This window comes from Lampetra planeri, chromosome 72, assembly GCF_965212315.1.
Source record: "Lampetra planeri chromosome 72, kcLamPlan1.2.h2, whole genome shotgun sequence".
In the NCBI taxonomy this organism is placed as follows: Eukaryota; Metazoa; Chordata; class Hyperoartia; order Petromyzontiformes; family Petromyzontidae; genus Lampetra; species Lampetra planeri.
Window position 1 is genome coordinate 3,179,381 of NC_136177.1, and position 60,948 is coordinate 3,240,328.

Here is a 60,948-nt window from a genome sequence, read left to right on the forward strand (position 1 = left end):
AGGGCCTATGACATCCAACTACAACCCCCTTCCCCAATAACAAGTTGAAAAGGTACAAAACACGGATATTACAGCAGTGCCCTAAAAGGTATGACCAACAAATATTGCCATGATCCTTCTTAAATGTGCTTTGGTCGTCAGATGTAAATATGTTTAACATACCTAATGATATTTGTGATTTATTTTTAATAACATAACATGTGTGACGTGCTGAACTAAAGCCATCCACCAGTGTTAAATGGCAAACCTTGGTGAGTGACAAATTTGAACAGTACGTCTTTCACAACTTGACCAAATACTTGGATAGGTCAAATGCCCCCACAACTTCCAGCATGTGGAAACCCTAGCTTTATGGCTCCGCAGTTACTCACCAGCCCTTTCTCTCAATTGTTGTTTTACAGGTGCTGCTCCCGTCCTTGGTCTGGCAGTGGCTGCGCTGGTGATGGCTGTCGCAGCAAGCGCCACGGTGGCTTTGTTTGTTTCGAAGAGGCGTCACACGACTCCTTCAAAGGGATTGGAAACGAGCTTCTGATCTTCAGTTGCTTTGCTTAAGTTGTGATAAATAAAACTCTGGTGCATTACTACTTGTCTTGTGGGGTCGTTGCTTGGCGTTTCGAGCACTTTGTGTAACTACACCATAGCCCAGTTCATGAGGGTGAGCATGGAAACAATTGTGGTCTCCAATTCATGCGTGCCAGGACTAGTAGGATGTACCTAATAATGGCAAATGGGTTTTTTAAACCTTCCCAATTGTCCAAGCTGGCAGTCGTTGTTGTCCATGTACAATGGAGCAGTTGAACAATTTCAAGTAAGAAATCTATTCCTATGTCACTTTAATCTTCCATAAAAATGGCCCCAGAAGTTTTTAACCGTGGCAGGAATTGGGCATTGTTGGTACATTACAAAGACGGATAATGTGCAACAACCGTGCAAAAAAAATAGGCGCATTTAATACTGTACTTAAGCTGGTTGGAGTTTTACATGTGGAAATTTATTTCCAGAGTGCCCACAGCCTTAAATCAAAATATTACCGGTAGGAACAACAGTTCCACACTTCCCACCAGGGATTGGTGATCTGTCTTGCATAGCCACGCCCTCGATTTGTATTTCATAAAGTGCTTCGGGCGGGCTCGGCACCGCGTGACGCGCCGCCCAACGCCGCTTGCGCCGCGTGACACGGATCGCACGAATGCTCTGTCCAACCAAACTCCTACCTGCACACTCCGAAGGAACGCGTTTAGTCATCCTCGGGATGTGAGCTCAGAAGCTCTGTCCATTGGATGCATGTCAAAGTTACAACAACCAACAATACAAGCTATGGGAGTGCATAGTATCTTGAAGGTACATAAATTACACTATACAAAGTATATACGTTCAAATAGCATGAATACACCAAATCCCATGCTTGTGCAAATTGGCCCCAGATCAGAGTTTTGTGGTGGTGCTTGTGTGGTTGTGCAAGGTGGAGTTGAACTGGGGGTGCGGGCTAAAGTAGTGCAGCGTTTGTGGTACCTAGCTTTACAACCGTTGCATTTGATAGACTTTGCATTGACGTTCTTGCCACAGCCGCCACAGAGGAAAAACGGGCCTGGATTCAATTCAAAGTACCCAGCAATTATCAAAAGCCAGCTCCAGTATGCTGGGAGGCCTGGGCTTGGCTGGTGAAAAAACAGGAAAGTGCGAGTGGTGATGTTGCCATTTGCAAGTGCTTTCATAGTACTTGGTCTCTCCACTTTGAACAAGCGGTAACACTGGAGAGACTGCATGTGCAAGGAGTTATTTTCATAAGTGGGGCGTGTGATTCTTCCAGTTGACAAATGTAGTCTTTCGTGCTATGATGTGAAAGTCTGGAGCAGGTAATGTTGAGGTCTCATTACCGTGCCACGTTTATACCCCCAAAGAGTCTCCTACGGACGAGGAGATGTTTGCCACATAGATCATTAACAAAAAGCTTGTCATCTCATGAAGTTTTGCAAAATCTAGGCAGAGCCAGAAGGCCTGGGGATATGTTTGTACCGTGACCAGGGCACCTTGGGCAGCCTGGTGAGACCTCCATGAATAAATTTTTCCTCATTCGTCAGGTATGCTGGTGTGTGAATTTAAACTTAGAGAGTCTTAAGTGAGAGCTCTTGGAGCAACTCTTGGGGCTCGCCAGATCTGTCCATATCTCTGCGGTATAATCTCATGGGGCACAAACATGTCAATTTAACCCTTTGGTGCTTAAAATCAGTCAATGATTGGATAAACTAAAGCCCCAAGCTTCTTAACGAGGGATGTATTTATGGCATGTCTAATCTGAAAGTCTCTGAAATTGAGAGTGGGGATATTATATCATCCGCAAGCTTTTGAAAGACATCACCCTCCCGTTTGCATGTGTAGTGACATAAGAAGGGAGGAGCTGCTGGGGGCTCTGGGACCCTGGGCGGGCCAGGCGCTTAAGCCTCTTGGCGCCAGGCGTTGGGTTCCCAGGCGCTTAAGCATCTTGGCGCCGCCAACGGGGGGGGGGGGCCTGTGTGTGCTCTGTGGGATGTCTGGTGGCGCACACGGACCCACCCCTCGTTGGACTAGGCATAAAAGGGGAGCTCCCTGGACAATCAGGGCCAGTCGTAGCTCAAGACCCAAGACACAAGACCAGCCATCTGAGGACCCTGGGATGTTGTGAGAGCCAGTGGTGGGACTCTGGAACTCCCGACTCTACGACCTTGTGAGGGCGAGTTCCAGAGCGTAGCCAGAGTAGAGTATCTAGGCTGTGTACCTAGGCTGTGTACCTAGGCTGTAACAGAGTATCAGGAGTGTCAGGACTGTTGGAGAGTTGGAGTGTAGGATTGTAATATAGAAGTTACCTCTACAAGTGTCTCCGGAACCCGTTACATTTGGCGTCAGAAGTGGCAATGGAGACAAGAAGTAAGCCACGTACCTTCAGTCCTGACGGCGATGTCGAGGAGCAAGCGGCGACGGGGCAGCCAACTCGGGCTGAGCAGCCGTCCACCACACCTGCCGATCCTCCTCCAGCGTCGGGAGGAGCAATGGGGTAAACGTTGCTTCGCCTCACTGAGCTGCTCCACGCCACCGTCTCCATCCTGGACGACATGCATCGCTCACAGGCGGAGACAGGAGGGAGAGAGGTGGCGCAGCGGCCGCGCCATTCCGCCGGCTCCAACACAAGCTGTTCCCGCCGCAAATACATCCGGGTGTGTCGTCACTTCTGCCGGGGGAGCAATGACCGCTGGGAGCGACGTGACTTCCGGGCCCAGCGTGGGCCAACCAAACGATGCCGCGTCATCAGCGCTGCATCCCTCACCGCCGGGTGACAGCTGTTTGCAACCAAACAACGCCGCGTCATCAGCGCTGCGTCCCTCACCGCCGGGTGACAGCTGTCTGCAACCTAGCAACGCCGCGTCATCAGCGCTGTGTCCCTCACCGCCGGGTGACAGCTGTCTGCAACCTAGCAACGCCGCGTCATCAGCGCTGTGTCCCTCACCGCCGAGTGACAGCGCTGCGAACGCGAAGCCAGCTTCAGCCGGGTTGCCAGGCAACGAGCGCGGGGCTCACATCCAGCAACGCCTGCCGGACCTCAAGGCATTTTCTTCAGAGGGAAGTGAGTGGGCAGCGTTCGAACGCCGGTTCGTCTCTCTTATAGAGACGTCCAGCTGGTCGGAGTATGAAGCGCTCCAGGGCCTCCCGGCCATGCTCGACGACGACTCCCTCGCAGCACTCCTTGCGGTGCCACGGGCGAAACGTGCCACGCTCACGGATGCCCTTCATCAGATGCGGCTGATTTATGGACCCCCGTCCGAAGCACGTCACCGCTTCGATGCGAGGAGGAAGAAGGCCTCCGAGTCGGCGATGGGGTACCGCAGCGCGCTGCTGGCCATGGCGCGGGTTGCCTACCCTCGCATGGATGAAAACGCTGTGGAGTCACTCGTGCTGCAGAAGCTCATGAGCTTGGCCCGCCAGCTTCGAGTTGCCATGCAGACAGCCGACGACGACGACGACTTCACGTCGCTAAGTGCTGCCAGGTGCATCCAAGCACACCTACATTGCGATGAGGACACGACCATCGCCGCCTGCGCAGGCCCACCTCATGCACAAGCCTATGACGTGCATTCGGGGCCTCATCAGGCCTTCGCGGCAACAGAAAATCGCGGATCGTCCAACTGGCGATCCCAGCGAGATCACCACCAGCGGGACCGGCCAATCTCGCGCCAGGACAGGGCGTCCATCGTCTGCCACAACTGTGGCCTTCGGGGCCATGTGGCGTCCGGCTGCCGGGTCCCCCGACGCCGGACTTCAGGACCTCCGGCGCCTCGGCCACCACCGTATCCTCGGCATACCCAGGCGAGTCACGACACCTCGCACTCTCGGCCCCCACTTACAACAAGCACGCACCTGCACACCACACAGGGGGGTCATGCTTCGGAGGAGGGGGATTCGGGCCCATCATTGAGCAACCGGGCGCTCGGACCAGGTCAATGGTCCGAGTTGGCCCATAGGGTCGTTGCTGCGGCGGCAGGGTCCTCTGCCGTAGTGGGTTCCATCGAGGGCGTTGATGTTCGTATGTTGATCGATACGGGTGCGTCGGCGACCATCATTTCAGACATAATTTATAACATTCTGCCCGATACATGCCATCCCTTGCAGCCAGTTGATGCGCCATGCTATGCCGCAAATGGGGGTTCGTTGGGCATCACCGGACGGATCAATGCTCAGATCTGCATTGCTGACGTCCAATTAGTTGGGCCCATTTTGGTCTCATCAACCCTCGCCGTTCCGTGCCTCCACGGAACAGATTTCTTGGGGAAGATGCCCATTAAAATTCTCATTAACAAAGGGTGTATTGAGCTCCCCTCCGGCCGACGCATGGCCTTCCTGCCCACACCCACTCGGTTGCACTCCGCATCTACGACGGTGCAGGCGTTGGCGGCCTGCACAATTCACATTCCTCCCGGCTCTCAGATGTTAGTTCCCCTCCGGTTTCGTAAACCCCTTGACTACGACGCGTTCATGGGGGGTGCTGTGATCGGGCCTTCGCGTTCAGCTGAGCGGGTGTCGTACCTCGTGTGTGCACAAACGCTCGTGCGAAGCGACCACGACCCCTTTATCCAGGTCCTTAACGCGGGATTGGAAATGGCCGTTATCTGTCACGGAATGGTGCTTGCTCACGCGACGCCAGCCCCGCCAGAAGATGTGATCGTGGGTCACGTAGGGGGCGAGTCCTCTTCCGTTGCCAAGCCAGGTCCTGACACAGGATGGCTCAACGCGCTTTGCTCCACTTCTGCCGATTTGTCACCATTACAGCATGCTAAATTACGCACGCTGCTGAGCGATTTCGCCGACGTTTTCAGTCAAAGCAAATTCAACATTGGCTGCACTAAATTGCTAAGCCACCACATCGACACGGGTGATGCCGCTCCAATTCGTCAAAACCCATTCCGGTTGAGCCCGACCGAAAAGGAACATGTACGGGTGGCCGTCAACGATATGTTGGCGGCCGATGTCATTGCGCCATCAAATAGCCCATGGGAGGCGCCATTCGTTCTTGTTAAGAAGCACAACGGGAGCCTCCGCTTTTGTGTTGACTTCAGGAAACTTAATAAGATTTCTGTGGCCGACGCCTACCCACTTCCCAGGATGGACGAGTCGCTCGATGCCTTAGCAGGTGCGCACTACTTCTCCACCTTGGATCTCCCCTCGGGGTTTTGGCAGCTACCCCTTGATGATGCATCCAAACCAAAAACGGCCTTTCGCACGCCGCAGGGACTGTTCCAATTCAACAGACTTCCCATGGGTCTTCACTCGGCCCCGGCGACGTTCCAGCGCCTGATGGAGCTGGTCCTCGCTGGGCTCCAGTGGGATTCTTGCCTAATCTACCTCGACGATGTAATCGTGTTCAGCAAAACTTTTGATGAACACCTCATGCGATTGAAGGCAGCTTTCCTTAAAATGCAGGCGGCTAACCTCAAATTCAAACCGCAAAAGTGCCACCTCATGAGGGATTCGCTTCGTTACTTGGGCCATATTGTCAGCCGCTCGGGAATTGCCACGGACCCCGAAAAGACAAATTGCGTGCGCTCATGGCCAACTCTTACCTCTGTTGGGGAGGTGCGGAGTTTTATCGGCTTCGCCTCATATTATTGACGATTTGTTGCGGGATTCGCATCCATCGCGAAGCCCCTTTACGCATTAACGGCCAAAGGGGTAAAATTCCGTTGGGGAGAGTTAGAACAGGCATCGTTCAATGCCGTCCGAAAAGCACTGGTCGATGCTCCTACCCTGTCTTATCCAGATTTTACCACTCCGTTCATTCTGGATACAGACGCCAGCAACACCGGAATTGGAGGGGTGCTGTCGCAAATTGTCAATGGAGTGGAGCGCATCGTCGCCTATGGCAGCAGGGTGCTGTCGCCCGCGGAGCAACGTTACTGCGTGACGCGCCGCGAATTGCTTGCTATCGTTTTTTTCATAAAGCAGTACAGACCATACGTGTATGGCAGGCATTTCACAGTACGCTCTGACCACGCGGCGCTACAATACGCCTTGCGAGTGGACCAACCATCTGGACAGCTCTCGCGTTGGCTCGAGATCCTCCAGGACTTTGCGTTCACTGTCATTTACCGCAAGGGGATTCAACACGGGAACGCCGACGGGTTGTCGCGACTGCCGACCAATGGGCACTGTGCTTGTTTTTTGGGTGCGGGGCGTTGTAAGCAGCCTGACGGGGTACCGCCCTTATCCCTTGCGGCCACGGCCGGAGATGGGGTCGGGGACCACGGGGCTCCCTCCACGCAAGTTCTGCAGGACGCATTGCTGAGCCTCGGGTTGGACGACTGGGGACGTCTTCAGATGAAAGACGTCTCCCTCCTCAAATTGAGACGCCGCGCTAGGGATGCCAAGGGTCACAGGGGGCAGGGGGGCCCCGTATCATATGTCATCCGGGAAGGCGTCCTCATGCATTGGGATGGGGGGTCCCAATCCCACACGTTGGTGGTGCCCACCTCCCTGCGGGGGCGACTTGTGTGGGAAATCCACAGTCGCCTCTTGCACTTGGGTGTTCAGAAAACACTAGCTAAAATCCAATTGGAATTTTTCTGGCCGGGCATGGCAAACGATGTGGATGACCTTGTGCAAGGTTGCACAGAATGTGCACGGCGGAAACCACCTGCTAGGCCGTCCTGCCCGCCGCTCCAATCCATTAAGGTTTTCCGGGTCAATGAGATCGTCGCATTGGATATTTTGGGTCCATTTCCCGATACTCCTCGGGGTAGTAAATACCTTTTGGTTGGGGTCGAATATTTTACCCAATGGGCCATGGCCTGGCCACTCCCCAACCAGTCTGCAGCAGCCATTACAGAGGCCTTTTTCCAGGGCTACGTCCTGGATAAGGGTGCTCCTGAACGCCTGCTGACCGATCAAGGGAAACATTTCTCTTCCACCCTGTTGCGGGATGTGTGCAACCTGCTAGGGACACACAAAATTCGCACCTCGCCATATCACCCCCAGACTGACGGTATTGTCGAGCGATTACATAGGACACTTACCTCCATGCTAAGCAACCAGGTGTCTGAGTCACAGACTGATTGGGATCTCCACATACCTGGTGTCTTGGCCGCCTATAGAATGGCGCCCCATGCTGCCACGGGGTACTCGCCGTTTTATCTTATGTATGGTAGGGAGGTTTGCCCCGCAATCGACGTACAATTGCGCATTAAACAGCCCGCACCTAAGGCTAAGATTGCCGACCACATCCGTGCTAATGTGCGTCGTCTCGTGGATGCCCGGGAGGCTGCTCAAAATAACTCAGAAGCCCGTCAGCTTGCCAACGAGCGGTTGCAGAATCTCCGCACGTCCCGCCACGTTTGGGTAGAAGGGGACTGCGCCTGGCTCCACTACCCGCAGGTACCATTGGCTACTTCCTCAAAACTGCTTAAGCCTTGGAGAGGCTCGGTTGTTATTATTCGCGTTCTCCGACCGCAGTGTGTCAGGATCCAGCATGGCAAGCGACGTTGGTTCGTGCACCCGTCACGTCTAAAACCTTACATTCAACCCTATACACCTCCTTCACTTCTTCGGGGCCGAGAGCGCGACATGTCTGACGAGCCGCGCCGCGATGATGTTGCTTCTAACTCTCGGGCAGGTCCTGTTGTCCCGCCCTCAGGTGCCTTGGGAATGAAACCCGCTACGGCCGACCCAGCGGGAACAAGCTTGCCCGCGGGATCAGCGACCCAGGACACAAGCGCAACAGCGGGTCGTCGGTCCCCTCCCGCCTCGCGACCGATGGACCTGCCACTCGGACTCGCTCCAAACTCAAACGATTTTCATGACCCCCGCCCAGGAACTCTCGTCCCAACGCGACGCCACTCACCTTACCATCGTGTATAGTGGGCGATTGGGGCGTCCGTTCATCCTGCATATATGTGTTTATACAATGTTGTTCTGCATCGGTGACCACAAGAGGGGGAGAGGCGCTTTCTTCTCATTTTTTTTTCTTGATTTGTCACACACTCATTCTGATGGTTAACAAATTATTTATTGTACAATTGTATTTTTTTTTTGACAGCCGGGTCGGCTGGAGGCTACGTAGAGGGGGGTAATGTAGTGACATAAGAAGGGAGGGGCTGCTGGGGGCTCTGGGACCCTGGGCGGGCCAGGCGCTTAAGCCTCTTTGCACCAGGCGCTGGGTTCCCAGGCGGGTCCAGACGCTTAAGCCTCTTGGCGCCAGGCGTTGGGTTCCCAGGCGCTTAAGCCTCTTGGCGCCGCCAACGGGGTGGGGGGGGCTATGTGTGCTCTGTGGGATGTCTGGTGGCGCACACGGCCCCACCCCTCGTTGGACTAGGCATAAAAGGGGAGCTCCCTGGACAATCAGGGCCAGTCGTAGCTCAAGACCCAAGACACAAGACCAGCCATCTGAGGACCCTGGGATGTTGTGAGAGCCAGTGGTGGGACTCTGGAACTCCCGACTCTACGATCTTGTGAGGGCGAGTTCCAGAGCGTAGCCAGGACTGTTGGAGAGTTAGAGTGTTGGATTGTAACAAAGAAGTTACCTCTACAAGTGTCTCCGGAACCCGTTACACATGCAAGAGGTCATAAACCATTTCCAGCCCAGACTCCCAACTACAGTAGATTATCCGGTGGCTTAATGGGGAAGGGTACGCCCGATTTTCACGTCGTTATTTAAAATCGAAAAAATGTTGGGAAATTTTTGTATGGCATTTTTTTTGGTGTGTGGATTTTTTTTGTGTTTCAAAAAATACTCGGAAATTGACCAATAAACATGCAAGCAGACAAAACAAATATCCGACTGTTAACAGTTACTGTATTTACTGTATCATACCACTGCAATCTCGAAGACTGAATAGGGTGATATACGTACTATGCTCTTGCTTCAATCGCATTTGACGATCGCTGGACTGCTGCAGCTTTTTAGAGTTGTGCTCTAGTGAATACACTCACTTTTCTCCTGATCGCATGACATATGTCGTGATTGTAGCATCACTACTGTGTACACGCACACGTGTGACGTCACTATGCCGGGAGCGTCACTACCACGTGGGTTTACACACACACATGACGTCATCCCGGCTGTAGGCGGGAATGACGTCAGGGCCGGTTCTGGACTCGGGAGACCACGGGGGTGGTGTGAGGTCGTGGCACGCTCTGTGATCCCGGCTGGACACGTGACCGGATCCCAGTGGGAGGCCGGGGGCCCAGGGGGCACCTCGGGGGGCACGTGGACAGCAGGGGGGGGGGCTTCGAGAGGGTTCTCGAAGGGAGGCGTAGCCGGGGTGGGGCCCGGGCAAGCCGTGGCCCATATAAGCAGCCTCCTCACGAGGTTCGAGGATGCCCATGCCAAGAATGAAGATGCATCGTGAAGACGCCAATAAGAGTCAAGCATCTAGTCAGCGGACCTGCCAATAGCCCACCTGGCTGGGTCACGCTAGAGTAGCTGAGAGTTAGAGAAGTGTGTGTTAGCTAGAGTACGTTGGTGGTCACCACCCTATTTGTAATGTACAGTGTTATAATACTTACTGTTCTAATAAATGGGTGTTGCCTCCCAAGAAGTGTGTGCGCCTAAATTGAACCCACTGCATTTGGTGTTAGAAGTGGCTAACGTTAGGTGTTATCCTAGTCAGTATAATATGCGCACGATTACTATAACTTACTTGGATGCTTTCACACGACGGGGACGGTGGAAAAAACATCTTCCGGGCGGCCCCGGGGTCTTCAGCCCCGGTGAAGGAGGGAGAGGGCGCTGCAGGTGGGGCAGCAGGACGCACATCACGTCGCTGCTTCGTTGCCATTGAGAGAGAGAGAGCGCCGGAGCTAGAGGGGAGAGGACGCCGCCGTTGCTGCGGGTGCCTGGGCGGGAAATTCGCGCTGGAAATTCGCGCGCACACCATGCACGCGCGGCCGCCATCTTGGCGGTGGGTTGGAACGCCGTTCCCGTCATTTTCAACACCTGCAGAGGGAGATCTTCGGCCGTCTCGGTGGCATCCTGTCGCAAGAGGATACCGTGCTCACCATCCAAGATTCTTCAAGTTCCACCCTGCCATCCTCACAGCCTCTAAGGCGAGTCGTGACACAATGAACCCGGCCCTAAAAACACATCTCACCCATCTTACGCATGCCGGATTGCGTTTGCGTGTTGTTTCTTTTTTGCTTGCTGGGCTGTGGTACATGTTTTTTTGGCTGTGTGAGTGTAGAATGAACGCGGCGTCTGTGCTCGTGTGTTGCTGTGGAACTTTTTTTTTGTGTGCGGTTACGGCATCGGATCGTTATCTTGATGGGGCATTTAATGATTAATTCATTGTCAAGTGTCTCGAGCTCCGTTAACGTCCTGTGGGTTGCCGTGTTAATGACTCGCGTTGTTACATAGTTTATGTTGTTGCGGAGTCGCGATTGTTATTGGGTATACTGTATGGAGCTTCGCTCGTGATTGTTCATGTGTGACTGTCAGAAACTTTGATTGTGATCGTTGTCAATGTGTGACTGTCAGATACTTTGATCGTCATTGTTGCCAAGGTACAAACCGTATGGAGCTTTGTTCGTGATTGTTATCAATGTATAGACTGTATCGATCCTTGCTCGAGAGTGTATGGACTGTTGGGTACTTGCTTGTGATTATTTACTATGTACGGATTGTCTGGGGCATTGCTTGTATGTGTTGTGATGTTGTGAAATTGCGATTGTGTGTGGGATGACTGAATGTAGCGTGTTTCTTGAGTTGGGTGCCGAAGCCCCGTGGAAATCCCATGGTTGCCGTTGTGTAGGATTTTTGAATGACATGACCGGTGTGGTTCGAACTCGCTGATGGGTTCGAGGGTGCCCCTTGGATTCTGTGTGGTTCAGGAGTGCGTTGGGCTGTGGATTGCCGCCAGATGGCATCGCTCTCTCCACTCGATTGTGTACAGCCGAATGCTGCAATGCGAGTCTTGGAGAGAGTGATCGATGTGTCCTCCCAGCTCGATTGTGTACAGCCGCATGATGCAATGCAAGTCTCCGAGAGAGTGATCGATGTGTCCTCTGTCTCGATTTTGTACAGCCGAACGCTGAAATGCGTGCCTGGTGAGAGACAAGCTTTAAAATTCCCCCCCCGATACGGCTGACGCGTGAATCTGGACACGCGTCGGAAAGGCGGTAGGGTGGTAACATGGAAATTTCCCCCGATATGGCCGACGTGCATGGTTTTAGGATGGAGACGCCACGTCGGAAAGGCGGGGGGTGCTAACGGGTGACACGTAATGTCTGTGGTGGTCCTCAGTGAGGGCTGCTGGGACGCAAGCGCGGGAAACCACGGAAATGCGGTTCGGGGGTGCGGCCGCCACTTTGTACGAGCACGGGTAGCCTTGGAGATGCGGTTTGAGCATACGGCCGCCATTTTGTGCGCGCGTGGGAGCCGCGGCGATTGTTGCGCGTTGGGCCGCCATTTTTTTTATGCGCGCGGGAAACCGCGCAGATGTTCGTGCGTTGGGCCGCCATTTTGTGCACACGCAGATAACCACAGCGATGTTCATGCGCCGGGCCGCCATTTTGGGCATGCACGGGAAGCCGTGGGGACGCGGGTTGCGCATGTGGCCGCCATTTTGTACGTACACGGTTGGCCTCGGAGATGTTTGCGTTGCACGTGTGAACTATTTCTGGGCAAGAGCAGGCATTTCTTTTTTTGTGCTATGTCGATTACACATATTTTCACAAAAAATTTAGATACTGGGGCAACCCTGAAGTGAGACGTTTTTGCCCAGTACATGGGTCAGCCTGGAAGCATGACTTCCTTGACCCGGGATGCTGTAAAACATCCAACGTTTTACCTTTGGGTGCAGCATACTGGCTCGACCTTGAAGCGTGACTTCCTTCAGCCAGCACATGGGTCGACCCTGAAGTGCGACTTCTCGACCTGGGACGTAGGGAGACATCTGGAATGTTAAGCAGTGTGTGTAGGTAGGTGTTAGACTTTCGGTCTTCGCCCTATTGCCACCTGTGGGGTGGAATGGTAGCGGAGCGGTGTGAGACCCTGCCATCCATGGGGTGGTTGTGTGATTTTGGTTTGATTACCGGTGTTGGTTGTGCATCCAACGCGTCGAAATCTATGTATTTTAGTTTTTCTGTCTTCCGCCGGGCGGAAGACGATCATCTCCACTTCCCTGGGCCCGGGTGGCTGTCGTGGCCGACGAGCTGAGGCGCAGGCTTGTGGTGCTGTGCCTCAGGAGGTGGTTTCTTCTCGTCACAGAATTCCTGCACCTGCCGCCCTTGGAGTCGCCGGTTGTGCTGACCGGATGTGGACTTAAAGGGGTGAGTGGAGCGCCCGTACATCACTCCTGCTCATCCTGTTGCCCAACTCCTGGGAAGGGGCCGTGCCCTCTTTGGGCCTTTTTCAAGTTCCCCCAGGACCTCCAGGGAGAGCGTGCTTGCCTCCTCTGAGGGCTCAGCCACGCGAACTCCTTCGAAAGACTGGCCGCTGTGCATGACTCTGACGCCTTGTTGATTGCTTACACCGTTGTTGAACAGTCACAGTAACATGTCTGTCCGTGCATACAATTTCACATGGATGGGCTGTGCTGCGGGAAAAGTGGATTGACCAGTTCTTCTCGATGAACATGTGTTGTTGTTGGTTCCCCTCGTTCCATACGTTTTACCCTTCCCCCCATCTCGGTGTTTGTACATATGTTCTCGCGGTAATTATTATCGTCGCCGGTTATTTATTGATGTTGTTGTTGGAGACTGTTTTTTCTGTATTGTCACAGCCGGGATGGCTGTTTTTTTACATGGGGGAGGGTGATGTAATGATTGTATTATCACTACTGTGTACACACTCACACGTGTGATGTCACTATGCCGGGAGCGTCACTACCACGTGGGTCTACACACACACATGACGTCATCCAGATATATAAATATAGACATAACTTCATCCGAGAAGATGGATACAAATTGAGAAATCATTGGAAGGATGTTATTAACCAGGTATAACCTTAACTGCTTTATGGTGTGCCTTCATATCCGCATCTACAGTCTCTTACACCCAGCCCTACTCATTCCCATCATTCGGAAATTTGCCGTTGCATGTCGAGCTTGCAGCGCAGGTCATTTACCGCTCCCTGCTCCTCAGGTTATCTGCCGTCAATGTCATTTTTGCTTCCCCCCCCCACCCTCTTTATCCTTGGCTACACCCCCCTCCCTCCCTCATCTATATAACCCCCTGTTACTAGCAGCTCTTTTGCCTACTTTAGCAACTGTTTTTTTCTGTGGTTGTCCCACCTGATGACGGACGCTTGTGTTGCGTCCGAAACGTCGATGTTTATTTATTTATTTAGCTATTTCTTTGTGCATATTTGTATTTGCTTATTTGTTTGTTTGTTCCTACGTGACTTTACCAAAAGAACCAAAGAGTATGGATCCTTGCAGTCACGAAAACTTCAAATCTAGAATTATCTCTTCCACTCACTCCGGGTCATTAGCCGTTACCACCGGAGCATCCCATTCAGTGTCGAAAACTCAAGGAAATCCAAGACTTGTTTACCCCTTAACGATGCTTCATGGAACGTCCGCACCCTCCTGGACTCTGACGATAAACAAACTACAGACCGCACAGAAGGACAGCCCTCGTGGCCCATTAATTCAGAGAATACAACATCGACATTGTAGCGCTTAGTGAAACCCTCTTACATGGAGAAGACTCTCTCACAGAGGCAGAAGTTTGTGAGGGCTACTGCTTCTTCTGGAAGGGTGATCCAAAAGATGCTCGCCACCTCCAGGTGTGGGTTTTGCTGTGCAAACCTCAATCATTTAATGCGTGGCTGAATTCCCTATTGGTAGTATTGAGCTTCTGCTGATGTGGCGCATTCCCTTGGCCTGGGGGCACTCTGCCAAACTCATCGGTGCTCATGGGCCTATACTGGATGCAGACAATGATGCCAAGGAGGCTTTTAATAAAGCTCTCGTCACTGCCATTAAAAACACACTGCGCACCGACAGGCTACTCCTAATGGGATACTTTAATGCCAGGGTGGGCTTGGAACACCAAATTTGTGACCGTGTACTAGGCCGACATGGGCTGGGTGAGCTAGATTACATCATCATCCGTCAGTGCGCCCACAAGGAGGTGCTAGTAACCCGAGTCATGAGTGGAGTGGAATATTGGACTGATCACCATATGATCAGAGCCAAGTTCCGCGTTGAGATCCGTCCATGCCATCCAAGGAAGGCCCCAAATAAGAGACGGAACGGCAATGCTCTCAAACATCCAGTTGTCACAAAAAAACTCCCCCCAAACTCCCTCGACCCAAACAACACATGGACTGAGTTGCAAAGAATTCTAAAACAGTTCCATGAAGGAATGCATGCCAGAGTGGTGCTTGGTGGACTTCAATCAGAGTTCTTCAACGTGGAGGTCGGGGTCAAGCAAGACTGTGTTCTGGCTCCAGTGATATTCAACATGCTCCTTGCTGCCATCACAAGCATTGCACACAACTCCCTCAACCTGGTGGTCCACCTGTGCCAGACGGGTTCAGCACATTAAAAGACGCCATCTCACAGCGGAGATGCGAGAGAAGCACCCAGAGACACCCCCAGACACCAACGCACAGCTGGAATAACGCCATCCGAGACCCAAAACACGTGTCCGATCTGCAGCAGAGTGTGCGGCTGTCGCATCGGCATCCACAGCCACATGAAGTGGCACATTCGCCAAAAGTACTAGCCCACCCACAAGAGGAGCAATCGCCATCTTGTTTCTATGGACAGCCAAGAGAAAGAGAGGTCTAGTAACTATAGTAGCATCTACCGACTATAGTAGTAACTGCAGATTTCAAAGGGGGGGGGGGGGTAGGAAGAGGACATCAGTGGGGGCAACAGACGAGGCGCAAAGCACCAAAAAGCCTTCCAAACGAGCTAAAACGTGTTTTCTTAGCCCGTGCTGCAAAAGTAATTGTGTAGTCCGGCTCGTCTTCCCATGCACGCTGTCCAGGATTATCCTCAGCCTGTGCTTTTGCAACAGTAACGGTGCAGTCTCCGGCTTGTCTTGATGCAAGCTGCTCTGCAGTTTACTCAGCCCGTGCTGCCAAACTGCCTTCAACGTTTGGTTGCTGTTGAGAGCCGCAGCTGCTCCGTTTGTTTTGCACGCCACAATGCTGCCACACTTTTTTGCTTGGGAGGTTGTTTTTCTTGGCATTTTTTCTCGTAAACAAAATAGCCACCAAGTCTTTAGCGCCAACACTAAGCAACCGGTTTGCATTGCTCGAGGCAACCACGCATGTGCAGATGCGCGTTGTGGCTTAGTTATCATTAAGATCAGCGTACATTGTAGGTTGATTTACCAAGTTTATATTGGACCAAGGATACAAACAAATAGCGAGTGTTCATTCGGGGGCTTAGTTTGTTGGCTTTGTGTACCTTGTTGAAATGTAAACCCAATAGTTTGTTTAAAGCGTTAAGGCAGACAAAATGACGTTCATAGGTAAAGAAGGAGTGCGTATATGGGTGCCATAGACATTAATATTACAAATGTTATCAGTTCAGGACAAAGTAATTTTATAGGAGGATATTTCAGGCTATAGGTCAAGTTGTTAAGTGGTTCGTGTATTTTCTAATTTTAACAAGTATGACTTAGAAGGAACAATCAAATCACCCCAATAAAATAGAGTGCCGTTTCACGTGTCATCATGTCAGTTATTATGCAGGATTGAGTAAGTCCAGGAGAAATGGTCTTTACAGGTTGCCCGTCCTACAGTGCGAGGGAGTTCAGGAGAAACGCTATTCAGACTCTTAGGTTTTTTCGTTAAAGTCACTTAGGTAAAAATTAATAATAAAAATAATACAAATAATAATAGAAATAAAATAATAAATCACGACGTTTCGGAGGCAACACAAGTCTCCGTCATCAGGTGGGACCATCACAGCTAAATTTACTGTATCAAGTGAGGCAAAATTCCAAGAGACAAGCTCTTAAATACAAGTTAAGGGGGAGGGGGGAGGGGCTTATTTGAATGTGGTAGCCAATGAATGGAACGTGTTGGGGGGGGTGGGCGGGGCTAAAAGAGAACAATAGGTGCACTTGGGGTTGTAACCGGTGTTGGCTGATAATCCAAATACAAACAAGTGTAGGGGTTATTACGGGGAGAAAAGGCGGACGGGAAACACAAGGGTGTCTGCACCCACACACACGGGTGTCTACACCCACGTCCGCATACGTTAACCACTGGGGGGCCATGGGGGTTCTGTGAGCCTCCATAACCCCGCCCCTCCGAGGGGATCCCTATAAAAGGCGGGGAGCCAGAGAGCTCGTGGCCAGTTTTAGAAGAAGCTTACCAGTGAAGTCTGAAGACCGGCAGAATAGGCCCTGGGACTCCCCTGTCTCGCTGCCCTTGTCAGGGCCTAGCTGGGTAAGCCAGCGGCGCGGCCCAAGAGCTTCCGGACCTCTGCTCTTGTAAGGGCAAGGCCGGCTTAGCTGGGTGCCGGGATCCGTGCTTACCAGGGCCGGATCAGACAGCCTCCCGTAGCACTATTAGAGGAGGACTGGGAACAGGACAGGGGAATTAGTGCTAGGGGTGGTTTCCCATCTAGTAAGGGTGAAGGGGCCGTTACCCCTTCAACTATTGTATCTGTCCTTGAGTTAATAAAAGAGTGTGCCTCGACTCCATCGTCAGTCTCCCTGGAACTCACTACATCTGGCGTCAGAAGAGGTCCAAAGCATGGATACGAGATGGACGACTCGTGCCCAAGACCCCGGAGAGGATGACAACGAAGGAGAGGCGGTGCAAGATGTTGCCACCGACGTACCTGGCCAACCGCTGCCGGCTCCAACACCTGCGGGGCAGTCGGAGAGGGTCGGGACGTCGGCTGATGAGTTGGCGTTAGCCCACTCCCGACTGGCGGAGCTCCTATATGCAGCGGCTGCCATGCTGGAGCAGATAACTCGCCTGGGGCCGGGGGGAGCGGCGCAGTGGGAAAACGGACAGCGCCCGCCAGAAACTCCCGCCTTTGCGATGGGCCGGAGGCTTGAACTTCCCGCCACGGGTACAGTAGGAGCCGAGGGGGGGGGCCCCAGCTCGTCACGCGGGTGGCGGGGCCCAACCAGCGTGCGCCACGTCATCGGCGGGGGCGGGTCGCAGTGGCTACCTATCAGCGGTCGCCAGGTCATCACCAGCGGACGACAGCACCGACCAAGCTGGAACCAGCGCGTCACCAACGGCGCGACCTCTATTAGGGTCCGCCATTGCTCCCCATACCGTCCGGGGACACGGTACGAGTGCTGGGAGATCATCGGAGACGGAGCCCACATTTCAGCAACGCCTGCCGGCCCTACAGGTGTTCGTATCGAGCGGCGGCGATTGGGGTGGGTTTCAGCGCCGTTTCGTCGCCCACCAAGAAATGGCTGGGTGGACGGACAACGAGGCGCTGTGTGCTCTTCCGGCGATGCTGGATGGCGACGCCCTTGGCACCCTCACCGCTGCACCCAGGTCGGCACGCTCCACGCTTTAGTCGGCGCTGCAGGTGCTGGCCACGGTTTATGGGCCGCCTTCTGATTGTCGCCAGCTTTTCTACGAGCGGCAGAAGGGCGACAAGGAGTCACCACTCGAGTACCGCACGGCCCTGCTGGCATTGGCGAAGGCGGCCTTCCCGTGCATGGACGAGGAGGGGATCGATGCGATGGTGGCCGAGAAAATTTTGCTATTGGCCGACGACTTGAACTTCGTCATCCTGGTACAGGATGATGCGGACATGTCGTCATTACGAGCTGCAAGGCACATTCATGCCAATCTGATTTCCCAGCAGAGGAAGGCTAACAAGGCAGCTGCGGGACACACCGTGGCGGCAACCACCTCCGAATCTGAGGGGGGCTTCGCTGCGGGCCGTTCTGCGGGATGGCGGTCTGGCGGGCGACCGGCTCGGGACGTACCGAGCCACCGAGAGCAGCCCAAGTCTTCTGGAGCACTCGTCGTGTGCTACAACTGTGGCCTCCGGGGCGACGTGGCTTCGGGATGCCGGGCTCCTCGACAGCGCGGAGCAAGAACTGCGGCTGAGGACGGACCTCTTCAAAAGCCTCCACAACATCCTCCGGCAAGTCGTGGCACCCCACATGTTCGGCCTGCACGCACACCCACTTCCCTCTCACATGCCCCGACACACGATTCTCGGGGTTCGGGTGCTGGTGCGTTGGGTCGCGGCTTGATGGGGAGGGCGCTCCATCTGGGCCAATGGTCCGAGTTGGCTCACCGTGTTGTGGCTGCATCGGCGGGGTCGTCCGTTGTCACAGGGCACATTGATGGGGTGGAGGTATGGGTATTGATCGACACGGGAGCATCAGCGACTATCATTTCCGATTTGCTTTATAATATCCTGCCCGTTCAGAGTCGCCCGTTGCTCCCCGTCGACATACCGTGTTACGCTGCAAACGGGGGCTCGTTAGGTATCATCGGCCAAATTCGATCGCAAATTTCTATCGGGGACATTAAATTATCTGGCCCGGTGTTGGTCTCCTCCTCTCTGGCAATTCCGTGCCTGTTGGGGACAGACTTTTTGGCCAAATTGCCTGTCAAAATTTTGATTGACCAGGGATGCATCGAGCTTCCATCGGGCCGACGTATAACGTTCCTGCCTTCCACCCCTGCCTTGCGTACTGCCTGTGCAACGGTACAGGCGCTCGTTGCTCGAACGGTGCGCGTACCCCCGGGGGCACAGATGCTTGTGCCCCTGCGGTTGCATCGACCGTTCGCTAAAGGGGTCTCAGACCAGGGCATTATGCTGGGGCCGTCTAGGGCCGGGGTGAATGGGCCAGATTTGGTGACGGCCCAGACTATTGTTAAAGGGGATGAGGACCCGTTTATCGCGGTCCTCAATGTCGGGACACGGACGGCGGTGGTTTCACAGGGAACCGTGTTCGCACATGCGATTCCGGTACCTGTGGAAACGCTGATCATTGGCCAGGTGGCCACCGCTTCTCAGCCGCGACTGCAGTCAGACATTGACGAGGGTTGGCTGGAGTCGCTTTGTGCTGAGACACCTGACCTGTCCGACTCACAACGTGCTAAATTTCGTACCCTTTTGTGAGAATTTTCCGACGTCTTTAGTAAGCACAAATACGATATCGGATGTACAAAATTGCTGCACCACCATATTGACACTGGTGACATTGCTCCTATCCGCCAAAATCCTTTTCGGTTAAGTCCCGCCGAAAAGGATCATGTCAAATCGGCTGTAGATGACATGTTGGCTTCTGACATTATTTCTCCCTCGATCAGCCCTTGGGGTGCACCCATAGTATTGGTTAAAAAGCACGATGGGTCCCTAAGGTTCTGCGTTGATTTTCGGCGGTTGAATAAGATCTCGGTGGCCGATGCTTACCCGCTTCCTCGAATGGACGAATCTCTGGATGCCCTAGCAGGATCACGATTCTTCTCCACCTTGGATTTGCTGTCAGGGTTTTGGCAACTTCCCTTGGACGACGAATCGAAGCCCAAAACGGCTTTTCGAACGCCGCACGGCCTCTTTCAATTCAATCGGTTGCCTATGGGGCTCCACTCCACTCCCACAACGTTCCAGCGCCTGATGGAATTGGTTCTCACTGGCTTGCAATGGGAGGTATGTTTGATTTACCTAGACGACGTGATCGTATTTAGTAAGACGTTCGAGGAACATCTTTATAGGCTTCGGGCCATCTTTCTCAAAATGCGCGCAGCTAATTTGAAATTCAAACCACAAAAGTGCCATTTGCTACGCGAATCTGTAAGATATTTGGGTCACATTGTCGGACGGTCAGGTATCTCAACCGATCCCACCAAAACGCGTTGTGTCAGCTCCTGGCCGACTCCCACCTCGGTGGGGGAGGTTAGGAGCTTCATCGGTTTTGCTTCATATTACCGGCGGTTTGTCGCGGAGTTCGCTTCCATCGCTAAGCCGTTACATGCCTTAACGGCAAAGGGGGTGAAATTTAATTGGGGGCCGGAAGAGGAGGCTGCCTTTAACTCTCTTCGTGACGCCGTGGTGGGGGCCCCGCCGTTGAGTTACCCCGATTTTTCTTTACCTTTCGTGCTCGACACGGACGCGAGCAACACGGTGATTGGGGGCGTGCTTTCCTAAGTTGTGGGTGGCATGGAGCGCGTTGTGGCTTACGGTAGTAGAGTATTGTCTCCTGCCGAGCAGCGATACTGCGTCACCCGCCGTGAACTGTTGGCTATTGTTTTCTTTATTCAACAGTACCGGCCATATCTGTACGGCCGGCATTTCACCGTCCATACAGATCATGCGGCATTGCAGTATGCCCTGTCTATTCATCAGCCATCGAGGCAGTTGTCCCGATGGCTGGAGATCATTCAGGATTTCGATTTCGAAACAACATATCGCAAGGGAATTCACCACACCAATGCCGATGCCCTGTCACGCCTGCCGGTCGCTTCGGATTGCACTTGTTTCTTGGGCTCGGGGCGTTGCAAATCGGCGAGCGACGGCCAGGATCGGGTCCTTGCGGCCGCCGTTGAGGTTCCTTCGAACGTTGGCCCTATTGATATGGGAGGGAAGGATTCCCTACTGGGCTTGTCAGGTGCGGAGTGAGGGCGCCTCCAAATGGAGGATACGTCGCGCGGAAAGATCCGGTCAGGGGAAGTCGGGCGTTGACTCATGGGGGTTGTGTCAGGGCCTCCTCATGCATTGGGACGGAACGATCCGCCGCCACAGGCTGGTGGTGCCTTCCGCGTTGAGGGGTAGGGCTGTATGGGCTGCTCATGAGCGGCTCCTGCACCTGGGCACCCTCAAAACCCTTGCCATGCTCCAGCTTAATTTCTTTTGGCCGGGCATAGCAAGGGATGTGGACGATCTGTTGCAGTCTTGTACCCAGTGTGCTCAACAGAAGCCGCGAGCAAGGGGAGCCAGCCCACTGCTCTAGTCTATTTTGGTCACCCGGGTTAATGAGCTTGTCGCTCTTGATATTTTGGGGCCGTTTCCTTCCACGCCTAGGGGTAATAAGTACCTATTGGTTGGCGTGGAATATTTCACGCGATGGCCTATGGCTTGGCCCCTTGCAAACCAGTTGGCAGCAGCCGTTGCGGAGGCTTTTGTCCAGGGCTATGTCCTCGACAAGGGCACTCCGGAATGGTTGTTGACCGATCAGGGAAAGAATTTCACTAGTGCCCTTTTACACGAGGTGTGTGAGCTTCTTGGTACGAAGAAAATTCGTACTTCGCCTTACCACCCACAAACGGATGGGATGGTAGAACGCCTGCATAGGACTCTTACGTCCATGCTGTCCCACCAGGTATTTGAGTCCCAAACCGATTGGGACCTTCAGATCCCGGGAGTTCTGGCAGCGTACAGGATGACTCCTCACGCGGCGACAGGATTCTCGCCATTTTTTTTAATGTATAGCCACGAAGTTGACCCGCCTGTCGCGACCCAGCTGAGAATTGCCACACCACATGCTAAATCCAAGTTGGCGGACCATGTTAAATTTAACATCCTCCGGTTGGCTGAGGCACGGGAGGCGGCTATGCAAAACTCTGACTTTCGCCAGAAGGCGAATGAAAGGTTGCGATCGCGCCAGTCACACACGCACGAATGGCACCCGGGCGACAGAGCGTGGCTACACTGCCCCCAGGTGCCATTGGCTACCTCGTCTAAGTTGTTGCGACCATGGAGGGGCCCCGTGGAAATTGTGCAGGTTATGCGGCCTCAATGTGTTCGCATTAAATGGGGGAAGCGTCGGTGGTTCGTACACCCTTCACGGTTGAAGCCGTTCTTTGCGCCACATGCTTCCTCTCATGACTATGGCCGAACATGTGGGGGGTCCACTGACTCCTGGAGGGCGGGGTCGCCGCCAGCCTCTGATCCGCTGCTAACTGTTCCGTCTTCAGGGGCCCAAGGACTGACGCCCTCTCGGCCGCCAGCCTCCCCCGAGGGGGTCGGCGCTGGCTCGTCCAGGAAGCCGGAGGGCGTGCACCTGCACTTTCAACACCTGCCGCCGACCCTACCGGGTCGGGCCCTTGTGACGGGCCCGCTACACGGACATGCGCCAAGACGCGCCGGTTGTTGTGAGTTGCTTTCCGCGCGTGTTCCGCTGCTGGAGGGCTCGCTCACCTTTTTTTTTATTTTTTTTGTGGGTGGGGATGGGGAACCACACTCTGTACATATGTTGCATGTGGGGGCGGTGGGTATTTATATGGGACCGTCGGTTGTTGTTACTCTTGTTCTTGTTATTGTTACGGGGCACACGCATGTTGACTGTGTTAAGTCTTTATTGTTGGTTTTTGAGGGGTTGTTGCAGCCGGGACGGCTGCGAGTTGTACAGTGGGGGGTGATGTAGGGGTTATTACGGGGAGAAAAGGCGGACGGGAAACACAAGGGTGTCTGCACCCACACACACGGGTGTCTACACCCACGTCCGCATCCGTTAACCACTGGGGGGCCATGGGGGCTCTGTGATCCCCCATAACCCCGCCCCTCCGAGGGGATCCCTATAAAAGGCGGGGAGCCAGAGAGCTCGTGGCCAGTTTTAGAAGAAGCTTACCAGTAAGTCTGAAGACCGGCAGAATAGGCCCTGGGACTCCCCTGTCGCGCTGCCCTTGTCAGGGCCGAGCTGGGTAAGCCAGCGGCGCGGCCCAAAAGCTTCCGGACCTCTGCTCTTGTAAGGGCAAGGCCGGCTTAGCTGGGTGCCGAAATCCGTGCTTACCAGGGCCGGATCAGACAGCCTCCCGTAGCATTATTAGAGGAGGACTGGGAACAGGACAGGGGAATTAGTGCTAGGGGTGGTTTTCCATCTAGTATGGGTGAAGGGGCCGTTACCCCTTCAACTATTGTATCTGTCCTTGAGTTAATAAAAGAGTGTGCCTCCACTCCGTCGTCAGTCTCCCTGGAACTCACTACACAAGTAAACCCGTAAAAACAAAGTTTTTCACTACAAATCCTTTATATGCGTGGCATCGGGGCGGCTAGAGTCCTCTCGTCCTCTTGCTTGAGATGGCTGCCACCTATGGGTCAGATGATTGTCTGGCAGCATTAAACAATTGGTAATTAAATATTTAAGTTTTTTCCCCTAAACAGTGTAAAATTTTGGAAACATTTTTTTCACGAAAATGCATTGTCACGCACAACGAGTCTGTGTGCAAAATGTCATCTCGATTGGATCACGAGAAGTGGGTTAAAAAACGACCGAAAGATTTTCACGGTCCTAAGCAAGCAAGCGAACTTAATCTAAAGGATTTAACAAGTATAACCCGTAAAAACAAAGTTTTTCACTATAAATCCTTTATATGCGTGGCGGCTAGAGTCCTCTCGTCCTCTGGCTTGAGATGGCTGCCACCTATGGGTCAGATGATTGCATGGCAGCATTAAGCAATTGGTAATTAAATATAATATTTTTGTCCTATAAAGTGTAAAATTTTGGAAAAAAAATTTCACGAACATTAATTGTCACGCACAACGAGTCTGTGTGGAAAATGTCAGCTCGATTGGATCACGGGAAGTGGGTTAAAAAACGACCGAAAGATTTGCACGGTCCTAAGCAAGCAAGTGAACTTAATATAAAGGATTTAAAAAGCAGTACTGTTAAACGCTGGGGATGTCAACACTCGGTAAAGTAGAATAGTACCTGTCAAATAAAATGGTCCAAATATGTGTAGTTAATTTTTTTACATGGTTAGTAACATCTTTCCAATGATTGCTCAGTTTGTACCCATCATCACGGTTGAAGTTATGTCTGTGTTTGTATATCTGGATGGCTTCGTGTACAAACCTTTGATGATAGCCAGAAGGTTTGCAGAGTACCTTGGTCTCGGAAAAGACAATATCATGAGAGCCCACAGCGTTGTAGCAATGATCGGCAACGGTGGAAGACTCAATTTTGCCGTGTTTCAGATCTGACTTGTGCTCGCGGACACATGACGTTTCGTTTCACCAATGTGTAGTAACGCTCACGACTCGTTCACACCGGAGTTGGAGGCACACTTGTTTATTTTACACCAACGTTGTGACATACACATTTGAGGGGGTATCGGCCCCCTCACCCGTCTATCTGAGGACACACCTCTCTAGCTAACCCTAGCCTGCCTCTGAGTCCTCCACTAATGGGCTAGGGGAGGCTATCTTGGCCCGACACTGGTCAGTCGGGCCCGGTACCCAGAGTCCAGACCAGCACTGGCTCTGGCTCTGGTACCACGCCACTGGCTCGAGCCTGCGCGGTCCTGATAAGGACGGCGTACCAGGGGGAGTCCAGGGCTCTATCTCAGACGTCTTCCGCCTCCTCTTCTTTAGCTAAACATCACTCTCGAGCCCTTCGATACAATCCCCTTTTATACCCCACCCCTCCCTGAGGGGTGGGGCCCCGGGGGATCATAACGACCGAATCGACCCCCCAGGGTGTCTGGCGCGGACGTCGCAGAGGGCACCTGCTTGTGCACACATGTAGCCCCGCCTACTGTGTTTGTTTACCATAGGCTGCCATGCATAACGGGCTCTCTCTCTAACACCCCTACATCACTCCCCCCCGCATAGCATGCAGCCGTCCCGGCTGCCAACATACAAAAATTTGACAATAAAGGTGCCTTCACCCCCTGACCGCGCGTGTGCCTCACTATTTTTGAACAATAACAGGAACCAGAACAAGAACGCAACAACAAGATGAGAAACAACCCGACGCACCCCCCCCGAATAAATACGAATTCCGTAAAAAAAACAGCTTATATACAACCAGCAGGGAACCCACCCCGCACACACAACAAACGGTGAACCCAGCATATGTACATCCGAGGAGCGGGAAACACACCATCCACACAACACCCAATAAACACAACAGCTATGTACACATTTTCCGGCCTCACAACAGTTTGCGCATTTTAGCGCGCGTCCTTGCAGCGGGCCCCTCACACGGGGTAACCCCGCGTGGCGGACCATCAGGTGGCGACTGTCCGTCTTGAGGTGAGCATTCCTCTGACTCCGCGTGACCCTCGGCATCCGCAGGAGGGGTGATCGGGCGTGAGCCCGTCACTCCTGATGCTCCTGAAGGTGGCACAGCCGGCAAGGCATTAGGTGAGAGCGACGGAGACGGACCCAGCAAGTCGGCCGACCCCCCACATGTTTGGCCACGCGCGTGTGAAGTGGGGTTGTGTACCGCAGCGAAGGGTTTTAATCTGGAGGGGTGCACGAACCATCGCCGCTTCCCCCACTTGATGCGCACGCACTGCGGACGTAACACCTCCACCACTTCCACAGGGCCCCGCCACGGCCGCACAAGTTTAGAGGAGGTTGCCAGTGGCACCTGGGGGCAGTGCAACCATGCCTTGTCCCCCGGCTTCCACTGCAGCATGTGCGCTCGACTCAATCTGAGGCGCTCATTTGCCTTCTGACGGAGGTCAGAGTTTTGCATTGCAGCATCCCGTGCCTCGGTCAATTTGTCCAGATTAAATTTAACGTGGTCAGCCAGATTAGTTTTTCCCTGCGGCACGGGGATCCGCAACTGGGCACGAACAGGCGGGTCTGGTTCTCGGCCGTACATGAGGTAAAAGGGAGAAAACCCCGTAGCCGCATGGGGTGCCATCCGGTACGCCGCCAAGACCCCCTGAATTTGTAGGTCCCAATCCGTTTGCGAGTCCGAAACTTGTTGTGATAACATGGACGAGATGGTGCGATGCAAACGTTCGACCATCCCGTCAGTTTGTGGGTGATATGGGGAGGTCCGAATTTTCTTTGTGCCCAGGAGATCGCAGACTTGTCTGAGTAGTTTACCGGAAAAATTTCTGCCCTGGTCGGTCAGCAGCCTCTCCGGAGCACCTTTGTCCAGGACATAACCCTGAACAAAGGCCTCCACGATGGCTGCTGCCGACTGGTTGGCCAAAGGCCAGGCCATAGGCCAGCGTGTAAAATACTCGACACCCGTCAACAAATATCTATTCCCTCTGGGGGTGGCGGGGAATGGTCCCAAAATGTCCAGAGCGACCAGCTCGTTTATCCTGGACACTTTGATCGATTGCAAGGGCGGGTTAGACTCTCGTGCCGGCGGTTTGCGTTGTGCACATTGAGGGCACGATCCCAACAAATCCCCCACATCCCTCGTCATGCCAGGCCAGTAAAAATCAAGTTGCAGCAAGGCGAGAGTCTTTTGGGTCCCCAGGTGTAGGAGGCGCTCATGAGCGGCCCATACCACCCTACCCCGCAACCCAGTAGGGACAACCAGCCGATGTCGACGTGACTTCCCGTCCCAATGCATTAGCAGACCTTGGCACATTTCCCATGCGTCGGAACCACCACTTTTTCCCCCCGCCGCACCGCCAACGCGACGTCGCCACCCGAGGAGGGAGACATCCTCCATCTGGAGGCGCCCCCATTCAATGACGGGCAACCCCAACAGGGAATCTTTGCCCTGCTGTTCGATTGAATTTGGAACCATTGCATCGTCGTCGTTGGCGGCCGCCAAGACAGGTACCGATGTGTCCCCTGGAGGCCTGCAACGTCCAGACCCCAGGAGGCATGCACACTCGGAGGTGGTTGGCAAGCGTGACAGAGCGTCCGCGTTGGTGTGGCGAACGCCCTTACGGTATGTGGTTTGGAAATCGTAATCCTGGAGGACCTCCAACCATCGGGACAATTGTCCCGATGGCTGTTGAACCCTCAGGGCGTACTGCAGTGCCGCATGATCTGTGCGGACGGTGAAATGCCGACCGTACAGATATGGGCGATACTGTTGGACGAAATGGACAATTGCCAACAGTTCCCTACGGGTGACACAATACCGTTGCTCCGCTGGAGACAACACCCGACTGCCGTACGCAACCACATGTTCCACGCCGTCAACCACCTGGGAGAGCACGCCCCCAATACCCGTGTTGCTCGCATCGGTGTCGAGCAAGAACGGTTTTGAAAAATCAGGGTAAATCAGGGGAGGAGCGTTTACCAAAGCATCCCGAAGGGAGCAAAAAGCAGCCTCCTCCTCCTGACCCCAGCAAAACCGAACCCCTTTAGATGTTAAAGCATGTAGGGGTTTGGCGATAGTCGCAAAATTAGCGACGAAGCGTCTATAATACGACGCAAACCCAATAAAACTCCTAACCTCTCCCACTGAGGTGGGAGTCGGCCAGGAGCTTACACACTGCGTTTTGGCGGGATCGGTAGAAATACCTGAGCGCCCCACGATGTGCCCCAAATAACGCACCGACTCGCGTAACAAATGGCATTTTTGGGGCTTAAATTTCAAATTAGCAGCCCGCATCTTTAGGAAAACCGCCCGCAACCTCTGGAGATGTTCCTCAAAAGTTTTGCCAAAGACAATGACGTCATCCAAATAAATCAGGCACGACTCCCATTGCAATCCAGCCAAAACCAATTCCATCAACCGCTGGAAAGTTGCCGGCGCTGAGTGTAAGCCCATCGGCAACCGGTTGAATTGAAACAGGCCGTGCGGAGTACGGAAAGCAGTTTTAGGCTTTGAATCATCGTCCAGAGGAAGCTGCCAGAATCCCGAAAGTAAGTCCAATGTGGAGAAGAATCGCGCTCCCGCCAAGGCGTCAAGCGATTCGTCCATCCGTGGGAGCGGGTATGCGTCGGCAACCGTAATTTTATTAAGGCGCCGAAAGTCAACGCAAAACCGCAACGAACCGTCCTGCTTCTTAACCAGGACGATCGGCGCTCCCCAAGGGCTGTTGGAGGGAGAAATTATGTCGGCGGCTAGCATGTCATCAACAGCCGATTTGACATGGTCCTTTTCGGCGGGACTCAACCGAAAAGGATTTTGGCGTATTGGCGCGCTGTCACCCGTATCAATATGGTGACGCAGCAGATGAGTGCAGCCCAAATCGTATTTATCCCGACTGAAAACGTCGGAAAATTCCCTTAGTAGTGTCTTAAGACGTTGGCGCTCTAAATTTGACAGGTCCGTCGATCCCGCGCAAAGCGCCTCGAGCCACCCTTCATCGCTGTCTGAATGTGGTCGCGGTGCAGGGGCAGCGCCGACATGACTCGCGACGGGTTCCTCACAGGGCACCGGCGTTGCGTGAGCAAGCACGGTCCCCTGTGGGACCACCACCGTCTGCGAGCCCACATTGAGGACCGCGATGAAGGGTTCTCCATCCCCTCTCACTATGGTCTGGGCCGGGAGTAAATTAGGTCCACTGACCCCGGCCCTAGACGGTCCCAGCAAAACCCCTTGAGCCCCAATGCCCTTAGCGAAGGGCCGCCGAAGTCTCAAAGGAATTAACATTTGCGCCCCCGGAGGAACGCGCACCGTTCTATCTACGAACGCCGGCACCGTCGCGAACGCCGTCCGGCTCGTAGCGGGGGATGGCAAAAACGCCATGCGTCGGCCCGATGGGAGCTCAATGCATCCCTGATCGATTAATATCCTAATCGGCATTTTGGCCAGGAAATCCGTCCCCAGCAGGCACGGAACCGCCAGCGAGGAGGAAACAAAAATCGGCCCAGATAATTTAATATCCCCGACACAAATTTGGGCTCGAATTTGTCCGATGATGCCAAGTGAACCCCCGTTAGCAGCAAAGAATGGCACATTAACAGGCATCAAAGGACGGCTCTGGGCAGGGAGAATGTTATAAATCAACTCCGAAATAATGGTCGCCGATGCTCCTGTATCGACCAGGATGCGCACCTCGACCCCATCGATGTGACCCACAACGGCCGACGACCCCGATGACGCGGCTACAACCCGATGGGCCAACACGGACCACTGGCTGGGTTCAATGTGAGTACCCAGAGCGGTGCGTGTTGGTGCCATGGTACGCGATATTTGCCCCCCCTTCGCTGCGGTGTTCGAGTGTGTGACGGGCGTGTGCGTGGGCCAAACATGAGGGGTGCCGCGACTCGCCGGATTATGATGGTGGAGCTTGTGACGAGGGCCGGCGTCCCGTTGAGGTGTCGTTCCGCGCTGCCGAGGAGAGCGGCACCCCGAGGCGACGTGGCCCCGGATGCCGCAGTTATAACAGCGTGGAAGCGCTGGTGGCGACGATGGACGTTGTAGACGGCTTGAATCGGCCCGGTCCTCCCGCGCTCCCGCTCCGTGCTGCCGTCGATGGTTGATGGCGCAAACCTCTTCCGCCGGGAGGGTGGCCGCAGCGACGGCGCGCCCGCTCGCCGCCTTGCTGGCCTTCCGTCGTTGAGAGGACAGGTTTGCGTGGAGGAGACGGGCCGCTTGGAGGGAGCACATTTCTGCATCGTCCTGTGCGACAATGACGATGTCTAAGTCGTCCGCCAGCAAAAGTATCTTTTCTGTCACCATGGCGTCGATCCCCTCGTCGTCCATTCGTGGAAAGGCTTCCTTTGCCAGCGCCAGGAGGCTTGTACGGTACGCCAGGGGCGACTCCTTCGTCCCCCGCTGGCGATCGTAAAAGAGTTGACGACAGTCCGATGGTGGCCCATACACAGCGGACAGCACTTGCATCGCCTTCCGCAGCGTGGAACGCCTCTCCTTCGTTGCCGATGTTAGTGTGGCGAGGGCGTCGCTGTCGAGGAGTGCTGGCAGTGCTCGGAGAGCCTCGGCGTCTGTCCACTGTGCCATCTCCTGGTGAGCGAGGAAGCGCCGCTGGAAGCCGCCCCAGTCGCCCTCCTCGCCCACAAATTCTTTGAGCGGCGGCAGTCGCTGATGTAAGGCAGCGGCTGCAGAGGACGATCGCGCTCCCTCGTCTCCCTCACTCGACTCAGCGTCGGCCCGAAACAGCGATGGCATCGCCGGTCGCACCCGTGGTGACGCGGCAGGCACTGTACTCCCGCCGTTGGACGCGATGCTTAGAGCGGCCACGCCCTCAACAGCAGCTGCGGCGATGGCGGGAGTTTCAAAATGTTGCTCCGTTGAAATGGCGGGAAGGCGCTGTGGTCGTTGGCTGCTGTCGCCTCGTGGCGGTCCCGCAGCCCCCAGCCGCGTGATGTTGTCGAGCATGGCGGCTGCGGCGTACAGCAGCTCGGCCAGCTTCGCGTGCGCCTGCCTCAGCCCCTCCGTCGACGGCTCCCCTTCCTCCAGCTGCTGTGGCGTGGGTGCACCCAGCCCCGGCTGCTCGATGGCATCTTCAGCCATCTCGGGCCCTCCGACTGCAGCGGTGTCCTCCGCCCCTGGTACTCCGACTCGAGTCGTCCGGCGTGTATCCATGTTCGTACTTTGTTTCACTTCTGACGCCAGATGTAGTAACGCTCACGACTCGTTCACACCGGAGTTGGAGGCACACTTGTTTATTTTACACCAACGTTGTGACATACACATTTGAGGGGGTATCGGCCCCCTCACCCGTCTATCTGAGGACACACCTCTCTAGCTAACCCTAGCCTGCCTCTGAGTCCTCCACTAATGGGCTAGGGGAGGCTATCTTGGCCCGACACTGGTCAGTCGGGCCCGGTACCCAGAGTCCAGACCAGCACTGGCTCTGGCTCTGGTACCACGCCACTGGCTCGAGCCTGCGCGGTCCTGATAAGGACGGCGTACCAGGGGGAGTCCAGGGCTCTATCTCAGACGTCTTCCGCCTCCTCTTCTTTAGCTAAACATCACTCTCGAGCCCTTCGATACAATCCCCTTTTATACCCCACCCCTCCCTGAGGGGTGGGGCCCCGGGGGATCATAACGACCGAATCGACCCCCCAGGGTGTCTGGCGCGGACGTCGCAGAGGGCACCTGCTTGTGCACACATGTAGCCCCGCCTACTGTGTTTGTTTACCATAGGCTGCCATGCATAACGGGCTCTCTCTCTAACACCCCTACAAATGTAACAATCACCACAGCTGCAACTCAGTTTATAAACTCCAGGGTATTGCAAGTCAGGAATGACATCTTTTATAGATGGGATTAGATCACGGATTTTATGTACTGTATCAGACTTGGATATTAGGTTTGTTTAGAATTTTGTAGATCTTTTTGGTCACGCCTGCCATCTACAGCAACGTGATAGTTTTGATCGTATTTTCAAGTGGTTGTTTGGATGGTGGGAGAAACAGCTTGGCGGATATTGCGGTCAGTGTATCCATTCATCTTGAGGGTCCGATGTACTTGTTTTAATTCACTGGCCAGGGGGTGTTGGTCAGAAATGCCATGAGCTCTGTGGTATAGTTTTGACGAGAGAACTCTTGAGCCGGGTGGTGGTGGGAATCAGGTTAAGTAGGAATGTGTGGGTGGCTTTCCTTCAAATCTAGAACACTGTTCAAGGTTACTTGTCCGGTAGAAGGGAGGCCCATGTTCAGGGAGGGGGTCAATGATTTCCAGCCCTTGTTTGATGCAAACGGTCTTCCTAACAGCCGGATTTTCCAGGCAGATGTTTAAACACAGGTCCCAGCGTTCATGCAGGTTGGAGACAGGAAATTCCTGGCTATCAGCATGTGGTGGCCATGCCCAAGCAGTTATCCCTTTAGGAACAGAGTTGAGGCAGAGTTTCTCCAGTAATCACCCAAATGCAGCTAGAGACGGACGCGTCGTCACTGCATCAGAACCCAGGGGTCTGGAGCACCAAGCCACTCGTGCACAAGGCCACAAAAAGTCTAGTCAAGCCACCACAGCGTTGTGGGGCGGTTCCTTTCCAGGGGAAGAGCACTTTGACAAAGTGGACAGATGCTTTGTAATGTCACAAGCAAACCTTTACTTTAAGCAAGTTAACCTTCAGTATTCCGTTTCTCCCCCTGTGCCCCACATTCTTGATGTACCTTTGAAAGTTTGCTATTGTGTGATGGGAAATGTTCCTGGTACATGTACACCGTTTGCTTGTTTTAGGGGAAAAGCTTAAATAAAATCTGGATTCAGAGTCTATAAGCATGGCAAGGTGCTATTGTTTGAAGAAGCCAATGGCCTAAACCTTGATACAAATTACTGCTATCGAGTGACTTGCCTTGGGGAAGAAACGTGACCAAATGCAGCACTAATACTGCCTACATATTGCACACACACACCTCGTCAAAGGTTAGGACAGCAGTAGCGAATTTAAGAATTTTATTTTTGTCAATGGTCAGCAAGACATGCAAGTTCCAGCAATCACAAGTAGTCATCAATAGCTACTTCCGTCGAGCGCCACAGCCCGGCACCTGCGCCTCCTGACGGCAATGGCAGCAGACAGGAGCGCAATGACGGCTGTGGCAATGACGAGGAGAATGGACAGTGTCCCAGCTGAGGCCCACGACGAAGAGGGAGCCTCCAGCAACAGCAGAGCAGCGTCGTTAACAGGAGCTTCTTCAAAGAGCACGGGGCCCTGCAGCGACACCACGTGCTTTCCTACCACGCTGGAAGCAGAGATGGCGTTGCGCTCTGGAACAAGAAAAGAAAATCGGTTGATGACCACTGGCCCATACACAAAGGACACAATATGCTGCAGGTCAAGTTTCCCAGAAAAGCAAACGAGTAGGTAATTTTGGCATGTCACAGTTTGTTAAAAACCAGTCTGCAAAGTCACAGCAAAATGTGCTCTAAATAGAAATTATAACATAGCAACATGAAAACCCCTTAGTCATCTGGACAAATCGTTACTCTGCGAGGCTGTTCTGGGTATACAAGTGCAAGATATTCAATAGAAGGCGCGGTGGTGCTCACGGTAGCGCCTGGTCTGTCCACACTGCCGATTGCACTCGGTGAGGAAGTTGGGGCTGGAGCTGTCGCACACCACGATAGAGCAGTGCAAGTAAACCTGTGGCAGACAGAATGCATCGCTCCGGTAAGTAAAGTTTCCCCATGTTTTTAGGTAGTACTTTTGCTCTCCCCAGTTGTACACCGTAAACATCATCCCTCCATGGTGACCTGGTTTTTAATGGCGGAAAAAAGCGGGCACTCACGAGGTCACGGGTGGTGCTGCGGTCAGAGTTCATGAAGGCGAAGGCCTGGAGTGCCAGACGCTTGTAGTGAGAAGGCAGTGGCAGGTCAGCGACACCTGGGAAGGACACACTGCAACAAGGAGACTGCACGGGGCAGCTGCACAGGTAAAAGTGCCGTTAACCTTCAATTCAAAGCAAGTGTCAGGTATCGGATTGAATGCACGCATCTTTATTGCAATATGCATGCAAGGATGAAGGCCACTTTAGTCAAGACATGTTCACGACCAGCAAGGCAAGCCCAATTGCCAATATGCAGTGCAACCATCACTGAATATAGTCGGCCTTGTCCAAACCACCAGCTCTGGGAGGCAGAGGGTGGCTGTGTTAACATCCAGAACAACCCAAGGAGCGTTGTGGCCATTGATATTTTGGGTGGCACTGCAATCTTGCTTAAGCGACGCCAGTGCTCAGTCACTATTACATGAACTGTTGTCATTGAAAAGCGACGTAATTAGCACAACTGTTTACGTGGGGAAAAAAAAGACAACCAATGCCTCGAACCAGGTTGCCTCTGCAGACCCTGCTGTGGCCGTGAGAGGGTTTAAAGAGCACTACCCCGCCCAGCCTCACCCATCCACCACAAGCTTCCACTGCGTGGGGTCGGTGGCATCTGCCGTGGGCGTGGCCCAGCAGTCCTTCAGGAAGAGCACCAGTGTGGGGTCAGAGCGGTGCAGCAGTGACGCCTGCACGTAGAGCGGCGTTCCCAGCAGCGTTACCAGCGGGTACTGCCAGGGCTGGTACGGCTTGGTGTAGGAGTTGTCTGGCAGCGTGCAGATATGGTTCACAAGGCATGTGGATTAGTGGTGTAAGGGTCCTGTTTAGAGCACATTGGACAAGGCACCACAAAGTCTCTAAAACGTGCGCATTACTTTTGAATAGAACTAGGGCCATTATCGCAACTTTGTCCTGGCATAGAAACCGTGGTTGATATTTCATTTGTATTTTTCATAATAAATGCTGTCACCCTCACCTCCGCATGGTTGTCTACATACTGTATACAACGGCATCGCTAAATGTCTGTAGATGCTGCAACGGGCACGGTATGACACCGAGGGGTGGGAATCGGGTGCTAACAGTTGGCCAAACTCTAGTCAATTGATAACGAATGAAGCTATTGACCACCATTCGTTCAAGCAAAGGTGACCTGACAAGAGGCTAAGAAAGCCAGTCAAATTTGCCTTTAAACAATGCCCTCAAGGAGACCGTTTTGGTTGATGGGTTGTGCAAAAAGATTCATTTGGTAGAGCCATGGGAATTAAGGGCATTGTCATCCCTTTCAATGTCGGCCCCACACTAAAATGGTTTCAGCTGGTCGTTGCTAGATTCAAAACCACGGCAGAAGTTAGCATTTTAAGTTATACGTGCTACCATGGAGAATGTGCAAGTCGTTTTAGTTCATTTATGGATAATTATCAATCTGTTGGCAGGTTCACAATACTGGCAGCACAGCCTAGCGCAACGTTCGTTTGCAGTTCAAGTCCAGCAGCTGTGCCGATTAATGCATTCAAAAATCGCATGCAGTGGAAATTAAACCAGGGTTGAGCTACTAGCTGAGCAATGGCTAAAAAAGCACGACTTTCAGCTGGCTTCGAGTCAGAGCTAATAGACCCAAGTTTTCCCTGGGTAGAGAGACATCACAACCCGTGTTCAAGGTGACATTTGTCCACTGAGATGCAAAGGGTGTCGGAGAGAGGAGTACTCACCAGTGAAGACCTGGAGCAGCAGGGAGAGGGGCCCAGTGGCCGTGGCTGGAGGTGGCGGTGGAAGAGTGCTCACCTGCACTCCAAGCTGCAGGTCTCCACTTCCAAGGAAGCGGCATTGAAGAACCATCCTGGTAAACAGACACCACCAGCCAAAGGCATGCACAACGTCCCTCACGGCAGCAAGAGATTGCAGGAGCGACACAGCGGACCGATAGGGTGTTTTGCAGACGTACCAGTGTAGGGACCACCTTGGTTAATACCGTGTTTACATTGGCCACAAGCTATATTCCTACTACTTCAAGATGTTAAAGATCCTGTGACGAGGAAAAGGCGCCCTTGTGCGTTGAATGTCCCAATTTAATGAATAAATAGTTGAATAAGGAAGCAGATTGGTCACGGTTCTGCAAATATTTATGGTCGCAGGGACAGTGGACATTTATGGGGGTGGGTCTCCTCTGCAAGACTCATGCTTGACCCTCATGAGCACAGCACTTGCAGTGCTTACTTGTATGTGGACGACTTGGTGATGGCGACGCTTCCATCAATGCAGAGCTCCCGCTCGGAGACCAACATCAACTCGTACACGAGCTCCTGCCCACTCCACTGGACACACCAAAAAGTAGTTCACACAAAACGATAATGCCATTGAGTGATCAAGCAGAAGAATGATAAGTGGTACTGGCCAGGAGTCCAAATTGCTACAAATTATATATTCGAATCCCCAAATTCTGCTTTGGCACTCGATTCATTTGACACTCAATCATAAAATGACCCTGTTCTTTATCAACTCGTGCATGATTGTGCTCTGCACATCAATGAGTTGTGCATCAGGAAGGGTCCCGATGCAGCAGTTCAACAAGGCCAAACAACAACCATCAGGATGTGGGCAGGGCAAAGCAGAGTCCAGGAGCCCAGTACCTGCACAGTGGCACCACACGCTGCCATGGGTACGTCAAAGACTGCAAGGTCTGCAGACACCAGCACGGGGCTGCACTGCGCACCGCCACCGCCAGTCAGGTGCACAGTGCTCAGGTCCAGCGGTGGAGACGTTAGGTTCCGAGACACGGGCACCACAAAGCGCCCATCTGTGGTGCACACTGGGTGGAGAATGGCGGGGAGGGTAATGGAGAGTTCGCGGAATCGCGAAAGATGCCCCATGTAGCCCGTGGTGATGGAACAAGTTCAGGGAACCAGCACAGCAGGATGCTACCGTGCCAACAAAGAACCTCAAAGCAAGAGCCTAGTTTAGGTAGTGAATTATGGAACCTCTGTTTTGAGTCAGCTACGTACCAGCTTCACTGTAGAAGCAGCGGCGTAGAGTGGGGTCGTAGCAGCAGCCACTCTGTGCACAGACGTCCGCGCTCGGGACACTCTGCACAGAGTTGCATGGGAAGTTCCCGCTCTGACCAGAGCACGTGGCGATCTCTAACAGCAGCAGGAGCACAACAGGTCATCGTACAAAACCCCACACGTACTTAAAATAAAACGGCATCGTTTGAGCCACGTGTCAAGTAAGTGAATGAGTGTTACTTGGCACATGACCAAATCACCCGAGCAATGCACGCAATCTCAGAAGCAGAGCAGGGTTGAGTTTACAGCAAAAATGGGCAAACACGTTGCTCACTGGCTGTAAAAGGCTCTGACAGTGCAGCACAATTTGTTGCATTGAAGGTTAGTGCCACCGAACCGCGGCCAACAAGGAGCAGCGCGGTGAAGCATGGTCAAATGAACCCTCACGACCCAGGGCATCACCAACCAGCAGTGCATTAGGAAAACGCGTTTATATGGTGCAACTATTGCAATCAGCCATTGGGGGGGAAAGTGCATCGGAAAAGGATTCAAGCTGCAAGTTTGTCCAGTAAATGCCAAGGGCATGAAAAGCAGTTAAGCCAGCAGACCTATTCTATAGCACCAAGTCACAGGTAGTGCAGTCTGTGGGTCCGATTAGCAGAGTCAAATCAATGGTACTCACCTCCAGCCCTCGCTGATCTTAGGTTCTCAGGGCAGTCGATGGTGAAAGCCCAGAAGAGCCCATTGAGCCCCTGCCGCATCTCCTGCAGCTCCACCTGGATCTTCCTCCTGCCGTCCTGGTGAAATAAGCAGACCTCAAAATCGGACTCGGGGCCAGTGCTCCAGGAAGGCTTACACAAATCAGCAAATTTCGTGCATTCGACATTGTTGGGCGAGGCCAGGCTAATGACAAGTAAAGCTGTCAAATGGGAAACCCGCCACCACCTATCACCCAAATTAAGGCAGGTAGACCGCACGTGGGGGTTGCATTCCTGGGTCCGAAGTCACTTTCCCAGGTAAACCCCTGTCATTGTTCAAACGGATGCTGCGCTGCTCCGTGTGTAATACAGTTTCCATATTGACCTTGCCACAAAACCTCCATTATGCTTCCCACAAACACATAGCACTCACAAATTACCACCCTTCACAAGACTTTCATGTCTTGTGCAAACAACCTCAAGTAGTGCATATATTTCTGGCACAAAGCTCGTATGTTGGTTAGGTCTGCCACTTACATTTTGCCGTTGTAGCTCATACATGTCCAAGTCCTGTGTGCAATATTTTGTGACATCTACGTTGGTTTCTTAGAGGTCAGCTTGGATAGTGACCTTCTGTAGCAAGTGCCGTTTATTCTATACCAAGCATCAAACTGCTCCGATTCCCTTCTTTGCATTGAATAGTATTGTGAAAGCTGCATCCATTGGCAGGCGTGAAATACACAAACTGAAAGCTTGTTTTGCCGTGTAAGTTTGGTGATGTAAGAGTTAACCGTTCACACATTACCTTTATTAAGGTGGCCACTTTGGTGAAATGGACGTCTAGATGGCAAATCCTTTACCGTTAAGTACCGCAAGAGAACAATTATGCTGGAGATAAGACTGACGAGACAGACTAAAGACGAGAAAGCAATGCAATGAGGCAAGGCCATGGGCAATAAAGGATACTTAGGATTGGTTTAAAGAGTAATGTAGCAACATGGCATACTACAATGAACAAGAGCACAAATGGCAAGTGCAAACCAAGGTAAACTGATAAAAAAATTAACCCGTAAAAACAAAGTTTTTCACTCTAAATCCTTTACATGCGTGGCGGCTAGAGTCCTCTCGTCCTCTGGCTTGAGATGGCTGCCACCTATGGGTCAGATGAGTGTGCCAGAATTAAGAAATTGATAATTAAATATTCAAAAATTGTATCTTAAAGTATACAATTTTGGAAAAAAATTCAAGAAAATTAATTGTCACGCACAACGAGTCTGTGTGCAAAAATGTCAGCTTGATTGGATCACGGGAGGTGGGTTAAAAAACGACCGAAAGATTTGCACGGTCGTAAGCAAGGAAGCGAACTTAATAAAGGATTTAAAAAGACAAGGATGGCAAGATCTTGATAACAAGACATATTGAATGAGCATTGCATCGATTGTACAGGGATACCGATCAAGAGAAAGAGCTGCTGTATAAAACTAGAAACATAATCGCTACCACCTAGGCATGATCGAAATAACCATATCTTGTAGGCATAAATAGAAAGGGCAATGAAACTCATCTGAAAACAAATTTCAGAGTGGACGCCATGAAAAAAAAAAAATCAATCTTTGAAATTGCTATAAAAATCAAATGCACGAGCTAAGCAAATGCGGAGGGGAAAATACCAGTAGACAAAATCCAATTTCATTATGGCCAGACATCGGTGGCATGTGATAGCAGACCGGTTATGGATTGCGAACATCAATTTTGCTACTACCACAGCAGTCCCAGCGGGTACTTAGCATCGACGCAAGTCACAACGGTCTCCTCGTGTTCACCTCCACGCGCACGTGGCAGGCATCACCAGCAGCGGTGAAGTGGAGCGCAGCACCGTCCCTCGCGATGGAGAAGCCGCAGTCCCCCTGCACAGACTCCACATCCACGGCCTCATTCTGCACCGCTGGAGACATCAAGAACAAAGTTAGAAAAACTTGCATCTGGATGGATTGCGCACCACAAGTTCATGTGGGCAGCGTCACTGCAAGCGAGAGAAACAACAAAGTATGGCGTTAGTGTGAACGCGAATAGGAAATCTCCACAGAACCAGGAACGTCTCTAGGACACAGGATCCTCAATGCACTGTTGGAATTACGGCACTCCCAAACCTGCACAACGACCTCGTCTAATAGTTGCTAGTAAATAAGGCAGCGTGTCGGATTTAGCGACAAGATCTCCCAAGTCGTCAACGGAGGACTCCGGTGGGAAATGCAGACGATGCGAGTAGAGAACCAGAGTCTGACAGGAGTCATCAGGTTCAGTTTAGAACGGAAGTCACGACCTTGCATGAAATGTTCCAATGAAAGGGAGAGCGCCCATTGGGCAGGCAAGCAAGAGGTGGTATCGATTAATAAGGGATTCACCCGTCTAGTAAACAATTATCCTATGGAAGAATAACATTTGATTCTCGTCGTCGTCCGATGTATTAGACTAGTTGAAATGAACCATGATGCAAACACATTATTACGCTTTGAATTCCAGATTCTTAAAATTTCCATCGTTCATGCGAATTACATTTCACAACACGAACCAAAAATAGACACCGAATATGAGAAATTGCGAGGTCAAAGCGAATCGAAAACGAAGCAGTTGTGACCAAACAATTGACCAGAGAATCTCAGCCCCGTATCAATTTGATTGTATCCTTGGAGTGGCTTCATATATTCAATCATACAATGGATCAAGATGTCAATTATGTCATCATGATTTAATTGAAAGCTCGTCGACTCACTCCGTACAAAGACACGGTAGTCACTGTGAGAGGAGCTGCTCCATCCCACAGAAAAACCCAGGGTAGAGGAGATGCATTGCTTCAGCAGACCTGGGGGAGGCAGTTCAGAAGTTGAAACGTCAACATCAACTACACCTTACGGAGCAATTAAAAAACAGCCCGCGACGGTTGGTGGGTGGGCGCAGTCCCTTTACTTTACTGTGCACACAAGTCTGTAAGGTGTTGCTTTGTTTTTATTTGGCGCAAAGTCAAAAGGCACGTGCACGACTAGACAGTATGAACCTCACACCAGGGATCGTCAGCCTGCAGCTTCGAAGCCGTTGGTTGAAACATTATATTTTGGTTGTAGACCCCTGCATTATACTCTTGAAATTGTAGTAGAAAGTTGCCAAGGTAGAGCCTGATATGCAAATTATCAACGCGAGTGCACAGTTCCTTGTTACTATAATGGAAAGGAACAAGGTCATGATGATTTTGCACGCGAGTGTTACGTATAGTCCTGCGCAGTCAAATGTTGTACAATTCACCATTTTAAGTAAAGTTGCAAGGGCCGTGCCATCAGTCACCAGCCATATTTTTCGAAAGCGTTATTATCGTAAAAAGGAACGTGCAAGGGAGAGTTAATGTCCCCAAACGCCCCCTTTTCCATGCGCTGGAGGATTATTAATTACCTACATGACGGCCTATGCCCAACCGCAGCCATCACGTCGCGTCACGTAACCACTCCGGCGGCAGGCGCACAACAAATTCACCCCCCCCCCTCCACCTCGTCCAGGCAGCGCTCTTGTTGGCATCTCGTGTCGCCGGTAACGCTTTTCCAGTTCACCGAGAGACGCCGCCATTATAGTCTTGTGCATGGCGGTGTCCAGACACACGATAGCGGTAGTGAGAGAATGCGCGATGTGGTTTGCATGTGGCGACAGCAGCAGCAGCGCCCCCTACCTCTCGGCTCCCCCAGCGTCCGCGGTCCCAGCGACTGTCGAAGCCTCGCGTGGACGGAGCCCAGGCAGAGGAAGCTGCGGGAAGTACGAGACACGTGACCGCCAAGACGAGAGAACGCAGGGGGAGGAGAGAGAGGCAAACACCGCACCCCCCCCCCGCCCCCCCCTACAAAAAAATAATTTGCCCTGTAGCGATTTTAGGAAGGGCCTATTCAAGGCCAGCACGGTGCACGAAGGAATTGGTGTAAACAGCGCCACGCCAAGCCACCTTTGGAACCCCACCACCCACAATGGGGCGAGCGAGACATTTCAGGACCGCATTTCCACATTTTTATCTCAATGCATTTCTCCATGCAGGTCAGTCACCCAAAGCGATATGGAAACGCCCTCTCTTACAAACGTACACAAGACTTCATTATCCAGAGCTGTTGAGGAACATCCCTGAACACCACTCAGCACGCCCCTCCGCCTCCTCACCTGGTCAGGAGCAGCAGAAGAACTCGCAGAGCCGCCATCGTAACACAAATCATCGGCTGCATCGCTTCCCTTAGGCCATGGACCCCTTTTATATGGAGAGCCCTCAGCGATCCCGATCCAGATTGGATCAGATCCACCCACGCATTGTCTAATCAGCGAGATTTTATCAGAGCAGATCCACTCACTCATTGTCTCATCAGTAGAGGTTTGCTCGATCTCGGCGCACGTGCATGGATAGGAGCTGCACCGCAAATCACGCGGCACGTACGCAGGAGGAGTTAATTGGTTAATTACTGAAACTGAATGAGGCCGCGCGCAGATAAAAGCCCCGAGTCGGGACAGTAGCTGCGTTTGCTCTGCTGGTGCCGTGCTAAGTCTCGGTTTTTTGTTGTCCTTGCGATGGAGACCACGAGGGCTTTGTTTTCGGTCTTGGGGTTGTTATGTCTTGCCTCTGGTGAGTGGAGTTTGGTCGAAAGATGCTTTTACAAACCTGTTTATTTGTCGGTCAATGCAACTGCCGTGTTTACTAATGTGAGCATCATAATATACCCGTACTAACGATGGGTTTGGTAGTGTGGCGTGGTGGTTAATTTACTGTTCTATATACCTGAACACGAATTTGCGTCCTGGTAATGTTAACATTGGCGACAAGTGTCTAGACCTGGGGCTTTGCCATAATTCAGCCCGTACTGATCTGTATGGTCAAACTGACGACCGCAATGTGCGAGACTTGATCCAGTAGTGGATTACCAAAACGTATTCTTAACCTGTCGTAACGCGTGTAATACATTTATTGAGGTGCTACTGGGTAATTCGAACTCTTGCATTAGCAGCTCCGTGTGGATGATTGACTCGAGGCTCTGACACTTTCTACTGCTTCACTGACCACCTGTGTCACTTTGGGCAACTCTCGCGTCTCGTCCCGTGCGGCACCGCCAGCTGCAGTGGCCACCTCCGCCACGGTGAGTGTGGTGTGTGACGAGGCGACGCTCACGCTGACCGTGAGCAGGGACCTGTTTGGCACGGGTCACCTGGCCCAAGCGAGTGACCTGTCCCTGGGAGTGCCAGCCTGCCCCGTCACTGGGAGCGACGCCCTTGCTGGGACGGTGACCTTCCTCTACGCACTGGAAAGCTGTGGCAGCAGCCTCCAGGTAACTGGCTGCTAATGCTGCTGTAACATAATCTGCGCAATCCAACTGCTTTATGTTTTTGCCGAGTATAGATGCAGAAGAATTACAATTCCGCATTCGAGTCAAGCCAGACTTCTTCAATAACAGCGGGGTTTATCGCTTTGAAGTCCCCTTAGTATTTGTAGATCGGTCATTGCATTATTATGTTAAGGTCTGTTCTGGTTGACCAGTCGTACATTATAGCGTTTTTAATCTTCCAAAATACATTTGGAATCTGCCATGGTTGGTGTGGGTGTGTTTTTTTATGGTGGACATGAACAAGGTGAATTATATAAACCAAGGAACTGCTGCATTGGGTCTTTCACCAAGGTGTTTGAGCTTTTTTTTTTTATTCCGCTAGTATTGCAATAAGTAATAAACCCCACGTCTTCCTCCCTTCTTAGATGAGTGCAGAGCTGCTGTCTTACGAGAACTACCTCTACTACCGCCCCACGTCCAACACGGGCATTATCCGCACAAACTACGTCGCCGTGCCGGTCGTTTGCCGCTATCCCAGGCGAGTTCACCAGCAGTCTCTGGTTGACATTTGCTTAATTTAGAAGTCCAGCTAAACTGTTTACAATTCTACCACCGTCTTTAAAAATTACGTGCCGTTTCGTGTGCTTTAGCTTTGCGAGGCCTGAATTGCAATAAAGCCAATGTCAGCGAGTTAATCCACCGATGGAAAGTCTCCCTGTGCTGTCTGTCGTGGGGGTTTTTAGTGTCAACTTTACTGATGGGTTCACATCAAACGCCTGTCGTGGCCTGTCTCGAACATCCAGCCTTGCAAGTGTCTGAAGTAGTGCATGCATTGCATACTGTGTGAACCACGGTCCCCTTAATTATACTCCATTCCCCCAATTCTTCTACTTTCTCTTATTTGGCCCTCGTCGGATAAAAGTCTTGCAAGTTGCGATGTTAAATATACTCTGAAAATATGATTCTGTATCTCTTCGCTTGTCTATTCGTTGTAAGATGTTAACGACATTGCAATAATAATCTGGGCACTAATTGGTGCAGTTGAGCATCACCCACCTCTGCTCTTTGTAGAGAATGTGTGCCTGATCTCTTCCTGACTGCAGGAAGGGGAACGTGTCCAGCGATGCCATCAAACCCACATGGATCCCCTTCAGCAGCGCCAAGGTTATGCAGCAGCAGCTGAGCTTCACGCTGAGGCTCATGACCGGTCAGTGGTGATGTGAGGACGTTGATTGCCTATTATGCACATGGCTACTACCAGGATGGCAATTTAGACTATAAACCCTTCAATATGTGTGCTTGGTATTGAATAATAGGCCAGATATATGCCTGAGGTCCCTAAACTTTATCTGAGGTTAAAAATAGGTTTACCCCTTTTTTTCTGGCACAAACTGTGCTGTTTGGATGTTAAAACACCAAACAGACCTTTTTTTACAAGGAATCGTGTCTACATTAACCACTAATTGTGGTCAGAATGCAAACAAAACAACTGATAATATATGCATTGTCTTTGAAACCGATTGGTCCACACCAGACGGCTTTCTGTCGAGACAAAAGACTGTCTGGTTTCCACCAAATGCGTTTCAAAGATATATTATCAGTTTTACTGGTAGGAACGAAGTGAACCAGCCTCCAATAGATTAGTCCGTCCGTCCGATGTCCTATTAGGTGTAGCAACATCGCCCCCTACTGCAAACACTTGCCAGGACCCCACAAAAACCTTTAGACTCGGTGGGGCTTTCCTGGCTAAACAAGTGTAATAATACATTATGTTTATATTCTTTGGTTATTCGTTCCTACCAGCCCACCCAGCAGGGTCCTGTTTTATTTGCATTCTGACCACAAATGTTGTGGTTAATGCAGATATGATTGATTTGTAAAACGTTTCAGTTTGCTGTTTTAACATCTTAACACCTGTTGCCAGAAAAAAGGGAAACCTATTCTCATTTTGGTACTGGCAAAGGAGGTCCCATGATTTATCTGGTTTTCTTCCACAAGCAGTGGCGTGAGCAAGCACTTTCCTGGCTGCGCTTTTAGTCTGCACTCGGTCTTGGCAATTGTGTTTGAAGATGTCTAATTGTGTTTTCTTTCATGAAGACGACTGGAGTGTGGCGCGACCTTCCACCGTATACCAGCTGGGCCAGACTCTGCATATCGAGGCGAGCGTGCAGACACTGAACCACGTTCCACTCCGGGTCTTCGTGGTCAGCTGCTTTGCAACACCGGTTCCGGACAGGAACTCTCCCCTCAGCTACCAGATAATTTCTAACGCTGGGTGAGATTTCTCTCTTAATCCCACCTAATGCATGTTTATGCTCCTTGTCTTAAAGGTGACATTCCACTGCTTGAGTATATAACAGAGCCTGACCTTGGAATGCCGCTGAATCTTGCTCTGATGGTTAAGCCTGACCAGGTGTATGGTTAATGATTTTTATCATGTGGTGTGTGTCGGTACATTACTGATGAGAGATGTGGTCAATGTGCGTCATTGGTGACTGATTTGGTTTGCGAGTTGGAGGGGAGCCCCTTAAGAGGTGGGCTTGGCACACCCTCGGTGCAGTATTATACAGTGGAAGAGGAGTACTACATCCCCTAGCGCTGGCTTTCTGCTGGCCTGCCCTATGTAAAGCCACGTGTCGTACATCTACGGTGCCTGTGCAGGTGTCTGGTGGATGGCAAAGTCTCGTATGATGCTCACCTCACTTCTGGCTTCCTGCTCCGTCAAAGTGACAACGTCCTTCGCTTCTTCATAGATTCCTTCCGCTTCCTTGCGACGTTGACCAACAGTGGCGATCAGGTGATCTACTGTCATGCAGGCTTCTACAGAAACCACCTTTTAGCCACGTGGTAGGCAGTGTGGTTGAGTAATAACCATCTTCCTCTTCTCGGTCCAGGTTTTCGTCTTCTGCCAGCTGAAGGTTGCAGATGTTGCTACATCTCCAACGGCTGTCAATAAAGCTTGCACCTACAGCCCCTCGGCTGCATACAGGTTGGTCTGCTTCCTTGTATTGCTCAGCAATTTGTTTTTCAGTGTCTTCCATCCAATAGCTCAATCCATGCCTTGCATGTTGGCTACATTATTGCATGCCTGTGTGCTTAACTAATATCCCTGAGACCTGACTTTGGTTTCTAGCTGCAACTGGTATTACAACATTTCCTGTGCAGTCTCACGGGTCTTTTCTTGTTTAGATGTATTCAGGTGATTATTGGTCATAGCCTGCACTTGTCTTGCGTTTAGCAACAAGTGTAGCGGCCTGCAAACGACGTCTGTCATTCGTTTGAGCTCCTTTTGAAAAATCTCAGCCTCGTAGCCAGAGTTCAAATCTCACTCGTGGCTAATGTCGGCGCATCAACCGAGCCTCGCCTTCGTAGATTTTTTTTTTTTTCCTCAAGCTGATCACCAGGGCTGGTGTGTAACAACCTTGGAAGTGGTCCTGGTCACAGACTTTCCCTTCATGCTACAAGTACTTTCCTATAATGCTCTGACTCTACAGGTCGGGTGCCGTCATACAGTTAAACACAACTACGCCCAGAATTATATTCCTGGCCACTGCTCCCATCGAGTGGTATTGTCGCCATCGCTGTGGTCGACCGTGGTGCTGGCCAAATGGTACATCGCTGTACGTTGCTTTCCCTGAACGGGTGCTCAATCGGCACTTTGCTCAAATGTGAACGGATACGAGTAAGCATTGCCTGTGTAACTACAGACGGCGTTTGTGTGCAATGCAGGTGGGTCTCTGCTGATGGCTCGGACTCGGTGTGCAGCTGCTGCGAGTCCACGTGCCCCAGTGGAAGAAGGCGCAGGGATGTGGCAGCAGTGACTGGTGAGTACAACCGTCGTATTCAGCCATTTAGTCTTGTACAGAAAACCCTTGAATATCAAGGCAGTTACGTTCTTGGAAAGTGTCAGAAAAGCCAAACTGCGACATTCACTATGGTAAGCCTTGCCTAAATAATGGTGTTAGGTATGTGGCACTCAGGAATGGAGGCATCGCGATTGAAATAAGTAATGTGCCAAGTAAACTAAATAGAAATAATTTCGATTTAAAGCTTTTGTGACTGCAGGGATTCATATTCTTGGTTTTTTCGGTAAAGTCACGTAGAAGGAAAATACAAAAATTATCATGACGTTTGGATTGCAACACAAGCAATCATCATCAGGTGTGTGTGGGCTTAAGCCTGGGCATTCGCTGCATTACAAATGTGGTCCTCTCACTCAGGACCGTCGTATGCGGTGGAAGATGTGATGCTGGGCCCCATCGTGATTGCCAAGCCCTTCTCAGATGGTGCTGAGCCAAGCAGCCCTGCAAAACAGCAGCAGCCACGGGTTTCTACATCTGCATCCAAAGGTAAAGCTACCAGATTCTTTCATGGCACATTTTTTCCAGTCTCGGTTAAAAGCTATTTCTCATACCTTGATACTGGCAAAAAGGTCCCATGATGTATCTGCTCGCCCAGGGATATAAATGCTCTGATGCATGGATTGTCGTTGTACTGTTTGCCTTTTCGCGTTTTCTGGTTTGACTCGGACTAGCCCATAAAGAAGGTTGTCTGATGTAGACCAATCCGTTTCAAAAATGATACCTATATAAAAGAAGCATGTTCACCAAAAGTACGTGCGGTTAATGCAGACCTAATTTAAAACCAGGACATCCATGAGGCAATGACGCTTTAAGGTTGACCTCTCATGAATTGGCAGTCTGTAATACTTAATCTCTATACGGAACTTTTTGCAGTTTGGGGAGGAAGCAATTTGTTTATGGAAGTCTGGTTTCTTACTCCTTTGAAAGGGCCTATGACATCCAACTACAACCCCCTTCCCCAATAACAAGTTGAAAAGGTACAAAACACGGATATTACAGCAGTGCCCTAAAAGGTATGACCAACAAATATTGCCATGATCCTTCTTAAATGTGCTTTGGTCGTCAGATGTAAATATGTTTAAAATCTCAATTTGTTTAACATACCTAATGATATTTGTGATTATTTTTTAATAACATGTGTGACGTGCTGCACTAAAGCCATCCACCAGTGTTAAATGGCAAACCTTGGTGAGTGACAAATTTGAACAGTACGTCTTTCACACCTTGACCAAATACTTGGATAGGTCAAATGCCCCCACAACTTCCAGCATGTGGAAACCCTAGCTTTATGGCTCGGCAGTTACTCACCAGCCCTTTCTCTCAATTGTTGTTTTACAGGTGCTGCTCCCGTCCTTGGTCTGGCAGTGGCTGCGCTGGTGATGGCTGTAGCAGCAAGCGCCACGGTGGCTTTGTTTGTTTCGAAGAGGCGTCACACGACTCCTTCAAAGGGATTGGAAACGAGCTTCTGATCTTAAGTTGCTTTGCCTAAGTTGTGATAAATAAAACTCTGGTGCATTACTACTTGTCTTGTGGAGTCGTTGCTTGGCGTTTCGAGCACTTTGTGTAACTACACCATAGCCCACTTCATGAGGGTGAGCATGAAACAATTGTGGTCTCCAATTCATGCGTGCCAGGACTAGTAGGATGTACCTAATAATGGCAAATGGGTTTTTTAAACCTTCCCAATTGTCCAAGCTGGCAGTCGTTGTTGTCCATGTACAATGGAGCAGTTGAACAATTTCAAGGAAGAAATCTATTCCTATGTCACTTTAATCTTCCATAAAAATGGCCCCAGAAGTTTTTAACCGTGGCAGGAATTGGGCATTGTTGGTACATTACAATGACGGATAATGTGCAACAACCGTGCAAAAAAAATAGGCGCATTTAATACTGTACTTAAGCTGGTTGGAGTTTTACATGTGGAAATTTATTTCCAGAGTGCCCACAGCCTTAAATCAAAATATTACCGGTAGGAACAACAGTTCCACACTTCCCACCAGGGATTGGTGATCTGTCTTGCATAGCCACGCCCTCGATTTGTATTTCATAGAGTGCTTCGGGCGGGCTCGGCACCGCGTGACGCGCCGCCCAACGCCGCTTGCGCCGCGTGACACGGATCGCACGAATGCTCTGTCCAACCAAACTCCTACCTGCACACTCGGAAGGAACGTGTTTAGTCATCCTCGGGATGTGAGCTCAGAATCTCTGTCCATTGGATGCATGTCAAAGTTACAACAACCAACAATACAAGCTATGGGAGTGCATAGTATCTTGAAGGTACATAAATTACACTATACAAAGTATATAGTTCAAATAACATGGATACACCAAATCCCATGCTTGTGCAAATTGGCCCCAGACCAGAGTTTTGTGGTGGTGCTTGTGTGGTTGTGCAAGGTGGAGTTGAACTGGGGGTGCGGGCTAAAGTAGTGCAGCGTTTGTGGTACCTAGCTTTACAACCGTTGCATTTGATAGACTTTGCATTGACGTTCTTGCCACAGCCGCCACAGAGGAAAAACGGGCCTGGATTCAATTCAAAGAAGCCAGCTCCAGTATGCTGGGAGGCCTGGGCTTGGCTGGTGAAAAAACAGGAAAGTGCGAGTGGTGATGTTGCCATTTCCAAGTGCTTTCATAGTACTTGGTCTCTCCACTTTGAACAAGCGGTAACACTGGAGAGACTGCATGTGCAAGGAGTTATTTTCATAAGTGGGGCGTGTGATTCTTCCAGTTGACAAATGTAGTCTTTCGTGCTATGATGTGAAAGTCTGGAGCAGGTAATGTTGAGGTCTCGTTACCGTGCCACGTTTATACCCCCAAAGAGTCTCCTACGGACGAGGAGATGTTTGCCACATAGATCATTAACAAAAAGCTTGTCATCTCATGGAGTTTTGCAAAATCTAGGCAGAGCCAGAAGGCCTGGGGATATGTTTGTACCGTGACCAGGGCACCTTGGGCAGCCTGGTGAGACCTCCATGAATAAATTTTTCCTCATTCGTCAGGTATGCTGGTGTGTGAATTTAAACTTAGAGAGTCTTAAGTGAGAGCTCTTGGAGCAACTCTTGGGGCTCGCCAGATCTGTCCATATCTCTGCGGTATAATCTCATGGGGCACAAACATGTCAATTTAACCCTTTGGTGCTTAAAATCGGTCAATGATTGGATAAACTAAAGCCCCAAGCTTCTTAACGAGGGATGTATTTATGGCATGTCTAATCTGAAAGTCTCTGAAATTGAGAGTGGGGATATTATATCATCCGCAAGCTTTTGAAAGACATCACCCTCCCGTTTGCATGTGTAGTGACATAAGAAGGGAGGGGCTGCTGTGGGCTCTGGGACCCTGGGCGGGCTAGGCGCTTAAGCCTCTTGGCGCCAGGCGTTGGGTTCCCAGGCGCTTAAGCATCTTGGCGCCGCCAACGGGGGGGGGGGGGGGGTGGGCCTGTGTGTGCTCTGTGGGATGTCTGGTGGCGCACACGGCCCCACCCCTCGTTGGACTAGGCATAAAAGGGGAGCTCCCTGGACAATCAGGGCCAGTCGTAGCTCAAGACCCAAGACACAAGACCAGCCATCTGAGGACCCTGGGATGTTGTGAGAGCCAGTTGTGGGACTCTGGAACTCCCGACTCTACGACCTTGTGAGGGCGAGTTCCAGAGCGTAGCCAGAGTAGAGTATCTAGGCTGTGTACCTAGGCTGTGTACCTAGGCTGTAACAGAGTATCAGGAGTGTCAGGACTGTTGGAGAGTTGGAGTGTTGGATTGTAATAAAGAAGTTACCTCTACAAGTGTCTCCGGAATCCGTTACATTTGGCGTCAGAAGTGGCAATGGAGACAAGAAGTAAGCCACGTACCTTCAGTCCTGACGGCGATGTCGAGGAGCAAGCAGCGACGGGGCAGCCAACTCGGGCTGAGCAGCCGTCCACCACACCTGCCGATCCTCCTCCAGCGTCGGGAGGAGCAATGGGGGAAACGTTGCTTCGCCTCACTGAGCTGCTCCACGCCACCGTCTCCATCCTGGACGACTTGCGTCGCTCACAGGCGGAGACAGGAGGGAGAGAGGTGGCGCAGCGGCCGCGCCATTCCGCCGGCTCCAACACAAGTATGGCAGCTGTTCCCGCCGCAAATACATCCGGGTGTGTCGTCACTTCTGCCGGGTGAGCAATGACCGCTGGGAGCGACGTGACTTCCGGGCCCAGCGTGGGCCAACCAAACGATGCCGCGTCATCAGCGCTGCATCCCTCACCGCCAGGTGACAGCTGTTTGCAACCAAACAACGCCGCGTCATCAGCGCTGCGTCCCTCACCGCCGGGTGACAGCTGTCTGCAACCTAGCAACGCCGCGTCATCAGCGCTGTGTCCCTCACCGCCGGGTGACAGCTGTCTGCAACCTAGCAACGCCGCGTCATCAGCGCTGTGTCCCTCACCGCCGAGTGACAACGCTGCGAACGCGAAGCCAGCTTCAGCCGGGTTGCCAGGCAACGAGCGCGAGGCTCACATCCAGCAACGCCTGCCGGACCTCAAGGCATTTTCTTCAAAGGGAAGTGAGTGGGCAGCGTTCGAACGCCGGTTCGTCTCTCTTATAGAGACGTCCAGCTGGTCGGAGTATGAAGCGCTCCAGGGCCTCCCAGCCATGCTCGACGACGACTCCCTCGCAGCACTCCTTGCGGTGCCACGGGCGAAACGTGCCACGCTCACGGATGCCCTTCATCAGATGCGGCTGATTTATGGACCCCCGTCCGAAGCACGTCACCGCTTCGATGCGAGGAGGAAGAAGGCCTCCGAGTCGGCGATGGGGTACCGCAGCGCGCTGCTGGCCATGGCGCGGGTTGCCTACCCTCGCATGGATGAAAACGCTGTGTAGTCACTCGTGCTGCAGAAGCTCATGAGCTTGGCCCGCCAGCTTCGAGTTGCCATGCAGACAGCCGACGACGACGACGACTTCACGTCGCTAAGTGCTGCCAGGTGCATCCAAGCACACCTACATTGCGATGAGGACACGACCATCGCCGCCTGCGCAGGCCCACCTGATGCACAAGCCTATGACGTGCATTCGGGGCCTCATCAGGCCTTCGCGGCAACAGAAAATCGCGGATCGTCCAACTGGCGATCCCAGCGAGATCACCACCAGCGGGACCGGCCAATCTCGCGCCAGGACAGGGCGTCCATCGTCTGCCACAACTGTGGCCTTCGGGGCCATGTGGCGTCCGGCTGCCGGGTCCCCCGACGCCGGACTTCAGGACCTCCGGCGCCTCGGCCACCACCGTATCCTCGGCATACCCAGGCGAGTCACGACACCTCGCACTCTCGGCCCCCAATTACAACAAGCATGCACCTGCACACCACACAGGGGGGTCATGCTTCGGAGGAGGGGGATTCGGGCCCATCATTGAGCAACCGGGCGCTCGGACCAGGTCAATGGTCCGAGTTGGCCCATAGGGTCGTTGCTGCGGCGGCAGGGTCCTCTGCCGTAGTGGGTTCCATCGAGGGCGTTGATGTTCGTATGTTGATCGATACGGGTGCGTCGGCGACCATCATTTCAGACATAATTTATAACATTCTGCCCGATACATGCCATCCCTTGCAGCCAGTTGATGCGCCATGCTATGCCGCAAATGGGGGTTCGTTGGGCATCACCGGACGGATCAATGCTCAGATCTGCATTGCTGACGTCCAATTAGTTGGGCCCATTTTGGTCTCATCAACCCTCGCCGTTCCGTGCCTCCTCGGAACAGATTTCTTGGGGAAGATGCCCATTAAAATTCTCATTAACAAAGGGTGTATTGAGCTCCCCTCTGGCCGACGCATGGCCTTCCTGCCCACACCCACTCGGTTGCACTCCGCATCTACGACGGTGCAGGCGTTGGCGGCCTGCACAATTCACATTCCTCCCGGCTCTCAGATGTTAGTTCCCCTCCGGTTTCGTAAACCCCTTGACTACGACGCGTTCATGGGGGGTGCTGTGATCGGGCCTTCGCGTTCAGCTGAGCGGGTGTCGTACCTCGTGTGTGCACAAACGCTCGTGCGAAGCGACCACGACCCCTTTATCCAGGTCCTTAACGCGGGATTGGAAATGGCCGTTATCTGTCACGGAATGGTGCTTGCTCACGCGACGCCAACCCCTCCAGAAGATGTGATCGTGGGTCACGTAGGGGGCGAGTCCTCTTCCGTTGCCAAGCCAGGTCCTGACACAGGATGGCTCGACGCGCTTTGCTCCACTTCTGCCGATTTGTCACCATTACAGCATGCTAAATTACGCACGCTGCTGAGCGATTTTGCCGACGTTTTCAGTCAAAGCAAATTCAACATTGGCTGCACTAAATTGCTAAGCCACCACATCGACACGGGTGATGCCGCTCCAATTCGTCAAAACCCATTCCGGTTGAGCCCGACCGAAAAGGAACATGTACGGGTGGCCGTCAACGATATGTTGGCGGCCGATGTCATTGCGCCATCAAATAGCCCATGGGAGGCGCCATTCGTTCTTGTTAAGAAGCACAACGGGAGCCTCCGCTTTTGTGTTGACTTCAGGAAACTTAATAAGATTTCTGTGGCCGACGCCTACCCACTTCCCAGGATGGACGAGTCGCTCGATGCCTTAGCAGGTGCGCACTACTTCTCCACCTTGGATCTCCCCTCGGGGTTTTGGCAGCTACCCCTTGATGATGCATCCAAACCAAAAACGGCCTTTCGCACGCCGCAGGGACTGTTCCAATTCAACAGACTTCCCATGGGTCTTCACTCGGCCCCGGCGACGTTCCAGCGCCTGATGGAGCTGGTCCTCGCTGGGCTCCAGTGGGATTCTTGCCTAATCTACCTCGACGATGTAATCGTGTTCAGCAAAACTTTTGATGAACACCTCACGCGATTGAAGGCAGTTTTCCTTAAAATGCAGGCGGCTAACCTCAAATTCAAACCGCAAAAGTGCCACCTCATGAGGGATTCGGTTCGTTACTTGGGCCATATTGTCAACCGCTCGGGAATTGCCACGGACCCCGAAAAGATAAATTGCGTGCGCTTATGGCCAACTCTTACCTCTGTTGGGGAGGTGCGGAGTTTTATCGGCTTCGCCTCATATTATTGACGATTTGTTGCGGGATTCGCATCCATCGCGAAGCCCCTTTACGCATTAACGGCCAAAGGGGTAAAATTCCGTTGGGGAGAGTTAGAACAGGCATCGTTCAATGCCGTCCGAAAAGCACTGGTCGATGCTCCTACCCTGTCTTATCCAGATTTTACCACTCCGTTCATTCTGGATACAGACGCCAGCAACACCGGAATTGGAGGGGTGCTGTCGCAAATTGTCAATGGAGTGGAGCGCATCGTCGCCTATGGCAGCAGGGTGCTGTCGCCCGCGGAGCAACGTTACTGCGTGACGCGCCGCGAATTGCTTGCTTTCGTTTTTTTCATAAAGCAGTACAGACCATACGTGTATGGCAGGCATTTCACAGTACGCTCTGACCACGCGGCGCTACAATACGCCTTGTGAGTGGACCAACCATCTGGACAGCTCTCGCGTTGGCTCGAGATCCTCCAGGACTTTGCGTTCACTGTCATTTACCGCAAGGGGATTCAACACGGGAACGCCGACGGGTTGTCGCGACTGCCGACCAATGGGCACTGTGCTTGTTTTTTGGGTGCGGGGCGTTGTAAGCAGCCTGACGGGGTACCGCCCCCATCCCTTGCGGCCGCGACCGGAGATGGGGTCGGGGACCACGGGGCTCCCTCCACGCAAGTTCTGCAGGACGCATTGCTGAGCCTCGGGTTGGACGACTGGGGACGTCTTCAGATGAAAGACGTCTCCCTCCTCAAATTGAGACGCCGCGCTAGGGATGCCAAGGGTCACAGGGGGCAGGGGGGCCCCGTATTATATGTCATCCGGGAAGGCGTCCTCATGCATTGGGATGGGGGGTCCCAATCCCACACGTTGGTGGTGCCCACCTCCCTGCGGGGGCGACTTGTGTGGGAAATCCACAGTCGCCTCTTGCACTTGGGTGTTCAGAAAACACTAGCTAAAATCCAATTGGAATTTTTCTGGCCGGGCATGGCAAACGATGTGGCTGACCTTGTGCAAGGTTGCACAGAATGTGCACGGCGGAAACCACCTGCTAGGCCGTCCTGCCCGCCGCTCCAATCCATTAAGGTTTCCCGGGTCAATGAGATCGTCGCATTGGATATTTTGGGTCCATTTCCCGAAACTCCTCGGGGTAGTAAATACCTTTTGGTTGGGGTCGAATATTTTACCCAATGGGCCATGGCCTGGCCACTCCCCAACCAGTCTGCAGCAGCCATTACAGAGGCCTTTTTCCAGGGCTACGTCCTGGATAAGGGTGCTCCCGAACGCCTGCTGACCGACCAAGGGAAACATTTCTCTTCCACCCTGTTGCGGGATGTGTGCAACCTGCTAGGGACACACAAAATTCGCACCTCGCCATATCACCCCCAGACTGACGGTATGGTCGAGCGATTACATAGGACACTTACCTCCATGCTAAGCAACCAGGTGTCTGAGTCACAGACTGATTGGGATCTCCACATACCTGGTGTCTTGGCCGCCTATAGAATGGCGCCCCATGCTGCCACGGGGTACTCGAAGTTCTATCTTATGTATGGTAGGGAGGTTTGCCCCCCAATCGACGTACAATTGCGCATTAAACAGCCCGCACCTAAGGCTAAGATTGCCGACCACATCCGTGCTAATGTGCGTCGTCTCGTGGATGCCCGGGAGGCTGCTCAAAATAACTCAGAAGCCCGTCAGCTTGCCAACGAGCGGTTGCAGAATCTCCGCACGTCCCGCCACGTTTGGGTAGAAGGGGACTGCGCCGGGCTCCACTACCCGCAGGTACCATTGGCTACTTCCTCAAAACTGCTTAAGCCTTGGAGAGGCTCGGTTGTTATTATTCGCGTTCTCCGCCCGCAGTGTGTCAGGATCCAGCATGGCAAGCGACGTTGGTTCGTGCACCCGTCACGTCTAAAACCTTACATTCAACCCTACACACCTCCTTCACTTCTTCGGGGCCGAGAGCGCGACATGTCTGACGAGCCGCGCCGCGATGATGTTGCTTCTAACTCTCGGGCAGGTCCCGCTGTCCCGCCCTCAGGTGCCTTGGGAATGAAACCCGCTACGGCCGACCCAGCGGGAACAAGCTTGCCCGCGGGATCAGCGACCCAGGACACAAGCGCAACAGCGGGTCGTCGGTCCCCTCCCGCCTCCGTCGCGACCGATGGACCTGCCACTCGGACTCGCTCCAAACTCAAACGATTTTCATGACCCCCGCCCAGGAACTCTCGTCCCAACGCGATGCCACTCACCTTACCATCGTGTATAGTGGGCGATTGGGGCGTCCGTTCATCCTGCATATATGTGTTTATACAGTGTTGTTCTGCATCGGTGACCACAAGAGTGGGAGAGGCGCTTTCTTCTCATTTTTTTTTCTTGATTTGTCACACACTCATTCTGATGGTTAACAAATTATTTATTGTACAATTGTATTTTTTTTTTGACAGCCGGGTCGGCTGGAGGCTACGTAGAGGGGGGTAATGTAGTGACATAAGAAGGGGCTGCTGGGGGCTCTGGGACCCTGGGCGGGCCAGGCGCTTAAGCCTCTTTGCACCAGGCGCTGGGTTCCCAGGCGGGTCCAGACGCTTAAGCCTCTTGGCGCCAGGCGTTGGGTTCCCAGGCGCTTAAGCCTCTTGGCGCCGCCAACGGGGTGGGGGGGGGCTATGTGTGCTCTGTGGGATGTCTGGTGGCGCACACGGCCCCACCCCTCATTGGACTAGGCATAAAAGGGGAGCTCCCTGGACAATCAGGGCCAGTCGTAGCTCAAGACCCAAGACACAAGACCAGCCATCTGAGGACCCTGGGATGTTGTGAGAGCCAGTGGTGGGACTCTGGAACTCCCGACTCTACGATCTTGTGAGGGCGAGTTCCAGAGCGTAGCCAGGACTGTTGGAGAGTTAGAGTGTTGGATTGTAACAAAGAAGTTACCTCTACAAGTGTCTCCGGAACCCGTTACACATGCAAGAGGTCATAAACCATTTCCAGCCCAGACTCCCAACTTCAGTAGATTATCCGGTGGCTTAATGGGGAAGGGTACGCCCGATTTTCACGTAGTTATTTAAAATCGAAAAAATGTTGGGAAATTTTTGTATGGCATTTTTTTTGGTGTGTGGATTTTTTTTGTGTTTCAAAAAATACTCGGAAATTGACCAATAAACATGCAAGCAGACAAAACAAATATCCGACTGTAAACAGTTACTGTATTTACTGTATCATACCACTGCAATCTCGAAGACTGAATAGGGTGATATACGTACTATGCTCTTGCTTCAATCGCATTTGACGATCGCTGGACTGCTGCAGCTTTTTAGAGTTGTGCTCTTGTGAATACGCTCACTTTTCTCCTGATCGCATGACATTTGTCGTGATTGTAGCATCACTACTGTGTACACGCACACGTGTGACGTCACTATGCCGGGAGCGTCACTACCACGTGGGTCTACACACACACATGACGTCATCCCGGCTGTAGGCGGGAATGACGTCAGGGCCGGTTCTGGACTCGGGAGACCACGGGGGTGGTGTGAGGTCGTGGCACGCTCTGTGATCCCGGCTGGACACGTGACCGGATCCCAGTGGGGGGCCGGGGGCCCAGGGGGCACCTCGGGGGGCACGTGGACAGCAGGGGGGGGGGCTTCGAGAGGGTTCTCGAAGGGAGGCGTAGCCGGGGTGGGGCCCGGGCAAGCCGTGGCCCATATAAGCAGCCTCCTCACGAGGTTCGAGGATGCCCATGCCAAGAATGAAGATGCATCGTGAAGACGCCAATAAGAGTCAAGCCTCTAGTCAGCGGACCTGCCAGTAGCCCACCTGGCTGGGTCACGCTAGAGTAGCTGAGAGTTAGAGAAGTGTGTGTTAGCTAGAGTACGTTGGTGGTCACCACCCTATGTGTAATGTACAGTGTTATAATACTTACTGTTCTAATAAATGGGTGTTGCCTCCCAAGAAGTGTGTGCGCCTAAATTGAACCCACTGCATTTGGTGTTAGAAGTGGCTAACGTTAGGTGTTATCCTAGTCAGTATAATATGCGCACGATTACTATAACTTACTTGGATGCTTTCACACGACGGGGACGGTGGAAAAAACATCTTCCGGGCGGCCCCGGGGTCTGCAGCCCCGGTGAAGGAGGGAGAGGGCGCTGCAGGTGGGGCAGCAGGACGCACATCACGTCGCTGCTTCGTTGCCATCGAGAGAGAGAGCGCGCCGGAGCTAGAGGGGAGAGGACGCCGCCGTTGCTGCGGGTGCCTGGGCGGGAAATTCACGCTGGAAATTCGCGCGCACACCATGCACGCGCGGCCGCCATCTTGGCGGTGGGTTGGAACGCCGTTCCCGTCATTTTCAACACCTGCAGAGGGAGATCTTCGGCCGTCTCGGTGGCATCCTGTCGCAAGAGGATACCGTGCTCACCATCCAAGATTCTTCAAGTTCCACCCTGCCATCCTCACAGCCTCTAAGGCGAGTCGTGACACAATGAACCCGGCTCTAAAAACACATCTCACCCATCTTACGCATGCCGGATTGCGTTTGCGTGTTGTTTCTTTTTTGCTTGCTGGGCTGTGGTACATGTTTTTTTGGCTGTGTGAGTGTAGAATGAACGCGGCGTCTGTGCTCGTGTGTTGCTGTGGAACTTTTTTTTTGTGTGCGGTTACGGCATCGGATCGTTATCTTGATGGGGCATTTAATGATTAATTCATTGTCAAGTGTCTCGAGCTCCGTTAACGTCCTGTGGGTTGCCGTGTTAATGACTCGCGTTGTTACATCGTTTATGTTGTTGCGGAGTCGCGATTGTTATTGGGTATACTGTATGGAGCTTCGCTCGTAATTGTTCATGTGTGACTGTCAGAAACTTTGATTGTGATCGTTGTCAATGTGTGACTGTCAGATACTTTGATCGTCATTGTTGCCAAGGTACAAACCGTATGGAGCTTTGTTCGTGATTGTTATCAATGTATAGACTGTATCGATCCTTGCTCGAGAGTGTATGGACTGTTGGGTACTTGCTTGTGATTATTTACTATGTACGGATTGTCTGGGGTATTGCTTGTATGTGTTGTGATGTTGTGAAATTGCGATTGTGTGTGGGATGACTGAATGTAGCGTGTTTCTTGAGTTGGGTGCCGAAGCCCCGTGGAAATCCCATGGTTGCCGTTGTGTAGGATTTTTGAATGACATGACCGGTGTGGTTCGAACTCGCTGATGGGTTCGAGGGTGCCCCTTGGATTCTGTGTGGTTCAGGAGTGCGTTGGGCTGTGGATTGCCGCCAGATGGCATCGCTCTCTCCGCTCGATTGTGTACAGCCGAATGCTGCAATGCGAGTCTTGGAGAGAGTGATCGATGTGTCCTCCCAGCTCGATTGTGTACAGCCGCATGATGCAATGCAAGTCTCCGAGAGAGTGATCGATGTGTCCTCTGTCTCCATTTTGTACAGCCGAACGCTGAAATGCGTGCCTGGTGAGAGACAAGCTTTAAAATTCCCCCCCCGATACGGCTGACGCGTGAATCTGGACACGCGTCGGAAAGGCGGTAGGGTGGTAACATGGAAATTTCCCCCGATATGGCCGACGTGCATGGTTTTAGGATGGAGACGCCACGTCGGAAAGGCGGGGGGTGCTAACGGGTGACACGTAATGTCTGTGGTGGTCCTCAGTGAGGGCTGCTGGGACGCAAGCGCGGGAAACCACGGAAATGCGGTTCGGGGGTGCGGCCGCCACTTTGTACGAGCACGGGTAGCCTTGGAGATGCGGTTTGAGCATACGGCCGCCATTTTGTGCGCGCGTGGGAGCCGCGGCGATTGTTGCGCGTTGGGCCGCCATTTTTTTTATGCGCGCGGGAAACCACGCAGATGTTCGTGCGTTGGGCCGCCATTTTGTGCACACGCAGATAACCACAGCGATGTACATGCGCCGGGCCGCCATTTTGGGCATGCACGGTAAGCCGTGGGGACGCGGGTTGCGCATGTGGCCGCCATTTTGTACGTACACGGTTGGCCTCGGAGATGTTTGCGTTGCACGTGTGAACTATTTCTGGGCAAGAGCAGGCATTTCTTTTTTTGTGCTATGTCGATTACACGTATTTTCACAAAAAATTTAGATACTGGGGCAACCCTGAAGTGAGACGTTTTTGCCCAGTACATGGGTCAGCCTGGAAGCATGACTTCCTTGACCCGGGATGCTGTAAAACATCCAACGTTTTACCTTTGGGTGCAGCATACTGGCTCGACCTTGAAGCGTGACTTCTTTCAGCCAGCACATGGGTCGACCCTGAAGTGCGACTTCTCGACCTGGGACGTAGGGAGACATCTGGAATGTTAAGCAGTGTGTGTAGGTAGGTGTTAGACTTTCGGTCTTCGCCCTATTGCCACCTGTGGGGTGGAACGGTAGCGGAGCGGTGTGAGACCCTGCCATCCATGGGGTGGTTGTGTGATTTTGGTTTGATTACCGGTGTTGGTTGTGCATCCAACGCGTCGAAATCTATGTATTTTAGTTTTTCTGTCTTCCGCCGGGCGGAAGACGATCATCTCCACTTCCCTGGGCCCGGGTGGCTGTCGTGGCCGACGAGCTGAGGCGCAGGCTTGTGGTGCTGTGCCTCAGGAGGTGGTTTCTTCTCGTCACAGAATTCCTGCACCTGCCGCCCTTGGAGTCGCCGGTTGTGCTGACCGGATGTGGACTTAAAGGGGTGAGTGGAGCGCCCGTACATCACTCCTGCTCATCTTGTTGCCCAACTCCTGGGAAGGGGCCGTGCCCTCTTTGGGCCTTTTTCAAGTTCCCCCAGGACCTCCAGGGAGAGCGTGCTTGCCTCCTCTGAGGGCTCAGCCACGCGAACTCCTTCGAAAGACTGGCCGCTGTGCATGACTCTGACGCCTTGTTGATTGCTTACACCGTTGTTGAACAGTCACAGTAACATGTCTGTCCGTGCATACAATTTCACATGGATGGGCTGTGCTGCGGGAAAAGTGGATTGACCAGTTCTTTTCGATGAACATGTGTTGTTGTTGGTTCCCCTCGTTCCATACGTTTTACCCTTCCCCCCATCTCGGTGTTTGTACATATGTTCTCGCGGTAATTATTATCGTCGCCGGTTATTTATTGATGTTGTTGTTGGAGACTGTTTTTTCTGTATTGTCACAGCCGGGATGGCTGTTTTTTTACATGGGGGAGGGTGATGTAATGATTGTATTATCACTACTGTGTACACACTCACACGTGTGATGTCACTATGCCGGGAGCGTCACTACCACGTGGGTCTACACACACACATGACGTCATCCAGATATATAAATATAGACATAACTTCATCCGAGAAGATGGATACAAATTGATAAATCATTGGAAGGATGTTATTAACCAGGTATAACCTTAACTGCTTTATGGTGTGCCTTCATATCCGCATCTACAGTCTCTTACACCCAGCCCTACTCATTCCCATCATTCGGAAATTTGCCGTTGCATGTCGAGCTTGCAGCGCAGGTCATTTACCGCTCCCTGCTCCTCAGGTTATCTGCCGTCAATGTCATTTTTGCTTCCCCCCCCCCACCCTCTTTATCCTTGGCTACACCCCCCTCCCTCCCTCATCTATATAACCCCCTGTTACTAGCAGCTCTTTTGCCTACTTTAGCAACTGTTTTTTTCTGTGGTTGTCCCACCTGATGACGGACGCTTGTGTTGCGTCCGAAACGTCGATGTTTATTTATTTATTTAGCTATTTCTTTGTGCATATTTGTATTTGCTTATTTGTTTGTTTGTTCCTACGTGACT

The 60,948-nt window shown here is 52.4% G+C and overlaps 2 protein-coding genes and 1 pseudogene across 4 annotated transcripts in view; 2 read left to right on the plus strand and 1 right to left on the minus strand.

Annotated features, from left to right (window-relative positions):
- LOC144737622 (zona pellucida sperm-binding protein 3-like) overlaps window positions 1-581 on the plus strand; it is a 6,797-nt pseudogene extending 6,216 nt beyond the window's left edge. The window contains exon 10 of the transcript XR_013589040.1: window positions 402-581. The product of XR_013589040.1 is annotated as a zona pellucida sperm-binding protein 3-like (transcript). The remainder of the gene's footprint in view (window positions 1-401) is intronic.
- A 31,787-nt stretch (window positions 582-32,368) lies between these two features.
- Window positions 32,369-41,283, minus strand: LOC144737584 (zona pellucida sperm-binding protein 4-like). The gene is made up of 13 exons (XM_078620342.1): window positions 41,138-41,283; window positions 40,662-40,735; window positions 39,720-39,809; window positions 38,770-38,891; window positions 36,931-37,045; window positions 36,249-36,383; window positions 35,877-36,055; window positions 35,464-35,561; window positions 34,959-35,086; window positions 33,826-34,015; window positions 33,217-33,352; window positions 32,978-33,071; window positions 32,369-32,695 (listed from the first exon to the last, which is right to left on the minus strand). The coding sequence occupies exons 1-13, from the start codon at window positions 41,197-41,199 to the stop codon at window positions 32,439-32,441; spliced, it is 1,680 nt and encodes a 559-aa protein (XP_078476468.1). The 5' UTR covers window positions 41,200-41,283; the 3' UTR covers window positions 32,369-32,438.
- A 190-nt stretch (window positions 41,284-41,473) lies between these two features.
- LOC144737587 (zona pellucida sperm-binding protein 3-like) lies at window positions 41,474-47,666 on the plus strand. Of its 2 annotated transcripts, XM_078620345.1 has the most exons (11): window positions 41,474-41,591; window positions 42,077-42,288; window positions 42,711-42,827; window positions 43,393-43,492; window positions 44,383-44,560; window positions 44,947-45,082; window positions 45,180-45,274; window positions 46,015-46,109; window positions 46,506-46,634; window positions 47,022-47,125; window positions 47,487-47,666. In XM_078620345.1, the coding sequence occupies exons 1-10, from the start codon at window positions 41,537-41,539 to the stop codon at window positions 47,111-47,113; spliced, it is 1,209 nt and encodes a 402-aa protein (XP_078476471.1). In that variant the 5' UTR covers window positions 41,474-41,536; the 3' UTR covers window positions 47,114-47,125; window positions 47,487-47,666. The 2 variants fall into 2 exon arrangements, with proteins under 2 accessions (XP_078476471.1, XP_078476470.1); XM_078620344.1 differs by lacking the exon at window positions 47,022-47,125.
- The last annotated feature ends 13,282 nt before the right edge of the window (window positions 47,667-60,948 follow it).

Bases quoted from the DNA above. Each gene is read 5' to 3' on its own strand.
- LOC144737587 (XM_078620344.1), top strand. From the start codon at position 41,537: ATGGAGACCACGAGGGCTTTGTTTTCGGTCTTGGGGTTGTTATGTCTT. The intron at 46,110-46,505 runs GTGAGTACAACC...CCTCTCACTCAG, and splicing joins GGATGTGGCAGCAGTGACTG to GACCGTCGTATGCGGTGGAA. The intron at 46,635-47,486 runs GTAAAGCTACCA...GTTGTTTTACAG, and splicing joins TTCTACATCTGCATCCAAAG to GTGCTGCTCCCGTCCTTGGT.
- LOC144737584 (XM_078620342.1), bottom strand. From the start codon at position 41,199: ATGCAGCCGATGATTTGTGTTACGATGGCGGCTCTGCGAGTTCTTCTG. The intron at 36,384-36,930 runs GTGAGTACCATT...TGCTGCTGTTAG, and splicing joins AAGATCAGCGAGGGCTGGAG to AGATCGCCACGTGCTCTGGT. The intron at 32,696-32,977 runs GTGAGCACCACC...TTCTTGTTCCAG, and splicing joins TGGACAGACCAGGCGCTACC to AGCGCAACGCCATCTCTGCT.